Below are 72,089 nucleotides of genomic sequence, written 5' to 3'. Positions count from 1 at the left end.
TATTAAAGGCCTTGGCCAGATCGAGGTAGGCTGTATGAACTGCCTTACCTTCATCCACCTCTCTGGTGACTGACTCAAAGAAGTCAATCAGGTTGAGCAAGCATGATCTACCTTTCACAAAACCAAATTGCATGGGATCTAGAGTTTGGAAATTCCCTATATCCTTGTTAATTAGGTCTATGATAACGCACTCCACAGCCTGATATATCAGACTAATCAGGCTAATAGGGCGATAATTTCTAGGGTCTGTAGTCGCTCCTCCTTTATGGAGAGGGATGACTGTAGCAGTGTGCCGTTCAGTAGGGACAAAGCCAGAGGTGATGCTGTGAGTGAACAGAGCACACAGATGTGGTGCCAGTTCACTTTGTAATTCATGTAGAACACAGCCAGGGATATTGTCGGGTCCCATGGAAGCTGTTTTCTTGACCTTAGACAATGCAGCTTTAACCTGTGCTGCAGTAATGCAGGGTGCCTGGCATTCTTCTGGTATTTAGATTGGTCCTTTAGTGGGAGAGATAGGAGTAAAGTTGGTTGAAGGGGAGTTAACAAACATGTGCTTCATTCTTTGCAAAGGGATTAACTATAACTAAATTGTGGGAGGACATGAGAAGCAGCATTTTTATTTAAGGTACATAGAACAGGACAAGGTTTAATCTATGAAAGCTACCAAGTAAAGTTGCCTAGTCAGTAGTTTGGATTATTTTCCTACACTGCCCACACCCTCCTTTTTGTACTTTCAAACTCAGTGGCTCTTGAATTTATAGGAACATAGAAAATGCAAGGCAATAAATTTACCCCTATTCTCAAGAAAGGCAAAGTAAAGTTATGGGTACCCATCATATCATCGAGGTTCACTTTGAAGGGTGCTATGTGTAATTTTAACTTGTAGGGGAAGTCTGTTCCAGAGGTGGGGTACGCATCAAGTAATAACATTGTTTCTCCAGCACATTTTAGGTTCCTAGTTCTGGTATTAGTAGAGTTATCCTGACTTATGAAGATATCAAGGAGGTTGGGATCCCTAATGATGTGGAATGTAAGGCATGCATCACCGTACAAGAGCCTCTAAGAAAGCAACTAAAGCTATAGTGCTCCATGCCTTTCTTGGCAGATCAAAGACTTTAGGCCAACAATCTATCTAGTTAGGAAACTCTGGGGCATTTTCAGTTGCTTAATATGTCTACAAAGTAACATTCTGAAGGGAGCATTATACCTAATAATTGTTCCATTTAGGGCTACATACAGAAGGATCACAACTTCTTTTGATGTTGATAATATGCCTTTATATATTAGTTTTGTAAATAGAAACTGTTGTTGATACATGCTCATTAAATGAGAAGGAATTGTCAAACTTGATTCCAAGATCCCTGACTAACTTATAATTCTGAAGTGTGATATTCGCAATACTGTACATTGAGGGAGAGAACTGTTTACCAAATGTGACAAAAGTACACTTTTTTGTGTTTAATTTCAGCTTTCTCTGTACACCATTTTTGTGTGGGTTAGTTCCTGCTATAATGAAAGGTTATAAGGGGAAAAACTGACGATAGTGCCCAGTTTGGAATCACCTGAAAACTGGTTAACCAAAGGTTACTCAAAGGTCTGAAAACTAGAGACTGAAAATGAGAAATCCCAGTCTTGAGCCCTGGGGCACATCACTAGTTACCATCAAATTTTCTGAGGAGGTGCCTGCCACCTTAACTTTCTTTCAGCCAGTTGGATGGCTACTTCACTATGTACAGCTCCAATTTTAGAGCACTTAACTTATTAATGAAGCTGACATGGGATTTGTATTGAATGCTTTGACCAGTTCCAAGCATGTTATGTGAACAGAATGACCACGATCTACACCATGCGTGACATTCTCAAAGAAGTTAATTAAACTGCATATAGAGGATTTTCCTCTGACAAAACCAAACTTATGTGAGCTTGGCCTGATAATGTTTTTGATCTCATAGTTTAGGAGATCAAATATGACTTTGCAATTCAGACTACTCAGGCTAATAATGGGGTTATACTTTCCTAGGTCCATCGAGGACCATCCTTGTAAATAGGCAGCAATACAGCAGTTTAGAATACTTCAGGGACAGATTCCTGTATCGAAGCTCAGGTTAAACCATTTAAGGGCTATTTCCACAATGGCATCTTCTTATTCTTCTTTCGGCTGCTCCCGTCAGGGGTCTCCACAGCAGATCAACTGTTTCCATTTCTTCCTGTCCTCTGCATCTTGCTCTGTCACACCAACCACCTGCATGTCCTCTCTCACCACATCCATAAACCTTATCTTAGGCCTTCCTCTTTTCCTGTTACCTGGCATCTTCATCCTTAGCATTTTTTTCCAAATATACTCTGCATCCCTCCTCAGCACATGTCCAAACCAGTGTAATCCTGCCTCTCTGGCTTTGTCTCCAAACCTTCCAACCTGGGCTGACCCTCTAATATACTTATTCCTAATCCTGTCCATCCTCGTCACACCCAGTGCAAATCTTAACATCTTCAACTCTTCCATGTCAAGCTCTGACTCCTGCCTTTTTGTCAGTGCCACTGTCTCCAACCCATATAACATATCTGGTCTCACTACCCACTTGTAGACCTTCCCTTTCACTCTTACTGGTACTCGTCTGTCACAAATCACTCCTGACACTCTTCTCCACCCACTCCATCCTGCCTGTACTCTCTTCTTCACCTCTCTTCCACACTCACAATTACTCTGAACTGTTGATCCCAAGTATTTAAACTCATCCACCTTCGCCACCTCTATTCCCTGCATCTTCACCATTCCTCAGTCCTCCCTCCCATTCACACACATATATTCTGTTTTAGTCCTGCTGACCTTCATTCCTCTTCTCTCTAGAGCATATCTCCACCTCTCCGGGTCTCCTTCACCTGTTCCCTACTCTCACTACAGATCACAATATCATCTGCAAACATCATAGTCCATGGGGACTCCTGTCTGATCTCGTCTGTCAACCTGTCCATCACCATTACAAATAAGAAAGGGCTCAGGGCTGATCCGTGATGTAATCTCACCTCCAACTTAAACGCATCGTCACTCCCACCGCAGACCTCATCGCTGTCACACTACCCTCGTACATATCCTGTACCACTCTTACATACTTCTCTGACACTCCTGACTTCCTCATACAATACCACAACTCCTCTCTAGGCACCCTGTCATATGCTTTCTCTAAATCCACAAAGACACAATGCAACTCCTTCTGACCTTCTCTGTACTTCTCCATCAACACTCTTGTTTGGTAATATTTATTAGGCATCTGAGAAAATTATCAAGTCCCATGGAAGTAATAATTTTGGTTTTAAAGAGTACCTTCAGTACATGTTCTTTTGTGATATTAGGACATGTAAGGGATTCAGGAAGTTGTGGATTAAAGACATTTGATTCAAGCATAAAGTTTGTATTAAATGTGTCTGCTATCATGTTTGCTATGTCTGCTGAATACGTTTACAACACTGTCGAGTATTATTTCTTAGTTTCCTAATGTAATTAAAGAAGGCGTTATAATTATCCTTGGTTACAGAAGCTAATTTAACTTCATGATTTGCCTTATTACCCTGATAGTAGCTTTTAGCTCCTTACTGATATTTATGCAGTCTTTAACATGAAAACATTTAGATCTGTTGTATGACTTAGATGCTTTCTCTCTTATTTTGGAATTTATTTAAGCTGGTGGACAGCCAGGGTTGTTTGTTCTTAAACTTCCCACTATATTTGGCCTTAGTAGGAATAGCCCAGTCTAGGCACTTACTTATATGGAAATAGAACTCCCTAAACAGCAGCTGTGTCAGAGTCAGGTCAGGTGATGATGCAAGTAAATTTGAATTGTGGATCATAGAGTTCGAGGTTTCTTCATCCAAAATCCTTGAATTCAGAGGCTTTGCAAGAGAAGGTTACAAGTTTATATTTAGCTTTAACCAGGGATGGGGAAACTAGAAGGGTGGTAAATGGTGTTGGCAGTATTAATTAAGACCAGGTAAAGAACATTGTCCTAAACCCAGTCACACGGTGCAGAGGGATAAAGCCCAGGCTGTAACCCAAACAATTCATGTTTGCCTAGTAGAACAGGTGCTGGAAGGAGTGAGTGGTGAGGATGGCAATGAGCAGTCAACACCAGCTTGCCCAACCTGGGAAGGCAGAATGCAGCCCAGGCTCACTGCAATAGCAGCATAAACAGCCTTGAGATCTCCATGCTGCAAGAGGTGTCCCTCCTGGTTGAGAGATTGTGCATGCATGGAAACAATATTGCACCACTCCAAGGCAGCCATAGTGGAGCTCACAAGGCTGCCATGAGGTGAGGATGCAAGGGAATACTGCCTGGCAGCAGTATGATATATATCCACAATCTCCTCACCAGCCATGGACATGGATCAGGTAGAGCATGAGGAAAGCTAAAGTTGGTGCAATAGAACTGATGAACAAGGGCAGTAGCTGGGGCAGCTGATAATCAGCTGCTAGTAGCAAAAACTAGCAAAAAGAATATTACATAGCCTAGGTGGTTAGTTCCAGAGAAACTTTATGTGCAATAATCTGTGGACATATCAGACTTTGGGGTACAGGTGCTCCAGTTTATTGTGGATCAACTGAAATCATCATCAACCAATGCAGTTGGGATCCGTGTGTCGCATCAACTGTCACCATTTCTCACGATTCAATGTCATTCTCCTACCTTTTTCTGGCTGAATGTTGCAGGTCTTCTCTCACACAATCCACCCATCTCTTTGCTGAACACTGCTCTTCGTGTCTGTTCCAGATCTCCTTCACTAGATTGTTTCTACTTTTCTGCAAATATGCTTGATCCACTGTAATCTGTTCTCTTTAACCTTCTCTGCAAGTGGAGCTACCAGGGCTTCAGCTCTGATGTTCTTATTTCTTCCTTTGTCCCCAAGCTCCAGCTTCTTCAACTGCTCTGCCTTCACTGCCCAAGTTTATCTACCATAAAGTAGCACTGGTGCGACCAGTACTACCATATAGTAATATTGTTCTCACAACTGTTTTGTACACCTTACTTTTCAGCTTCTTTTGCATTCTTCCATCATTTGCTACTCCTGACACTCTGTGCCATTTGGCTGCAGCATCTCTAATTTTAGCTTAGGCATTGTTATTCAGATTTCAATTCTACTCACCACCCCTCCCAGGTACTTGAAGCTGTTACCTTGTTCCTCTATTTTCCTTTCTGTCTCAATTCTCAGCTTCTTCTGATTTCTTGATTTGCTACCATAATAAGTATCTTATCAGTATTCAGTTTCATACCATGTGTCTTTAGCTTGGCATCCCATTTCCCTGTCATCTGCTGAAGTTCTTGTTCAGAATCTGCTTGTGACATCTGCATCTGTCCCCTCCTATCTGTTTGCTAATGTAGTCCATCATCAGAATGAACAGCAGTGGCTTCAGATCTGAATCCTGATGCATTCCTTCTCCCTTTTCCCATTTTCTACATGTTCTTGTACACTAGCACTAGTATGCTTATTCTCCAGATAAACTGCAGCACACTGGGAAACCATCTGTGAGTCCAAAAACTGCTCCTGCTTATATCACTGGATCCTTGTACATAGCCTGCACTAATACTACCAATGTTTCTGGGACTTTGAACCATAACAGGACTGCCCAAATCAACTTTCTTGGAACCTTGTCAAATACTTTCTCCAAATGTAGGAATGCCCAGTTGGACTCTTCCTCATATCTAGCTTCTTCCAGACTATGTGTATCACTGCAAACATCAGGCCAGCAATGCTACATCCTGATCTGAATCCAAACTGCTCATCTCCCATCTTATCTGAATTTGAACCACTCATCTCCCACCTTATTTTCTACTACTCTGAATATTCATTTATCAGTCACCCTCTCCAGAACTTTCATCAATGTGACAGGTGTTTGATACCCCTCTAACTACCCAGGACTGTGAATGTCCCATTTGCTCTTGTACAATGACACTAGAATGCTTACTCTTCAGTCACTTGGGATACATATTTCTCTCCATAAAGCTATAAGTACCTTCAGGTGCCATTTATCCCCTAACTCACCCAACATCTTGATCGTATCTGCTATGACCTCATCTGAATCTACTGCTTTTCCTGACTTTAGTCTCCTTAATGCTATTCTTATGTCTTGTAGGGTGGGATCCCACTCTTCTTTTATTATGGGCTGTGTCTGGGGTAGTATACCTTCTTTGTGGTTTTATTCATTCAAAAGCTTCAGGAAGTATTCCTTTCCATCTTCCTTTGATGTCTTTTGGGCTGGTGAGCAGGTTGTTGCTGGCATCCCCCTATGAATGGTATCTGATAACTATTATCTTTTATCTTTCTGTCTTTGCCTCTGATCTTTCTGTCTTTGCCTTGCAATCTGGCAAAGTTTTTGTGCTATCTACTGAGTCACTTTCCAGAAGCTGCTAGAGTGCCTCTGATGTCTTGTTCTTTGCTATTGCAACTACTCTCCTAGCCTCTTTGTTAGCCAAGTATCCCTACTTCTCGTCCATATTTTCTATCTCTCACTTTTTCCTGCACTCCTTCTTTCTTAGGATGACTTCCTGGACTACTGTATTCCACCACCATCTTTCCTTATGTACTTTATTTCCATACCTGGCTTGGTTACATACCTGTTCTATAGTCCTCATGCATGCTGTTTTAAGATGCTACCATTCTCCTTCATCTCCACCTATTTCCCCTTCTTCCTGAGGTGCTAGAGTCCTGTGTACATCCTTGAACTCTTGACCTTTCTCACTAATCATTATCCAGGTCTTCACCTAGCCTATGTTGACTTTAGAGCCTTCTCTGATCACTACAGCTTATTATGGCCACCAGTAATTTTTGCTGTAGGATGACTGTTTCACTGCGGATGACTTTTCTCTTGAGAATAATACATTACTGATTCTACCCTAATTCCTTTTCCTCACTGAAGCAGGAACTCAATCTTGTAACTGTTTCTCTTGCTGAGCCATGTGTTAGCCACCATCAAGCCATTTGGCAGAAATAAGTCTAGAATGGCCTCTTGTTGAACCACAGAGGACAGACATCCAGCCCTTCAAGCTCACAGCCCATCAGTGTTGCCTCCACAACCCCTGCTTTACCGGCTCTAAGTACATCAGGTATCACTCCCCTGTCTGCTGGTGCAGTGGTGGAGACCAGTATTAGTAGAGATGGTGATTTAGTCACCCAGCAAAAGCTGACAGGGCTGATGGAGGATATTATGGAGAGGAGCCTCAGTGCATGTATCTGCATGGTTGAAAGGGTCCTGTGTCACATGGCAAACAAGATGCCACATCTGGCACTGACCCACTGAGATGCTCCAGAAGACAGTGATGACAGTTCTGAGCATGAGAATTAGATTCTCACTGTTCTCATGCTGGATGTAGGTACACCTCCAATGTCTCCTACCTATACTCAGTCATGGTGTACCCCAACCTTTTGTCTCTATTACCATTCCTGTTTGTCTATGAACCTATGAACCTAATCTTGTATGTCCTATATGTCTGTAGATGTCACCATTCCTGTTTGTCTTGTATGTCCTATATGTCTGTGGATGCTCTTTTTTTCTTCTCTCTCTCTATTTTATATATATATATATATATATATATATATATATATATATATATATATATATATATATATGGGCACCTGTTCCACAAAAAAAAAAAATTCCACCCCATACTTAGCTTATGTGTCAGCCTAACAACTGATTCAGTTCAGTGAGCCATACAACATTATTCCATTGTTGACACCCATCACTGGTATGTTGACTCTGCAAAGTCATGAAATTGAGTGTAGAATTGTAAACTGATGTTGTGAAGAAGTGGATAGCTGTTGTGCTCTCCCATAATCCTCCTGCAAATGCCTGTATTCTTTTCCCTGTATGCTACCCTCTTCTTGCCAACCCCATTTTCACCACTTCCCTAGCCATCCCTTTATCACACATTTAATCTAATCAAAAAGTAGATTCACCACAACACATAAACAGCCAGAAATGAAAAAGTCTTCACTTTATGTCCTCAGCATCTGTGAGGAGTTTGGCATAGCGCAGCAATGCTGAGTGACAGTGAGTGCTGTTTAACTTCTTATTGCAAAAGCTGATGATTTTAATTTAATCCACAGTGGTCTGGTTACTTCCAAGCAGATGTGCTTAAATCCACCGCACTATGGGAATATGTGGTAAAGGTAGTACTGTGGAGTTCCTATGTGGCATGTTCTGATAGTTACCCTGTTTGTAGCCTGCTTTTTTGCCATAGTGTCACAGTCTCTAGTAAATCAGTATGTGTGTACATTACAAGTCAGTTAATTTTTCTATCCTATATTTAATTGCAAATGTCTGTATTTCTCTACATATAACACATTCCCTTAACATAACATTGGAATAGTTCAGTAAGGCATCATTCTCAAAAACCCTGCAGCCCCAACAGGGAGACTTAGTAAGCCAAATTTATTCTGGTTAGGTATCCCATGGTTATTGTACTCTCCCATCCCTTATTTTTACCTATAGAATCAGTTTATTGTACAGAGCAGGACTGATTACTGGTGATTTCATAAGTAAGACTAACACATTTTACAGACTGTTCCCACATGTCTTACAAAACATACTTGTGCCATTTCTCTCTGCATCTGTTTGTAATGTTTTGTTTTTGATCCTCCATATTCCATACATTTTCAGTGTAATTTAATAGTGTTATTTTAATGCTGGGAAGTAGTAATTCGTTTGTGGTTTGTTGAACTAATGTCCACATGTTGTAAATATTTTTTAAATATGTCATGGGTTCTGTTCCAACCATCTTCTAATAACTGTTTTTGGTTTGGTAATGTAGTTGTACCTGCTGGCTACAAATTGTTGTGAGGCATCATTATCCTTTTTCATTGATAAATAATTTTGTCCCTGCCTCAATATCACACTGACCATGTATCATCCTCCTTCTGTATCATTATGCTTCCACCTCTGCATTTGCCCAATGAATGGTGCCAGGCAGCAAATGCAACTAATACTAAATAGGAGTAAAATGCTTATAATAATACGTTTGAAATTGATTGCCTTTGTCTGCATTACTCTGTCTCAGTTTGCACCATTGTGCTAAGATATGTTTATTCAGTTTACTGTAAATTAAACAAGATAAATAGCTGGATGTACAGATTACAATGTTCAATAGGGTAGTCGTAATTATTATTAAACATGTTTGCTGAAATCTGCTGTCAACTATTAACATATTGCACTAAGATAAGACTCAGGTTTGAATTACTTAATGAAATGATGAAAATGTTTGGATGCATGTGGATAATAACATGTATCATTATGTTTTGTCTGACTACTGTTTAACTGATAAGCCACTGGTGTATAACAATCAATGTGTATGTTTACACAGATCCTTAAAACAACTTTTACAGTAATATCCTCTCTGATACACAATGATGAAGAAATCCTAACGAAAGGGCTAGCTCTTACATGAGGGTAAGACTTCTCCTGTGGCACTTGCGAGTATTACATTGCTCTCTAGATTGTGTAAACTAGATAGGTAGAAGGGTTGATACTTGTCATGGAAAACTTGGATGCTTGTTGTTGTCTCCATTTCCCCTGCAGAGGTTGTATTTAAATATGTATACAGCTCCCTTATGACTTTTACAGTAACATACCCTGTGATACACAATGATGAGATCATCCTGACAAAAGTACTATCTCTTCCACAAGAGTTAGATGTCTTCTGTGGTGCTTGTGAGTATTACATTGCTCTCTAGACTGAGCAACCTAGATAGTTAGGAAGTTCACTATCCAATATGACAGAATTGCCTGTATGATTGTTTAGAGTTGAGTGGGCATGCACACAATCAATCTATACTCTGAATATATTTTCAGAGCCAAAGATGACTACACTATCCCCAAGACCACCCTTCACATTCAAAACATCACTGCTACATAATGTAGCTATGTATACTTTTTGTAATGTAACGAGTACTATTTCTATGCATTATGAAAAGGAAATTCTACTTATTTAGGCAGTACCATGTCCATACATTTTTACTTAATGCTTAAAGGAACAGCGTCATGGGTTGAAAGATAGCAATTTAATATTTTTATAGGGGATGTAACTCAAACATTTGTTAAGGGGGGTTGGGGGGCTGAATGTTTCCATCCTTCACATGTCAGATTTTTTGTGTAGCATAGGTGAGCGTACACAATTGCACAATTATATTGTCTGCCTATACCACTGGTTCAACACACTGATGAGGTCATTGTTTTGCATGTGAACTGAAGCTATTTTAATGTCATACTTCTACTGTGGTGCCTGCATGTGTGACTGTATTCTCAATAATGTATAAATAGCTAGGTAGGATGTTTGACTACAGCAGTGCTTAACTTCTGCAAATGTGACTGTCAATGCAGTTATTATTTTATTTTTTATACACATATGTGGTATCAATGTTTATAGACCCCGATTGGCTATAAAAAATAATTTTACCAGATAAATCTCCTTGGCAATATACTGCTGATGTCAGCCCTTCATAGGTGCTACCCATCACAATTGTATTCAGTATTTTTCTTTGGCGCTGGTTGCTGATAATGTACATTATAGAGGTTGTGATTGGATAGGTAGGTGGTTCAATTCCATCACTGCTTCAATAGTGTGACAGTTATTACTGCCATATAACATTTGCCAAATCACCCCCACCTTTATGTACATCTAATTATGGGTTAGAATTACAGTGGCACTCTGTGACACTAGCAATTCATAGTAGTTATTTTATTTTTATTTTACATTTGTTAACCGGGGGTGTCTGACTGAGATGAAAAGGCCCTTTTTCAGCAGAAGCCCAGGGAGAAAAGCTCCACAAAGAAAAATTACAGATACATTTAGTTATTTAGACATGATCAGTATACACACAAATTACAAAAGACACGTTTTTACAGTGGTATGTGGCACATCAATTACAGTGGAGAGAACAAACAAAATATATTAATTTAAAAATAAAGGTAATTAATAGATTTGTGGTGTACAACCTGAAATTTAGAACATAGGTAGAATACATACATAGTACACAGGTACAGTACATACATTATAGATTAGCCAGTTTTTGTGAGTAAGATTGAAAACTATTATCAAGTACTCTAGTATGTATACCTTATCTGCTTTCACTAGCCTGGGGAGCAATCATGGCACTGCCAACTTTGCTTGAGATGTTGCCTGATGAGGTCTTTAAAGGAGGCTCTGGATGATGTGTTTTGAATGCTAGTGGGGACAGAGTTCCATTTTTAGCCACGGAACTACTATATAGTGCATCTCCAAAGCTATTGTAGCTGTTGGTGAATTCTAGTAGTAGTTTGCTTGATGATCTAAGAGGTCTTTTGGCTGAGTGATGTTGTACTAGGTTTTTGAGGGCAGGACACTTATTGGGGAGGTAATAGATAGAATGACAGAGGCAAAGCTGATTGTAGGTTAGGAGGTTGGGCATTTCAAGCCAGTGGAGCTATCTCAAAGCAGTACAGTGATGGGTTCTATATGAGCAATTTGCAGCAAAGCGGGCAATTCTGTTATAACAGGCTTCCATTTTTCTTAGTTCAGTTTTGTTGTGATTAGTCAGAATGGGAGATGCATAGAGTAGGGTGGATAGAAGTTGGAAGCGAGCAATGGCTGATCTTGTGTTGTTGGTAAGAAATGGTTTGATACGGTAGAGTATCACCAGAGAGAATACATTTTTTCCACACACTGGTTACATGTTGCTAACTTAGCTGCAGCATGTTATATTTGGAGTATGCATTCTCCTGAGTTGCATGTTGTTGATAGTGTGCCTTGTACATGGTGTAACTACATATGTAGGATGATTGAGTCCAGCTATGGGTGTGTCATACCTTGTATATTTTCCTACAAGACCATATATGATGTGTAGCAGTACAGTGTTGTTGTGCACTTCTGACACGTTATCATAAACATCCAGCATATAAAGCAGTGATCTTATCCATTTAACTGCACATTTCTTCAGTCATATCTCAACATGGATGTGTGGCACTTGCATTTCAGACACAGAAGTTTAGTTTGTGATTTTTGTTAGTTACTTGAAATCCATCCATCTGTTCATGCTCAGAGTAAGTTATGTTAGTGTTGCTAGGACTGCACATGTCACCAACAGTGCTGTCATTCAAATTATCTTTGTATACATATAGATGTTGGTTCCTCTTACAAAAAGTGGTGATGCTTTGTCACATAAAGATGTTTATATTCAGAGAAATGATGACATTAGCTTTCAGGTTCCTTACATTACATATGCAGGAAGTATTATCCCCTAGCATAGGGAAAAGTGATAACATGCTAACTATTGATGACATACTACACCAAACACAGGCACACATTTCCCTTGCAGGAAATATATGATGTCCTGTCTTCATATAACCACATATGTCATACTTGTAGTGACAGTTCAGCTTTGGTGCAGTCATCCTGGGAAATATCCATGTATTTTCTGTTGTTAAATACTTGTGTGTTCAACATCCACATTCAGTGCCTGTTAGCATTGTTAGACCTTATACTGTAATGCATGACTGACATGTACCACTGTGATAATGTGTCCATTGACATTGTGACGAACCTTCACAACCCATTACATCCCAGAGACTGTTTAACCACACATACAGATGATATAATAAGGTAACTTAGGTGGTTTGTCATACTAGTTGTACAACCTTCAATGTGGCACTTGTGGCTCATCCAGATGTCATTAGTCAGTAAAGTCTCATTGTTTGCTGTTCAATTCCTGACAGAGGCAACATTATATGAATGTAATACTGTCACAAAAAAGCATTTGTATTTACCTGTTGTTATCCACGTTTTATATTCAATAATGATGTAACATCACAGGTTGTGAATGCTTGACACTGACATGTTTATTCAGGACATCTTTTCCTGTGAGTCCTCACATGGCACATGCATTGAGTATTGGCATTTATAGCATACCTACACAGATATAGTGGTCTTTCAGTTCTGGGACAGTGTGTATCCTACATGATGGAGACAGCTTCCTTGTCAAAGGCAATCAGTAGTATTGTAATGCTCAGTGTTATGCAGACAATAACATGTGTAGCTCCTGGCTGGCATTATGACTAACTTGCCTCTTAACCCTAGTTGATTTCTTTGAAACAGTTACCAAAGCCATAGATGAGGGCAAGGTAGTCGACACAGCCTACCTGGACCTCGCAAAAGCCTTCGACACAATACCCCACTCGGGCATCATAAATAAGCTTACCAGCTTAAATATCAACCCCTATATCACAAGATGGGTTGCAAACTGGCTCAGAGATAGAACCCACATGGTCAGAATCGCACATGCCATGTCCGAATCCAAACCAGTTACAAGTGGCGTCCCACAGGGCACAGTTCTCGGACCTCTCTTGTTCGGTATATACTTCTCTGAGGTTCAGGCTAACACGGAGGGATTATGGCTAACAAAGTTCGCAGATGACTGCAAACTGGGGGCCATAATCGAATCTCCAGCTGACACAAGCATCCTCCAAAAGGGTCTCACAGAGACGGATGCTTGGTGCCAGAGCCACGGCCTCAAGCTAAATGCTAAAAAGTGCATAGTCATCCACTTTGGGAAAAACAAGGTGCCCACAAATTACCACATAGGTGGTAATCCATTAAGTATGGAAGAAGTAATTAGAGATTTGGGGACCAACGTAGATAGTAATCTCTCCTTTGATAATCACGTTGCCAAAGTGGTTAGAAAGACCTTCTATATAGCCCACCTTATCACGAAAGGGTTCGCATCTAGATCAAGAGAGGTCATTGTGCCCCTCTACTCATCACTCATCAGGCCCTTAATTGAATACAATGCCCTTTTTGGGATGTACCTTACCCGACACCTGCAGCAACTGGAGAGACCCCAAAAGTACCTCACCAAGAGGATCATGGGCTACAAACAGATGTCCTATGCAGCTCGACTAAAGAAACTCCAGCTCTACTCAGTTGCTTACCGCCTACTCAGAGACGATCTATGCCTGACGCACAAAGCCATGTCAAACCCAGAATTAATGGACATGCTCCACCTCAAAAAATCCAAGTCCCTTAGAGCTACACGTTCCAGGGACCTAAACCTCAGCACAAAAATAAATAGGACATGCTGGAGGGACAGATTCATTTCCCAGAGGCTCCCCTCACTCTGGAATAGAATCCCAATTCATGTTAGACATAGCCCCTCGCTGACCCTCTTCAAGCGAAATCTGGACGCGTGGATGGGAAATCGCAAATTCACCCCTGGGATCTCTTCTGTGTCCCTGCTAGACAGAGGCGCAGTAAACTAATCTTAAAAGGGTACCTTCTGTGACCTACTTTACAGAGGCACAGTAGGCTAATCTAATAGGGAGGCAGAAGTCAAATACACTCTGGCTAGGCTTATAAATGCCCTAGGGCAGATAGCATAGTATCTACCTATGAACCTATGAACTCTGGTTGTTCATATGATATCCATGCTTCCTGTGTTGACAGACACATTAAATTCAGTTATCTGTGACAGCTTCCGATACTATATGATGTGGCACAGGTAGTCAATACAGGGGTATGAAGAGCACCTTGTATAATACGTAGGCAGGGGTTTGAATCTGCCAATATCTGTCTGTCAAAGTACAGTGGCTTATGCATTCACTGACCAGCCTTTTGATGCATTGTCATACTATGTACATCATCAGTACACCTTATATGGTAAAAATGTGCTGTCCAACTTTCAGCTCTATTCTTCCTTATATGACCAATATGAGTATGTCTGTGGTGCCCCTGATCATTATGCATATCTCTAATATCTTTTTGGACATGGTTTCTAACATGACATGCTGCAAATGTTTCTTAGCTCATTTCTTACTCTTATGCATTACCTATTCACAAGATAATTATGCCCTGTATTGCATGTCATCCTGTAGACATGTTTAATACTGCCACTGTTTCCATCACAGTATATTGTCTAATGGCAGATGTGTGATTCCAAAAACATGTCTATCTGTATTATGCAGGGTGATATCAGGAGATGTGACTGGTCCTCTGTTACAACATTTCAACATTTTCTCTTGTATTGCCAGTGTTGGTTACTGTTCCCTGTAATTCTATGTCAGGATGCCCAGTATTAGTATGTCAAACATGTTTGCAAGTCAGAAACACCAGACTACTGCTATGTAATCTACTCATTCTTAACACTGGTCACTTATGTAATGTTGTTTATTATTAGACTGCTATCTATCATTTACATAAACATACACTTGCCTATCTCTTACATTCTCAAAATGTGATGAACACCTTTCCTGTTGGCGCCACAGTCATTTCTTTGTTAAGACATGTTCATTTCTGAGTTACCTGGCATTATAGCTATGATGTCCTTTTGTTCTTCATCGGTGCTGTCAGACCATAGATCAATTCCCTGTATAAACAGCCTTATAAAAAAGGAAGAAAAGCTTAAACTAAGACCAGTGTTGGATCCTTTAAGGGCATTAGAACACCCTCTTCTGTGCTTCGCTGCATGTGTCGATGCATGCACGCAGCTGTTGCATGCTCCTTTTCCTCATTCCTTGCAAAATTTAAATTTAAATACAAGACTTGTCTGTGCTCTGCATTCTGCATGGAATAAATTTAAATGGAAGATATTCATTGGGGGGTTAGCGTACATCTCATATCTGGACAAACTCTAAAATAACGTGGAGACAAAAGCCCATAAATAGGGACAGATTTTAAATATTGCTCTTATAACTTAGACAGTTGCTGAATATCAGGATTTGTGTTAGCATGCATTTTCTGAACAATATGAAGTCAGAAACTCAAATGTATGCCATTATTTAGAAAGTTCAATCGTCACTGATTTAAAACCACAATTTTTTTATGGGGAACAGATTAAAACTGTGAGGCAGGAATGTGGACATTCTGCAAAAATCTGGACAGTTGAATGCTATGCAGGTTAGTACATTTCCTCAGGCTCAAACCCTGTACCTTGGTTACAAGAAACAAGAGCCTGAATTCTCTATATCAGCTACTAAACTGATTAAAAATGAGTTTTGGTCTATTTTTAAAGGAACTGAGTTTCGGTGCATTTGCAAGGAGTTGCAAACTTCAGTGCATTTTCAATGAATTGTGAACTTCAAAGGAATAAAGAGTTACTGCTGGTCATGCTAAGTCTGTTTTCAATGTACATCTGTTTTGTTTAGCCAATGGTCATAGAATAACAGGTTCCATACTTGCTTTTGATGCAAAAGGATGTGGGTTCTACTCCCTCAGCATGTAAATGGATTGCTGATACTGTGTTATACTTTAAAGGGGGGGTGCAGTCTTGAGTGTGTCCTCCTTTAGATGAGATGCCTAGTAACTATGAATCTGTTGTCAGTTTGCCATCCATTGCAATATTACCAGCTTACCAATTTTTTTTGTAACATATCAAATTTATTCTTCAAATGCACCCAGCACTGCATTTGTAGATGAAACACTGAAATATAAAGTTTGCTAGCAGCAACCTCTTCGTTAGTTACAGATCTCTTAAATGTAGAATTATTCAGATGACTTTTATTTCTGCAGAGATTGTGTACATTGACCGGTACTGGTGGATTATAATGACATACGTTTGAATGGCCTTTTGTTGATGAAATGTTCTGAAATGGGCAGTTTTGTCATTATTGGGTCGTAAGTTCTACTTCATTGCTTACTGGACTGTGGTTAAAGTAACTTGTCCTTTCATTTGCTCAGCTTAAATTCTGCCATTAAGGCTGGCAAGTGAATATTTGTGTTAATAAACTGGAATATTTTTATTATTTTTGGAGCGAGGGTGACCATCTGTGTGCGGATGAATGCAACTTGTCCTTTTCACTTGGTCAGTTTAAATTCCACCCTTAAGGTGCATTTGTGTGAATAAATCTGAATATTTATGCTTTTTTGGAGGGGGGCTTGGCAGTAACTTTGTCCTTTTCATATTATTTTAAAGGCTGGCTAGTATGCATTTGTGTGAAATAAATTGAATTTTTTTGGGTGGGGGTGGCTAGCTGTGCTATGGGAACTTATCCTCTTCATTTGCTCAGCTTAAAGTCTGGTGTTAAGGACTGGCTAGTGCCCATTTGTGCAAAATAAACTAGAATATTTATGTTTTTTTTTGCCTAGGGAGGGGATGGCTAGCTGTGTTGTTGATGAAATACCCAGTGCTCATTTTAAAGTCTGGTATTAACAGTTAGTGTGCATTTGTATGAAATAAACTGGAATATTGTATGAAACACATTTGAAACTGTCCCCAATTTTACAGAATGCTCTTGTATTTGCTTAATATGTTTGGTTTGCAAGTTACTCTCATATTTTCTGCTTAGCTTATAGTATGCCTTTGCAGTGCATTGTATGATATATGCTACAATCTTTACTTTCTCTCTCTCTGGGTGTTGTATTTGTAAAACCAAATTGAAACTGTTCCTGATTTTGCAGAATGTCTTTAAGTTTGCTTCATCTTGATCTGTTTCTAATAAAATCTGGGGTCAACTGTCCACAAACGTTACCAAATCCTGAACTACTGAGTCAGCTCCTAGGGGGGTGTTGTCAATGTCATACTCAACTTCCCAAAGGAGATTATAATGTATTTTTGACATTTAGCTCTAGTTCATGATTCTGACACTAGTTATTTGTTTGGGACAAGCCTTCCTCTAGGATGGCTGAGCCTTTTGGGGATTTGATCACTGCTCCTATTTTGTTTCTTGCTGGCCACTATTTTGATTTATTATTATTAAAAACAAGTGTCATAGACAGACAGTATTAGAAAAAACCTCCAGGGGAGTGTTAAAAAATTTCTGCTCCTGGTATCAAATATGCTAGGTACGCTGCTGCTTAAAACTATATAGTTAATCAGATAAGGAGTTGAAAGCACAATAGTGTAGTGGGCAGAGCATTTGCCTTACAAGCAGTCATTCCCGGTTTGAGTCTCACTCCAGTACATCCCATTATCTTACTCACAAACACTGGCTAATCTACAATGTATGTACTGTACCTGTGTACTATATATGTATTCTACCTATGTTCCAAATTTCAGCTGTACAACACAAATCTACTAATTACCTTTATTTTTAAAATTAATATTTTTTTGTTTGTTCCCTCCACTGTAACTGTTTATGTGCCACATACCACTGTAAAAACATGTCTCTTGTAATTTGTGTGTATACTGATCATGTCTAAATAACTAAATGTGTCTGTAATTTTTCTTTGTGGAGCTTTTCTCCCCAGGCCTCTGCTGAAAAAGGGCCTTTTCGGCTCAGTCAGACACCCCAGTTAACAAATGTAAAATAAAATAAAATAACAGAAATGGTTAAATCTTTATCAGGTGACATAAGTATCACATTTTATCTTGATTAATTTGTGAAAGCAACATTTAAAACAGGAAACCTGTAGCAGCACCAAGAAAACCTGGGACAAGAATGTGATATAAAACAACTTGAGGAGGAGAAAGTGTACATATTTGGGAATAGATGAAGGACTGACAATAAAACATGTACAAATGTGAATGAAGCTACTTCAGAAGACTAAAACTGATATTGAAAACTGAAAACTGCCTTTACATCTATGAATAAAGTCTAAGCTATAAATCAATTTGCTCTTCATGTTCTAACTTGCAGTTTTGGAGTCATCGGCAGTCCCCAAAAAATATTGGATAGATTGGACAAGAAAATTAGGAAAAATGCTTCATGCTTATCAAATGATAGATAAAAATCAGTCTATTTATATACTCTTCACTGTGAAGGAGGTATGGACCTCAACGAAACTGATTACATGTATAGACCTGCAACTGTGGGACTGCATAATATGTGCAGATCTCATTATATCGAAACATAGTGAAAGTTTTAAAACATGAGGAGAAGAAGCCTAAGATGACATCCTTGCTTACTTTAGCAGAAGCATTTTGGTGTCAAGCAGGAATGCAAATCAAACCAGAAATGGACAAAATCAAACAGCAACAAAACGTACCAAAATTAAAAGAAAGAATATAAGGAGAAGGATTAGATGAGAAGTAAAGAAACGTAGGAAATCCATAACTATACTGACATGTACAAAGATCTTCTAGAGCAACATTGCGTTGATCAAAAGTTGATGCAGGAATGGTTAAGGAGAGATGAATTAAAACCAAAAGATGAAATGTTATGGTTTACAAAATGCATTGAAAAGGTACAAATGCAGGTTGTATAAAAAAAAAAAAAGAGCTGGAAATAGTTGCACATTTTGTCATTGGGTGTGATGCGCTCTTGGCAGAGGATCTATATACTGAAACGCACAATAAAGTGACAAGACTTCTGCACTGGGGAGTGTGCAAACACTACAATGTAGCTGAGAAACATTGGAAACATAACATAAATCACAAAGCATTACAGAGAATATTAAAGTGCATATCACATGGGATCAGCCATTACGAACAGTTCAAAAAACAGATGGGAGAAAACCAGATATAGTCGTCCATGAAAAAAGACAAAAAGTACACTGATCACTGAAATTGCTACACCTAGTGATTACAGTGTCTTATATTCAGAGACACACAAAGTCATTAAATATCAAGATTTTCAAACAAAAATAAAAGTAATGTGGAAAAAATACCCCGACAGTTCCAACAGTAGTGGAAGCAATGGATCTATTAAAAAGAATTTACAGTCTTACTTACCAATACACTCAACCCCATATGAATTACAAAAAGAGGTAATTCTGGACACATTGTGAGTGCTGAAAATAGCACTCCTGGCTAATATAAAAGACTAAAACAATACTAATTTTATGAACTCTAATCATACTCTGACTTAGGAATGGGGTCCATTCCCATCATGATTTTAGAAAACAAAAGACTTGCAGAAATTAAACAGGCTATAAGCTTATAGTTTGTCTTGTTCAGGATAGGTTAGGAGTATTAGTTCAGTTTGGGGGTTAGTCTCATAACAAATTTTGCCAACCATTTAGGCTAATTTGACTTTAGAAGCACCCCCCAATCTTATCTCATCTGCTCATACTAGTTAGCATAACACGATTGCAGTCAGTCCTCTTCTTAGAGGTGATTAAATTTCAGTTGCCCTCCTTTTCATATTTCCCAAAACATTAGGTGCACATTGCAATACCTACAGCATTAACTCCCTTTCTCAGCCTGCATTTAAAATCTGCAACATCTGTGATAAGACCAATGACCACTGGTCAGTCTGTAAACCCCTTCCCAGGAGTCAGTTGGGGATTTTTTTTTATCTTGGTAAAAGAAGGAGCAGAGTGACATTGATTTATAGCTGCCTCTGACTAGGCAGTGTGTATATGGTGGGGGGACTTTTCTGATTAGTCTAGTTGATGTTTTAGCAGGAACCACTTCAGCTTAAGTTATGAACCATTTGGCAGCTTGATGCCGAGTTACATTGGGCAGCTCATTCCGTAGCTCAGCATATCTACCAAACGAAGAGCACAACAAGCTTATGAACATGTTTAACATATTGGGTGAAACTAGTGATTACCAAACAGCCTACAATATGTTTATCAAACATCAGCTTGGGATTGGTTTTGCATGAGAGTAGCAGCGCAGGGACACTGATTCCTAACTGCAGTGAGACCAACACTAGTAGTAACCAACAGCAGAATCATTGAGGTTCCTCATCCTTGGCAACTGTTGCTTAATTCCTCAAATAAAATATCCAGTAAAACCAGTACTGCTCCTATCATCATAAACTCATGAGCTGTTCATACCTCTTTCCCTTGCAAGGAAGATCACAGAGTAAAACTGGAATAAATTTGTTAAATCTGTTTCATTTTCTGTATATATAGGGGTTGTGGATGAATGGATGGATATATATGTATGTATATATATATATATATATATATATATATATATATATATATATATATATATAAGATATATGATGATATTTAAAGTTTCCTGAGAAGATAAAGTTGACAGATAATATGAAGAGATGTTTTAGAATTGTGCTGTCTGTGACTAACTTTGTATGTAGACAAACTAAATATATAATGTAAACTATACACTTTATCCTATCACTCATATATTTATACTACTTACTAAATACTACTATCTACATTATTCTTTGTTTATAGCAATAGTAATGCCCTGGGCTACTGCTGAAATGGGTAATTTGTGATCAGCATTAACTTCTCTCCCAGAATGCCTCATTAACATATAGCATGAACATGGAAATGGCCACCACAGTGATTCTACCAACTGTGTAAAATCACTGCAGTAAGCTTGTCTCTGAATCATAAAGGACATCTATGAATGGTTGACTGCTCATGTTAAGGCTTACTACTTGCAGTAGCCCTTTCTAAACCCAGCCATTATTAGTACTATACAAATATCCTCAAATCTCTCATGAAATAAAATTACCATATTAATAATTACTGCCCAAAGGTATATGAAGCAAGTACTCATGACTAGTATGGTTTACCTACGGTGAAGACTTAGTGGTAAATTGCTATCACTGGTTGGATCCTGCTTCACCAATAGCTGAGCAATGATTATTACTTATATTTAATATGGTTATTTAAAAATGATACTTTTTTATCTTTATTAAATAAAGGTCCTCTTTTCAGTTGATAGATACCCTCCATACATACCAGGAAGTGAAGACATTCTCCACACATATTGAGCACGTGCAGATTTTTCTACAACTTCACTTGGAGTGGAGGTATATGCCAGCTGTTCATGCATCTTATGTTATTTTATTAAATGATCATAGCTGCATTTCTTAAATAAAGAGTAGCAGCTCTCCATTTGCTATGGACATGGCCTAGAAAGTAGCACTATCAGCATGCAGCAAGAAGTTCTCCAGTTGAGTTCTTGGATGGGGTGCCATATGTGCATGGCTACATATCCTCAAAGTGTCTGTGTGTGTTTCTCTAGGTGCTGCTGTTTCCTAATACCAGAGCTGTAGCTTGCTCAACCATTGCCCAGTGCTGGCCTCATGATCTAGTCCCCCTGAACTCCTTTCCATTCACCAACACCATTCTCTAATCAAGTGCTTCTAGTATGTCTCCTGATTAAAAATGTCTGATTTGGCTTTCTGCTTTAAAATGTAGAAAACTACTTGCTACAAATAATATAAGTGGTATACATTGCAGCAAGTGGCTTGCTACATTTCTACAGACCATGGAATGGACCTTTTTTTTGTAACACTTACCATACACCCAACAAAGCTTTGGCCCTGATACCAGTTGCAGTACCAGCATTCAATTCTGAATACCAGTACTGTAATAAACCCCATTAGCAAATGCTGATTGTGCCCCCTAACACCTTGCTTCCAGGGCTGCTTCCCCATTTGCACCACACCAGCTGTGCTGCTTCCTCCCACATCCCAAAGATGTGTGGTAGGTGGCTTGGTTACTTTAAACTGTCCATAAATGTGGGCTGATATGGAATAAAGGCTGGCAATCTCCCTTTATTTCCTACTTGTTAAGTAAACTGTAAAAGGAGGTAGCTGTTTGTGGGGGGTCATTACAGGAGCAATATATATATATATATATATATATATATATATATATATATATATATATATATATATATATATATATCTGTATGTATATACATATCAGGGATCTGTACAGATCTCCAACGGCACTTTCTGCCGAAGCAGAAATCACCGAACATACGTAACCGAAAGTGCTGTTCACCGAAGCAGCACTTTCGGTTATGTATGCTGGTTGTGCCAGTCGCACTACAGTGCGGTTAAGGGAGAATTCCCTTCCCCACTGTAGTGCGACCTTGGAGTGAGAGGGGCTTGCCCCCCTGCATAAAAGAAGATTTATTTATTTTTTTGTTTTTTTGTTTTTTGAATGGACTTTAACGAAAGCGCTTTTTTGGTGAAAGTGCTTTCGTTAAACTGCGTTCGGGTATTGTGGATTTGGACTATTGAACTTGCGTTCAATAGTCCTAGATCCATACACACACACACACACATATATATATATATATATATATATATATATTATGAACATTTCAATGACATTTCATATGCAACAAGATAGCAGTTTAAGATGACTGTTGAAATTATCTTTTTTTTTTTTTTTTTTTGTAGTAGCAATTGTAATATCAGAGCTTAAATAATCCATTTATCCAATCATGTACTTCCATTTCAGGGCTACTTTTAGAAATTCATGTATAATGGCAAATTAACATGGCATACCACTAGGCTGTATATTATCTCTGTGCATCTTTTATGGAATTTCTCAACCTCACAAAAAAATTTAACACTATAATTATGGTTTTGGTTATTGCTAAAATGACAGCACAGGAGCCAATATCACATGCAGTAGTACCTCTAACTGCACATATCAGTTTTGCTTAAAACAGCTTTAATGAACTAAATGGCTGTCTTTCGACTTTTTCTCAGTTAGGGGTCACCACAGCAGAACTCCAGACCGCTAATGATTGGTAGTGAATGTTTATGGTGTCGAGTTGCCAGCCCAGTGCCCAACCTTCAAAGAAGGCACACACACGCTCACACCTACCTGCATGTCTTTAAATTTATTGAACCACAGGGAGAACATGCAGACTGCACACAGAAGGTGCTCCAGCCAAGAACTGAACCGGTGAACCTCTTGCTGTGAGGTGACAATGCTAACCACTGCACCACCACGGCCTACTAGCTTTAATTAACTAAATGCTATTCCAAAACATAAAAATGCCAGATTTTATCACCTTTATCTTAAAGCGAGCACTTGAAAAACTCTAAATACTGGAACTTTAAATAATAAATGGGACCTAGTGAAGACTTGGCTCCAACAAAAAAACAGAAAAAGAAAAGAAAAACACGTGTATCATGACTAACAGAAACATGGCTGAAAGTTGAGGAATTACTACCACCTTATATTTCTCAACATTGCAATGCATATTATATTAACTGATGTAACCCAACAAGAGGAAAATCAGTGCTCTCCAAAAACAGGAAAAATGAATGCTCTTCATGGTCAAGAAAACAATACATCGTGACTGAATAACACAAGAGCATAACACAACACACTAAAATATCTTATGGTTAATATTACAGCTCAAGATAGCTAAAAGTTCATTATTTTAGTGACTTACACAGCACCATCTTCTATCCAACTCAATGTAGAGCTGCTTAATGCAAACCACACTAAAGTCCCAAGAAACAAAAATCTTACTCTGAGGGAACACAGACGCCAACTATATTGATCACAGTACATAAACCCTCCAAAGAAGAGTGGCATTTCACTGCTTAACTCAAGATATTAATTATCCCACTAGACCTAATATAAAAATAAGGAACCATGGATCTACGTCACATGACTGACTTATTAGAATGTCTACTGTGACAAGCTTGAGACTAGATGATTGGAAATCCACAAAAATTAATAGACTAGAACCTTAAAAGTCCAGAATATTGAAAACAAAGTGTTTTGATGGGGGGGGGGGGGTGTCAAGCACCTTGCTATGTAAATATACCAACTCCGAGATCGCAGTATAGTGGAGAAATGGCAAAACATGAATCCCCACTCAAGTGTGATCACCCAAAACCTCCTACTATCACCGTTCATTCTTCTGTTATACCGATGTTTCAACCCATCAAGATTTTCAGACTTTGATCATCCAGTCTTGATCTTATGAAGGTCAATGTTCTGCTAACTCAACCTTCTCAATTAGACCTAGAACTACATACTTCAAGATTTGATCATCACTTATATTTCACACAGAAATTTACAAAAAGAGTACATACAAATGTATGTTAATGTTTCGAAGATAATGGCTGATAGACAGTTCTTACCTCTATCTTCCAACACCCATTCATTGAAGCAATTTATCTGTATGTACTCTGAACCTTATATTAAATGTTACCTATCTTACTTAGCTAATCAACCTTTGTGATAAGTGTACATGGATTACTTTTATGCATGCCTTGCTGCTTACAAACATCTCTGTAACTCTGTACTGCTCTGCTGTATTGAATATGTTTCTGCTTTCTAGGCCTTGGTAATTGCTGAAAGTCTTGAATATAGTGCTCCATTTTGTGTCCAAAACAACTCTTACAAGTAGAAGGACCCCACCATTTTACAACCAAAAGAATCTGAATTTTTAAGAATTGCTCTTATTCAAATAGATTTTCTGTGGCCTACGCACTCCTGTAAGGTGATATGTATCATGCCCTCTAACAGGGGTCAGGCACTGTTCTCTTTGAACTCATTTTTCTCAAAAAGAAAAACTCTTCAGTTAATGCCCACTCCAATGACCTGGTCCTGCGCAAAATTATCAACAAGTAGTAATTCAGAGATAAATTAATTGCCCAGCACTTCTCTTTCCTGCAGAACAAGCTTCCCCTGCATATCTGTGTAAAGCCATAACAATATTCAAAATTAATGAACATGACTGAACGGAATCACATAAATTCATCCCAGCAGTCAATGGCTACAAACATATGTGCCAATCCTCCTCATTTCTCGTCTGCTACTCCTTTTCCACCTCTTCTCTAACTTCTATTTATTCCTTTCCCAATAGCATAATCTAAGATGAAAATATTAACTCTGTATTATTCAGATTAACTGTACCTCCTACCATCTGTTGAACTATTAGCTCACCTTCAAGGTTTTTCCTTCTTAGGCACTGATGGCTAATTTTACGTTGGTTGACAAAGATGGCTTAGTATAAACCTATGGACTTATAGAATCAGTTAATTTACGTGGCATTCAAATACAGGTATATATATATATATATATATATATATATATATATATAAACTAATACTAATATTCTTGTTTCTCTGACAAATATGAATGCCTCAGCATGTGTAGTAGATATATATCTTTTCCTAAGTTCTGTTTCAGCATTAAGTCATACTTCTGTAATCACAACAACAATCTTTACAGTCTCACTACAAATGTTCCACTAACATTTTTTTTTAGACATACACATGTATATTATACACACACACACACACACACACACACATATATATATATATATATATATAATATATATATATATATATATATATATATATATATATATATATATATATATATATATATATATATATATATATATATATAGTGGCATAGTGTGTCATAAAAAAGTCAAAATATAGTGTTTTTTCTTTTAAAAGCATTATTTTGGTGTAAACATACTGTTTTTGGCATGTAATGCACTATGTGAATGTGTATTTAAACACACTGAAATGTGGCTTAAGGACAACAATACTATTTGAGCTGGGAAGTATATATCAGACATTAAGGCAGAGCAGAGAATGAAACAGCAGAAACTGTGGAAACACCTGCTGTAAGAATATTAAAAGGCAGGCTGTAGTCCAGCAAGATATTTGCAGTTGCCTCTCACTGGCGAACTACAGTATACCAAGAGTCAGAACTCTTGGTAGTTGTCAGCTGCAGGATTTACTGAGTGAAGTGAGGTCAATAAGCCACAGACAGGATACCTGAAGGTCCAAGTGAAGAAATAGTTGGACTTTACCAAAAACTGTCTGAACCATTTTTGCTGGAAGTTCAAAGTTAACTGACATGTAAGGGTTTACATTTTCTTGCAAGTAATGTAAATTTGTTTGCTTATTTAGCATTGTAAATAAATTGCACTGAACTTAAGAACTCTGCCTCCAGAGTATTTTACCCACTACACTAGTGTTTTTCAGTAACCATCTGAAATGTCAGGACACGCTAAAGTGAGCCCTGAAACAAGGAGACTGAATGGCTGAAAAAATAGACTTATACATACTAAGTCTGAGATGCCATTTCTCACAATATTCCGTTTTCTCCAAGGTATGGTGATCTTAGAGTTGGTATATATAAGTTTGGATAGCTTGCCTCCCTGTAAAAAGAAGGAGAAAAGCAATTTTCAAGAATCGCTCTAATCTGGGGTTTTTTTTGGCTTGTCATCAATTTGCATTTCAAGTGCTGAAATTTCGATACTGAGACATTTTTTCAGGTAGACAAAATATAACTTCACCAAACTGCAATATGTTAATCTTATTTTGCAGTCTGCAAGTGCACTTACATTTTACATTTGTATTACCAACTGAGAGGGGAAAGAGAGAGAAACATTTTGAACCATCACCATATTGGTTTGCCCAAAATGAAAAAGTCTGTGGCAAATAATATGAACAAAGTAACCCTAATGCAGTCCACGATGACCTTTCAGGACAGGAGTAAGATTATAGGCAGACAATAGGTTAGCCTTCCAAGAACAGACAGAAACATATATTAGCATCTTTACTAGCCACTCCAATACCCTAGCATTGTAAAAAAAAAAAAAAAAAAAAAAAAAAAAAAAAAACTCAGCAAGGGTGAAAACATCAAAGCATATACTGCATTACTTTCAAGAGGTATGCAACTCACAAGTAGACTCAGGCCAAGAGTATGTCTTCCCAGTAAGAAGGGAAAGTCTTAAAACTTACATGGACATAGTTAGTAAATACTTTTTGGACATTAAAAAACTGAAAACAGAGCTGTTTGCTAGGGCTGGTGTGTCTCTTGACATATGAGTGGTAAAATTTAATAACTTGATCTTTAACATTAACAAAATTGTAAGTGTTCAAATGTCTAATTTAAAAACATATTTTTGAAACTATGGCTAGAACCTAAAGTATATAGCACAGGCAAAATGATGGATATATTTGCTATTGGCAAATTCAATAAGACACTCCCAAGTAATTTATGTATGCTCTTCAGAGTGACCTTAAGAGTTCAGACAAGTTGGATGTAGTTCTGACAAGCTGGCTGTGCTAATTTTAGCTAAAGAAGCCTTTTTTAGAACTAAAACCAATCATGTAAATGTGCAGTTGCATATAATCACCCAGAAAAATACCAACAAAAGAAACAGAATATTTCAAGTAAGAGAAAAAATTATCAATTTCAACAATTGGCTAAGCTTCTGGTGTCATTCAAAAGGGATCCAGTGTCTGTCAGCCTGGGATGACATGCTCAACAAGCCACGCTGCTTCACTAGAGATGGCTTGCACCTGTCACCCTTAGGCTTTCTAATACTGGCCAAGGCTCTTGCCACCCCCATAGTGCCTTTTTTAGGCAAGGCTCAAAAGACAAACCCACCGCCGTAAATAGCACTAGTAACAAAAAACTGAAGGTAATGCTATTCAATGCCAGAAGTCTAAACCTCAAAATGCACGCACTTGAGGCACTCCTCAGTATGGAGAAAATCGATATGTGTGCAGTAACAGAAACCTGGTTTAAGGCTCCAGAGACCACCCCAGCACTACCAGGATACAACTCATACCATACATTTCAGCTACAAAACCTGGACCAAAATACAAAAGGCGGGGGAGTATCCATATTCATCAAGGATACCCACACATCCAGGTTAGTGGCACAGCATGATGCTTCAGAGATCATCCACGTGCAACTAGCAACGGGCAAAACTGCTATTCAAATTATAGCTTGCTACAGATCACCCACCATGTCCCAGGAGCCCCACTCCGCATTCCTGGAAATACTGGGAAACATAAAGGTCCTACCAAACACCCTGATATTGGGTGATTTTAATTACCCAAACATTAACTGGGAGAACTACTCAAGTACAAACTCCCTTGCCCAACATTTCCTAGAATTTATAAACTCAAATGCCCTGGATCAACTTGTCAACACCCCCACCAGAGGTGACAACATATTGGACCTGGTCATTACCAACATGGGTGACCGGTGTTCCACACTGGAGGTCAACCCCTTGCTGGTTAGATCTGACCATAAACTAATCACTCTGGATATCCACATTCCGCCACCACCCCTGGTCAAAGAAACCACCGTGAAAAACTTTTCAAAAGCAAACTTTACGTTACTTAAGACTGAGGTGGGAAGATTCAAAGCCCTCATGCTAAAGGATAATGCTGTCCAAGCTGCAAAATCCTTTATTAATGCACTCTATGGGCACCTACAAGAATTCATGGATCATGCTATCCCAAACAAAACCAGGACTCACTCCTCCAAGGAAAGGAAACCAGTCTAGTGGACCCCTGCCATAATCAAGCTATACAATAGAAGGAGGAAACTACTACAGAAAAGAGTAAAATCTCTAGAAGGGAAGACATCCCTGATAAGTATCAGCAAGAAACTATGTTCTCTCATAAAATCATCCAAGGCTAGCTTCAAAAGAATAATTGCCATGGACTCTAAAGATAACCACAAGGCATTCTTTAGCTATGTCAAGAATCTAAGTGGCAATTCTCAGATCTGCTCGGAGTTTGTGCAGAATTGCGCAAAATACACTGAACCGACTGATATAGCCAACATACTGGCAGACAGATTCAGTGCAAACTTCACCCCCCTCTCACCCCCAAAAGGGCCCATAAGTATACCAGAAGAATGTAGTGCCCCTGAAATCACAGACACTCAGGTTAAAACAGCCCTTTCCAAAGCCAAAAACACAGCATCAATGGGACCAGACAGTGTCCCAGGCTGCGTCCTACACAAGCTTAAAGATGAACTAACCCCTCACCTAAACACAGTGTTTAAACTCAGCCTCTCCACAGGCTACGTGCCCATAGAGTGGCACACAGCAACAGTTATTCTGCTCCACAAAGGTGGAGCCACAACGGACCCCGGGAACTATCACCCTATAAGCCTGACTAGCTTGGTCTGCAAAGCTATGGAGCGCATCATCATGGATCTCATTAACAGAGACAGTGGGAACCACCAAACAATGGACCCTACCCAATTCGGCTTTGTTAAGGGCAGATCATGCCTCCTAAACCTGGTGGACTTTTTTGAGGCAGTTACCAAGGCTATAGACAAGGGAAAGGTGGTCCACACAGCCTACCTAGACTGCGCAAAGGCCTTTGACACCATTCCCCACTCAGGTGTTATAGACAAGCTCACCAGCCTTAACATAAACCCCTATGTCACGAGATGGGTTGCCAACTGGCTCACGGACAGAACCCACATGGTAAGAGTTGCGAGAGCTAGGTCTGACTCTAAACCGGTTACAAGTGGCATTCCCCAGGGCTCAGTGCTAGGACCCCTCCTGTTCGGCATATACTTCTCAGAGGTACAGGCAAGCACAGGAGGACTGTGGCAGACCAAGTTTGCAGACAACTGCAAACTAGGGGCTATAATTGACTCTCCAGCCAACACAAACAGCCTCCAATAGGGTCTCACTGAGACAGATACCTGGTGTCAAAAGCATGGCCTCAGGCTAAATGCCAAAAAGTCATCCCCTTTGGAAAAAACAAAGTACCCACAAACTACCACATAGGTGGTAGCCCCCATTTTACCATAATAGTAGACATATCTCTTAACCGTACCAAATTCCTTGGTAAATACCAGTTTTGAGGGCAAAATATTGGGGTGCCAAGAATTCCCGTGTGACCCCTTTAATTTCAAAACTTCCTTTTTTTTTCTCCTGACATCATCAGATGCAGGACGTGCGTGATGACATCACAGGTTTCTTGACCTACTCGGCTTGATCAGGTAAAAAAAACTGTGTGTTATGGCGACAGGTTTTAATGGCAGGACAAAGCTACATTTGAAACTGTGCTGAATGGCAGTGTGCTACTACATTTGTAGTTTACTGGCTGCAGGTTTGTACTATGCATGCTTCATTTACTTAATGGCTGGGTGCAGGAACTGTGCTTGCTTTACTTTTTAATGGCATGGCAGTGTGTTACTTCCAGGCAAGAGAAAGTATGTGTGCTTCATTTACTTATTGGCTGCAGGCAGGAGAAAGTGTATATGCTTCATTTACTTATCAGCTGGCTACAGGAACTGAGCTTGCTTTACTTTTTAACAGCAGTGTGCTAGTTGCAGGCAGGAGAAAGTGTGTGTGCTTCATTTACTTAACGGCCAGCTGCAGGAACTGTGCTTGCTTGCTTTACTAAACTGTGTACTTTTTAACAGCTACATCTGTACTGTGGTTTCAGAAACTGTGCTTTCATTCGTTTACTGTACTTTTTAACGGCTACTACATTTGTATTCAGAAACTTGTTCTTTCATTTATTTACTGTACTTTTTAACAGCTACTACATTGGTACTGCAGTTTCAGAAACTGTGCTTTCATTCATTTACTTAATGGCTGGTTTCAGTGTTTTCATTTATACTGTGTAGAGGGAAACTGTTAACAGCCAGTTTCAGTGCTTTCATTTGTACTTTGCAGAGGGAAACTGTTAACAGACAGTTTCAGTGCTTTCATTTGTACTGTTGTCCAGGGAAACTGTTAATGGCTGGTTTCAATGCTTTCATGTGTATTATGTGCAGGGAAACTGTGCTTTCATTCATACTGTGTGCAAGGAAACTGTGCTTTCATTCATTCATTTGCTTAATGGCAGGGCCCAGTTTCAGTACAGTGCTTTCATGTGTACTGTGTGCAGACAGGAGAAAAACTGTGCTATCATTCATTTACTTATTAATGGCTGCAGAAAGTGTGTGTGTGCTTCATTTACTTAACAGCCGGCTGCAGGAACTGTGCTTGCTTGCTTTACTAAATTGTGTTTTTTTTAACAGCTACTACTTTTGTACAGCAGTTCCAGAAACTGCATTTTCATTAATTTACTTAACTGCTGGTTTCAGTGCTTTCATTCATACTGTGTGCAGAGAAACTAACAACACGAACAGATTTGGCATAAAACAGCACTGCTTATGCCAAATCTGTTTGTGTTAGTAGTACAAGTAGAGTACTTGCTTTTGATGCAGAAGGCTGTGAGTTCTACTCCCACCACATTATGTATATGGATTGCTAATACTGTACTGTTATACTTTTAAAGGGAGTGGATGCTGCAGTCCTGAGAATGTCCTCTTTGGCAGAGATACCTAGTACCTATGAACCTGTTATAAATTTGCCATCCATTCCCTATTGCAATATTACCACCTTATTGTTTTTTAAATGTAACAAAGGCAATTTATTCCTCAAGGGCAACGGGCACTTATTTGTAGATGAAACAATGAAATATTAAGTTGCTTGCTAGCAGCAACCTCTTCATTAGTTACAGATCTTACAGATCTCTTTAATGTGGAATTATTTAGATGACTTTTACATCTGCAGAGATTGTGCATATTTACTGATACTGGTGGACTTTAGAAGTTTGAGTAGACTTTTATGATGGAAATGGTCTGAATTGGGCAGTTTTGTCATTGTTCATTCATTTTTCATTCATTCATTTAATTCATTTCATTCATTGTTCATGCATTTTGTTTCATTGCTTACTAGAAAAATGTTCAAAACAAATTTAAAACATGTTCTAACGAGTGTGCTGTATTATGCAAGGAATGTAATTTAATACAATCAAGAAGGTGTATCAAAGAACACAAGTATGTTTCATGTGCAAGGGGCCTATGATTTGAATTTGAAAACAGCCCTAAGGTAATCTTTATCTGCCACTGGCCAGATGCATTTTCTTTGAATGTGGGTTTCAATGCTGTTTTAATGAATGTGAGTTTCAAGGGCAGAGAAGTTTTAATGCTAAGTCTATTTTCATTGTGAGACTGTGTGGCTTTGTTTAGCAGATATCTATTAGTGTTTGTGCTACAAAATGTAAAATAAAAGTTTTAAATGAAATCCAAATAATAATCGTAGAAGTAAAGCAGTACGCACATTACAGTGTTTATGGTAAATGGGGTGAAATAGCCAAGTAATGGGACACTGGAATGGCTGCAGGGGGGGGGCTGTGTATGGGGCGGGGCCCATTTGACCATGATTTTGTGAGGGGGAAGGGCAGCAAACTCAAAGACATCCCCAGGTGGCACAAACCCAAGCTACGGCTATGCCACGGATCAGTAGACCATGGAGAATGACTTTTGGAGGTCCTAGCAAACTGTAATATTCTTTTGATAAGATTAGAATATTGTCTGTCTTTAAATGCCCTACTTTTACCACAAAACCCACATATTGCAAGTCACCAAAAACAAAATCCTAAGGTTCTCCATCTTCTCCCTTCCCAGTGAACATCACTGGTACACATTTCAATAAATAAATAAATAAATAATTTACTACAGGGTCTGGGCTAGGGCCATATTTTGATTGTCTATTCTTCAGTTTGCGTTTTGAAAGTTGGTATCCCACAATCCCGTAGAAGTGGATGGGGTTAAATAATTATGTATACAAAGTTTATGTTAATGAGCGTACAGATTTGTACTTATTTTTCATGTGATTTTGTCCACATTTTTGATGTTTCCAGGTTGAGAGGTATGCTAGGCAATGCTTTTTTAGACCTATCTACTGCTAGAATTTTTAGCATCCTCTCTTTACTGTTTGTAACAGATTCTAAACAAAGCTTTGAAATATGACTGAAGTTATTCATCTGAGTCCTTACCAGATTACTGGCATTAAAAGTCCAGCTGCAAAATTTACTTTGAAATAGACATTTTAACCAAGGCCTTATTTGCTGCAGTTCATGGCAGATCAGATGAATGCAAACTATCTCAACACTTAGCAAAAATCACAGGAGTTGTTCTATATATGACTCTAGTTGACTATATTACCGACACACTATACTGACAGTTATTAAACTGACTACAAATGGTCAAAATTCATAAAATTTAAAAAAATACTTTTATGCAGAGGGGATCCCCCCCCCCCCCACACACACACACACACACACACACACACACACACACACACACACACACTTCCTGATACTTATATATTACCAGCTATGAGATCACACAACAATGGGGAAAGGCCAGAACCCTAACTCCTACTATCATCTGACTTTGGTTCCATTTTGCCAACAAATATACATTAAGATGGAGAAATGCACCTAACAAAACTGTTAACAAAAAGAATGCATGAGCAAATCAAAGGAACTCAATTATATGGATCTATTTACATTTCTTGAATGACCCAAATGCCGTTGTGCACAAAGTTGACACAAAACCACTGAAAGTGCAAACATCAACATGCTACTATGCAAGCAATGAACTGCAACAATGACACATGCAAAAATAAATTAAAAAAAACATAGCTTTTTGCAGGAATCAATCCCTCCCTGCACCCCAACACCACCTGCTGATTATATATGCCAACTCCAAGATCATCTATGTCTTGGAGAAAGGGCATATTCAACAACCCTGAGATTTGTCACATCTTATATACCTGCCAACAGCTGTAGCTCATCTATTTAGCAGACCAAATTCTGTCTGTCTCCATTCTTTTACAGACCAACGTTTTCTATCCTCTGCTTTTTTATATTTCATATCTCTTTTTACAAGTAACATAACCAGTAATAATCTCCACAAAAAATCTCCAGTATCATAAAAATATTTAAAAGTTTTCCTTCTAAATTGTATTGTTTTGTTAATTTCATTCTTAAATATGCATCCATTATCCAGATGTACAGGACTTGTGTTCTAAACTTGAAAGATTGATTTTTAAAGAAACATCTACTTTCTATAATATTGGCAGTCTTGAAAGATATATTGAACTGGATATAACACCTAGAGGGTTAAGGTCTATTAAGAATCCATCAACACCATTTGACCTTACTAATGAAGTAGAAGTTAAATTTCATGAACGATGGATAGCAGCTGCACATCGGTGCAGTTTAGAATGGGTGTCAATTTTAATTGAAAGAGACAATATAAAAAAAGACAAACTTGTAGTTGAAACTAAACAAGTTTGTGAACAACTGGTAAATATTACATCAAATTCTACATTAGAGAATTTCCTCTCAGGCATTAACACCAAATTAAATAGTTATGAAAAGATCTGGTAGAAAGAAAAAATCTAAATTAACTAGAGACATTAGAGACTATGACCACAAGAGGGCGTTTGTATTTCCTAGCTTTCAAAGAAACAGGAGAAAGAGTGTCTCTTTTCAAAAGGAAATCCTGCTTCAGAAAAATATGCCAGTAAGAACTTCCTGTCTGGTGAAAGTGGAGGGTCTTCATGGGAAGAAGATGACAGAGAAACTTTTCCTAGACTGCCAGTTGCAGCAAACCCAGAAGCATTTCATAAAACCTACTCAGAATCGAATGGACATTATACCAATACCAGGAAAAGGGGCTGGAACAATCCAGAACGCCAGAGAGACTCGGCGATGGACAACATAAGAAAGGTAGATGGACATAACTTACATAGTAATTATGTTGTTAACTTGTCCAGTTATAAACTAGACAAGATAGAAATGTCTGTTTTAGAGAAGGGTTTAAAATTTGTACCCACATGCTTACCTAAAAGTATGAGGTTAAAACTGAATTGTTCCAACTATGCCGAAAAATGCATTTAAAGGAACACTTCTTTAGATTAAATAAAGCAACTGAGTTAGATACTAACTGTGATGTTTTACTTTCATTAGATAGTGAAACAGAAAGTGAAGAAAGTTTTTATTCATGTGCATCGGGTAGTGAAGATGAAAACAATGCTTATGACTTATTAAATACACATATGCTTAAAGATAATAATTATTTTTTACCTCCATGTAAAAATTCTAATATAGTACGTTTTGAATCTCTACTGAATACAATGTTAGAAAAGGAAATAGAGGGCTTTATGAATAAAAAGCATACTTATAATCTAACAAAATTGGAATGGGAAAAGTTGCAACAACTGAGTAAAACTGTAATATAGTCTTTAAACAAGCAGACAAAGGGGGAAAATTAGTTATATTAAATTCTCATGATTATTATAGTATGTGTATGCAACATCTAGATAACAACAATGTATATTGTAAAACTAACATTAATCAGCTATGTCAAGCAGAAAAGGATTTTGAAAAATTATTACAGAAAGGTGTGAGATTACACTATCTAAGTCAAATGGATATAAATAGAAAAATAAATGTAAAGAACAGAAAAATTGCAAAATTCTTTTGCTTACCTAAAATTCATAAAGATCTGAACCGACCACCTGGTCGGCCTATTGTGTCAGCTTTTGGATATTTTACTTATAATCTTTGCATCATGTTACATGAAATATTGATAAAGAAAGTTTTGTTGTTACCTTCTTATATACAAGATTCATATGATTTTCTAAGGAAAATAAAAGATATATATTGGGGTGAAAATATGTATTTTATTACGGTGGATGTAGAGAGTCTCTACACTAATATTTCCCATATTTTGGGCTTGGAAGCTATAAAATTCTTTTTGAATGATAGTCCTAAAACATATTATGTCCTGGAACTGGTGGAATTCTGCTTGAAAAATAATTTTTTGAATTTAATGGCACTGTTTATAGACAAGTTACAGGTACTGCTATGGGGGCAGCGTTTGCACCAGCCTATGCTAACCTGTTTATGGGGCTATTTGAAAATGAACATCTTTATAGGTTGCCTTTCTTTCAAAATAATGTTCTAAGGTATTTTAGATTTATTGATGACCTAATTTTCATTTGTCATGGGGATTGGGAGACATCAGATAATTTCATTGATGAATTAAATAATAACAGATTTGGTATAAAATTTAGTGACATACAAAAGGGAAATCAGGTTAATTTCTTGGATATTTCGCTTAGGGGCAATAATGGCTTTCCCATATATACTAGTATTCATAGAAAATTTGATGAAATAAGCTGGAAAATGTGGGAGATAGTTGCCATCCCCCCCATACGTTGTCAGCCATCCCCTATGGGGAATTTTTGAGAATAAAAAGACTCAATTCTGATATTAATATGGCTTTTAGGGAGGCCTATAAAGTGGCTGAGATATTTAAAAATAGAGGGTATAACCCAGATGATGTAGAAAATAGCTTGCATAGAGCCTTTAAACAGAGTAAGGGCACTACTAGACAAAATAACTATCAAAGGAGCAATAAATATGGGACTGAACAGGAGAGAATGTTTTTTGTTACAAAGTACACTAACTTCTCTATGATTGGTAATAAAATCATTATGGAATATTGGAATTTTATTAAAAAGATATAACATCACTGAAAAATATAAAATTAATGACATCATATAGAAAGGGGAAAAATATACAGGACTTTCTGATACACAGCATTTATAAAAAGCCTTGTACTAATGAATTAAATGTTGTGAAGAATTTGGGAACATTCCCTTGTGGAAAATGTGCTATATGTAAACATGTTGTAAATGAAGTGAATAAAATAAATGGCAAAATTTTTGTTACAAAAGGCAAATATACATGTATGAGCAAAGGTGTTGTGTATGTCATATTCTGTGATTGCAACAAATATTATATTGGAGAAACAAAAAGAATGCTAGCAGATAGGATAAAAGAACATATTAGAGATGTTAAAAATAATAAAATTACTAGTCCTATTGCTGAACATTTTAACTCAGTGCACCATGGAAATATTGAGAATATAAAAGTGTCTGTTCTGGAACATGTTCCATTATATTATAATGATGTTGATAGGCAAAAAAATATGTTAAGACAAAAGGAATGCATTTTGATTATGAAATTTGGGACTTTGCATCCACATGGAATGAACAGAGAATGTAACTGGCAATGTCTTGTTTAAGACTATGACTTTAAATATATATTTAAGCTATGTGATTTGATAGTTTAATTATGTAATTGATTGATTACTTGGTTTTTTGTATATATTGCAAGTGTTTTATGAGTTTTACTGTTTTACTCTGTAAAGGCTGTTGGCCGAGGCGCTAGAGAAGGAACTGTTCGACGAAATAAATTTTATTGGAAGGTAGAGCTGGGACTCACTGATAGTCTTTGTTGTTTATATATATACATCTTGTTTGCTGTTGTTTGAATATGACAAGTGAGTCCATGTGCTCCTTTCCTAGAATATTTAGAGAGACTGGTATGGAGATGTTTAATCGGAATGGAGAAAATAGCAACCGTTCCAGTAATTTGCCTAATGACACTGGTACATCAATGATAAAGAATGCAGTACCAGAAGCTACAGGAGACTCAGGCTTTGGTATTATAAAGAAATGGGAAAATTCCAGGAAGAGAACTACTACCAATCCTTTTGCTATGGTAGGCAAAAAGAACATTATTTCAGATAATCCAGATGTACAGGACTTGTGTTCTAAACTTGAAAGATTGATTTTAAAGAAACATCTACTTTCTATAATATTGGCAGTCTTGAAAGATATATTGAACTGGATATAACACCTAGAGGGTTAAGGTCTATTAAGAATCCATCAACACCATTTGACCTTACTAATGAAGTAGAAGTTAAATTTCATGAACGATGGATAGCAGCTGCACATCGGTGCAGTTTAGAATGGGTGTCAATTTTAATTGAAAGAGACAATATGAAAAGACAAACTTGTAGTTGAAACTAAACAAGTTTGTCAACAACTGGTAAATATTACATCAAATTCTACATTAGAGAATTTCCTCTCAGGCATTAACACCAAATTAAATAGTTATGAAAAGATCTGGTAGAAAGAAAAAAATCTAAATTAACTAGAGACATTAGAGACTATGACCACAAGAGGGCGTTTGTATTTCCTAGCTTTCAAAGAAACAGGAGAAAGAGGGTCTCTTTTCAAAAAGGAAATCCTGCTTCAGAAAAATATGCCAGTAAGAACTTCCTGTCTGGTGAAAGTGGAGGGTCTTCATGGGAAGAAGATGACAGAGAAACTTTTCCTAGACTGCCAGTTGCAGCAAACCCAGAAGCATTTCATAAAACCTACTCAGAATCGAATGGACATTATACCAATACCAGGAAAAGGGGCTGGAACAATCCAGAACACCAGAGAGACTCGGGCGATGGACAACATAAGAAAGGTAGATGGACATAACTTACATAGTAATTATGTTGTTAACTTGTCCAGTTATAAACTAGACAAGATAGAAATGTCTGTTTTAGAGAAGGGTTTAAAATTTGTACCCACATGCTTACCTAAAAGTATGAGGTTAAAACTGAATTGTTCCAACTATGCCGAAAAATGCATTTAAAGGAACACTTCTTTAGATTAAATAAAGCAACTGAGTTAGATACTAACTGTGATGTTTTACTTTCATTAGATAGTGAAACAGAAAGTGAAGAAAGTTTTATTCATGTGCATCGGGTAGTGAAGATGAAAACAATGCTTATGACTTATTAAATACACATATGCTTAAAGATAATAATTATTTTTACCTCCATGTAAAAATTCTAATATAGTACGTTTGAATCTCTACTGAATACAATGTTAGAAAAGGAAATAGAGGGCTTTATGAATAAAAAGCATACTTATAATCTAACAAAATTGGAATGGGAAAAGTTGCAACAACTGAGTAAAACTGTAATATAGTCTTTAAACAAGCAGACAAAGGGGGAAAATTAGTTATATTAAATTCTCATGATTATTATAGTATGTGTATGCAACATCTAGATAACAACAATGTATATTGTAAAACTAACATTAATCAGCTATGTCAAGCAGAAAAGGATTTTGAAAAATTATTACAGAAAGGTGTGAGATTACACTATCTAAGTCAAATGGATATAAATAGAAAAATAAATGTAAAGAACAGAAAAATTGCAAAATTCTTTTGCTTACCTAAAATTCATAAAGATCTGAACCGACCACCTGGTCGGCCTATTGTGTCAGCTTTTGGATATTTTACTTATAATCTTTGCATCATGTTACATGAAATATTGATAAAGAAAGTTTTGTTGTTACCTTCTTATATACAAGATTCATATGATTTTCTAAGGAAAATAAAAGATATATATTGGGGTGAAAATATGTATTTTATTACGGTGGATGTAGAGAGTCTCTACACTAATATTTCCCATATTTTGGGCTTGGAAGCTATAAAATTCTTTTTGAATGATAGTCCTAAAACATATTATGTCCTGGAACTGGTGGAATTCTGCTTGAAAAATAATTTTTTGAATTTAATGGCACTGTTTATAGACAAGTTACAGGTACTGCTATGGGGGCAGCGTTTGCACCAGCCTATGCTAACCTGTTTATGGGGCTATTTGAAAATGAACATCTTTATAGGTTGCCTTTCTTTCAAAATAATGTTCTAAGGTATTTTAGATTTATTGATGACCTAATTTTCATTTGTCATGGGGATTGGGAGACATCAGATAATTTCATTGATGAATTAAATAATAACAGATTTGGTATAAAATTTAGTGACATACAAAAGGGAAATCAGGTTAATTTCTTGGATATTTCGCTTAGGGGCAATAATGGCTTTCCCATATATACTAGTATTCATAGAAAATTTGATGAAATAAGCTGGAAAATGTGGGAGATAGTTGCCATCCCCCATACGTTGTCAGCCATCCCTATGGGGAATTTTTGAGAATAAAAAGACTCAATTCTGATATTAATATGGCTTTTAGGGAGGCCTATAAAGTGGCTGAGATATTTAAAAATAGAGGGTATAACCCAGATGATGTAGAAAATAGCTTGCATAGAGCCTTTAAACAGAGTAAGGGCACTACTAGACAAAATAACTATCAAAGGAGCAATAAATATGGGACTGAACAGGAGAGAATGTTTTTTGTTACAAAGTACACTAACTTCTCTATGATTGGTAATAAAATCATTATGGAATATTGGAATTTTATTAAAAAGATATAACATCACTGAAAAATATAAAATTAATGACATCATATAGAAAGGGGAAAAATATACAGGACTTTCTGATACACAGCATTTATAAAAAGCCTTGTACTAATGAATTAAATGTTGTGAAGAATTTGGGAACATTCCCTTGTGGAAAATGTGCTATATGTAAACATGTTGTAAATGAAGTGAATAAAATAAATGGCAAAATTTTTGTTACAAAAGGCAAATATACATGTATGAGCAAAGGTGTTGTGTATGTCATATTCTGTGATTGTAACAAATATTATATTGGAGAAACAAAAGAATGCTAGCAGATAGGATAAAAGAACATATTAGAGATGTTAAAAATAATAAAATTACTAGTCCTATTGCTGAACATTTTAACTCAGTGCACCATGGAAATATTGAGAATATAAAAGTGTCTGTTCTGGAACATGTTCCATTATATTATAATGATGTTGATAGGCAAAAAATATGTTAAGACAAAAGGAATGCATTTTGATTATGAAATTTGGGACTTTGCATCCACATGGAATGAACAGAGAATGTAACTGGCAATGTCTTGTTTAAGACTATGACTTTAAATATATTTAAGCTATGTGATTTGATAGTTTAATTATGTAATTGATTGATTACTTGGTTTTTTGTATATATTGCAAGTGTTTTATGAGTTTTACTGTTTTACTCTGTAAAGGCTGTTGGCCGAGGCGCTAGAGAAGGAACTGTTCAACGAAATAAATTTTATTGGAAGGTAGAGCTGGGACTCACTGATAGTCTTTGTTGTTTATATATAGCTTTTTGCAGGAATCAATCCCTCCCTGCACCCCAACACCACCTGCTGATTATATATGCCAACTCCAAGATCATCTATGTCTTGGAGAAAGGGCATATTCAACAACCCTGAGATTTGTCACATCTTATATACCTGCCAACAGCTGTAGCTCATCTATTTAGCAGACCAAATTCTGTCTGTCTCCATTCTTTTACAGACCAACGTTTTCTATCCTCTGCTTTTTTATATTTCATATCTCTTTTTACAAGTAACATAACCAGTAATAATCTCCACAAAAAATCTCCAGTATCATAAAAATATTTAAAAGTTTTCCTTCTAAATTGTATTGTTTTGTTAATTTCATTCTTAAATATGCATCCATTATCATGTGATACCGTTTCTTTCTTTTTAATTTCAGCCTTAATTTTCTATATCTTCATCTAATTGTCATTACCTTTTTTCCATTATCTATACCTTTTATGTTTCTTTTTTTCATTTGTTCCATCTTTCCGTATTTCACATACAGAATTTTCCCCATCAAGCTACTTTCCTTCTCCTTTATATTTGTTAATACACAGAAAGTGTGTGTGTGTGTGTGTGTGTGTGTGTGTGTGTGTGTGTGTGTGTGTGTGTGTGTGTGTGTGTGTGTGTGTGTGTGTGTGTGCATGTGTATGTGTACATTTATATATATTTATGTAGTGCATACGCAAATTGATTTTTAAAAATTAAGCATTCTTTTTATTATATACAATACCCCAAATAACTACACTGAATATTGATCTAAAAAAAAAAAACACCTGAAAAAAGATGTCTAGCAATTCTTTTTCCAGAGAACATATAAACACTCCCTAAATATCACAATATCTTAAGTATTTACAACATATATTTTTTTTTTGTGTGTGTGTGTGTGTGTGTGTGTGTGTGTGTGTGTGTGTGTGTGTGTATATGGGTCTAGGACTATTCACTGAAAGCACATTTCACTGAAACACATTTGACTGTGCACAATTCACCAAAAGCCCAATCACTGAAAACACAATTCACTGAAAGTTATATATGGCCTTTTCCCCACTATAGTGAGATCCTGGAGTTACAATATATAGTGAGGGGTGTGTGGGGGGCACCACCCCCCACATTGGTGGTGTGGGGGGGCATAGCTCTTCACCTATTTTAAATATTTTGAACTATATACATAGATACTTGCGATTTCAATAAATTACTCTTTTCTAAACTTAATATATATCCAAACTATGTGGGGGGACTATGCACCCACACCACCAAATGTGGGGGGTGACCCCCACACCACCCCTCACTATATATACTAACTCCAGGGTCGCACTACAGTGGGGAAAAGGCCATATATAACTTTCAGTGAAATGTGCTTTCAGTGACTAGTCCTAGACCCATATATATATATATATATATATATATATATATATATATATATGTATATATACATATATATATGCGCATGCATGGGTTTACATTCATTTTGCAGAATTACAGTACATCGGATTTTATTTGACTGAATGCTGTGTATTACTGAATTAATGTGAATGAACGGATCCTGCCATTTCTGCATTCCTGCTGCTGAAGCTTTTAAATGGAGATCACGGTACTGTGAGGATTAGGAAATTTACCCTTTTTCTCACTGTAGTGCAATCTCAGAATAAGTATATATAATTTGCAGGGGGTGTGGGGGGAGCAGGGTGCATGTTTGTGTTTTAGACCCTTTTTGAGCTGTGTGCAAATGTTACAATAAAAAAAAAATGAAAAAATGTGAATGTCGACTCAGTTCTTTTAATTTTACATGTCTGCCACTTGGCTGTCTGTAATTCAATTATTAGTGCCAATGTTTTTCTACAAAACTGTTTTGTGATTCAAGTAAATGAATGTAAACAGTGTGCGTGTATCTTTTTAAAATATAAATTGAAAGTTTTCCACCAACTAGCTTCTTTATTTCACCCAGAATTTCTCTCCATTGTTCTATTATGTTTTTATTTCCACCAAAACTGATTCCTAGTATGATTATCTAATTTCAGATAAAATACATTTCATTTAACGTCTTTATTTCACCAAACCCTTTACTTTTGGTCTATTTAACTTTAATCCAGCTTTACTTAAGCCCCATCTATTCTTGTCAAAATTTCCTTCATATATACTATATTTTATGTTACAATATCAACTGCATTTGAAAAACACAAAGGCATTAATATACTTTTTTTTCTATTTCCCATCCTGCTTCTCTCATTTCACCACTAAATATTTGCATTATTGCATTCATCACCAAAACAAATAAATATGTACCCAATGGACACCTTCATTTCACATATTTTTCTATTTTTATTTTATTTTCTAACCAATCATTTACTATAACCTTCACTAAGACATCTCATAACACTTTTAATACCTTTTCAACCCCATAATTCCCTAAAATATCTTAGTTCTTCATGATTTACTGAATTAAATGCTTTTGGTACACAGTACAAGCAACCATCCTTTATTCTTGCTTAAAATAGCACTGATACTTCTTTTATTACTAACAGTTCCTTCACTTATTTCCCTTTACTACATATGTAGTTTCCCTATTACTTCTTCAAAAATAATGCCATTCTTTTTCACACTATCTACCTAAAGAAACCATAATCAATATTCCTCAGCATTATTGGCCTCCAGTTCCTAATATTTTAATCACCTTTCTTCCATATACATTTGATCATCCCAATACATAAATTTTAAATTTTCTGTCCCTTCTACTAACCAGCCATTCAATGCTTCAACAAAAACATATTTTTCCTTATAATCATTCCCTTATAATATAAATCAATTAACCTATCCAAGCCTGGTTCTGATTCCGCCACCCCTTCTTTTACAGTCACTTCCAATTCTTTAAATTCAATTCTTTCTATCTTACATTTTAGTTATATCCAAAATTTTCTATACTTACCACCTTCATATTTCAACTTCTTCCTTCGTATACATTGTTTTTTTTACAAATTTTCTAGTACACCTGTAATTTCTTCTTGATTATATTTTACTACATCATTCTTAGCTACCATTCCATCCATCTTACCTTCTCTTTTTACTTCCTTTCCTAAAAAGAATGAACAGTCTTCCTTCTTCCTGCTTTAAAATGTTATGTGCATACACATTTGTCATCGTTTTCTTTATTTTTCTTATACAAATTCTGTTCTATTTCGCTTACTGTAGCACTTCCTTCTCCCATTCCTTTTACAAAATCTTTCACTATGTTTTCATATTCAACTCCTCTTTATATCTTGAGTTATTTTCCCTTTTATTTTCTTACCTTACAATTAAAATCCCCAATCATTACTACTGTCATGTTTAAGGTCACATTTTTTCATTATTCAAACATTGTTTCTTTCCAATGTGATTGTGTAAGTATATACTACTATTAACATCACACAATTTCCATTCTTTCTCAAGCCATATATAAATATTATCACCCTTCCTTGTATCACAATTGCTACAAACAATATTTTAATGTCTTCTTTTATAAAACATCCTTAACCCAGAAGATGTTTCATATCCTACTGACCATACACTCTTTTCCCCCAGACAGTTCCAATGTTTTCTTGTTTAATACATTTTGTATCCACCAAACATAATGTATTCTTTTTTTCTTCTTACATCATTCAATAACCTTTAAATCCTTCATTTCCTTGTTTATACTGTTCATATTTAGCCCCCAAATAGCTAAATCACCCATTTCCCTTTTTTGTATAATTTTCCTCCTATTCTTATTTTTCTATGTCAGTTTCACCCTCCATCCAATATATTTTACTTCTTTCTGCTCACATTCTTCCCCTTTCTGAGTTATCATATTCCTCTACTTCACTTACCAGCCCATCACACTTCTGCTTGCATCCAAATCTCTTCTACCATTAGTCCTTTTTTGTGCTTTTACTTCACCTTAACTCATTCCTTTCATTTAATTCCTCACTTACATCTGCCATTTATTTATTTAAATTTGTTTACCAGGGTAGAAGACTCATCAAACAATGACCAATTACAAGGCTCAGCCCAGGCTTTATTTCCAGAATATTGTTTTCTACATGTTGCATTTCCACCCTCTCATTTTTTTTTCATGTAACCTTTTTTTCTAGCAGCAGATATTTAAAAATATCCTGACATATTGCATTTCCTACAAAACGTTTACAGATTCAAGCAGTATGGCTTCGCTCTCCACATCATCTGCATCTAGTTTCTGTGTATTCCTAAACTAATTGTTTTATATCCCCACAATAAAAGCAAGTTTTTGTTTTACTCCAATACCTACCTACTCTTTTCCTATTCACTGTCGTATTATTTGAAATACACTGTTAATTCTCCACTGTGCATATCCTGTGTAACCCAAACTTCTCGTCCTGTCCATATATTTCTGTCATCATACATTTTCTGTAAGTCATGCACTATATCACATTGTCAAAAAAAGTTTCAAGCTCAAATTCCTCCATTTCTGAAGTTCTGAATTGCAGTCATCTTTCTTTTTAACTACAAGCGTACATTCTAAAAAATAAGTCTTTCCAGAGATTATTTCTTTTTTTCCCCCTCAAACTTTTATGCACCTAAAAATATCTTAGAACTTACTTCACAAAAGACTTCAAACCCCAAATATATCAATGTTCTTATGCCTTTTACAATACATTTTAATGGCAGTATAAAACATCTCAGCACTCCAATTAACCTTTTCTCATTTATTTGCTTCTCCTTCCTTTATTAAATTCTCAATTATCTCTGTATCCAGACCTCCACTCTCCAACTCTGTAACTAGGATTTCATCTTGCTCTAGTCTGATTCACTCTCCAAAATTACTCCAGCAACAATGTTTAGTCCTTTGTCCATCTTGGAATTCTCCAAGCAATAGTGACAGCCCTCTGGCACCACCTATTGCTCAAAAGAGAAGAGGAATTTCCCTAGTGACCTAGCCAAATTTTCCCTAGTCAATATAAATACCACCTTGAGTCTCCTCCTCCTTGAAAAGAGAATATTGACCTATTGGGACTAACCTGGTCAACAATAGATAGGGGGGAGAGATACACCACCTGAGCACTACAGAGAATCTGTACCTAATTTTGCAACTCTTTCCTGCCCTTTGACCAGTCTCATAAAAGGGAAAATTCCCTATGAAGGTGCAATGGTCCCTCAAGACAGGCACAACAATTACAGAGCTAAAATGAATATTAAGTTCTGAACCAGTATTACTGACGCCTGATTTTACTAAGAAATTTTCGCTCTGTACAGATGCATCAGAGTTAGCTTTGCGAGAAGTGCTATCCTAAGACATTCAAGATTAGGAGCATCCTGTGTCTACAACAGCTGAAACTTAAGCAATGCTGATAACAGTTATTTAGCAATAGAGAGAGAGAGAGAGACTGAGAGAAAGATTGGCAGTGAAAGGGACATCCTGTTCCTTAAAATACTGTTAGGTAGCCAATTAATCCTGGTAATTTACTATGCCCAATTGCAATGGTTTAGCAAACAGAGACAGATGGTAATACAATGTTTTTTTTCAGACACCTTTATTGAGTTATCACTTGTGACATAGGCACATTTACATTCAAGTAATCAAACTGTATTAACATAAACATTATGCTTCACATATATTGCTATAGATCATATAACCTAAGCAATATTACATTAATTATTCAATTCCTGCTTTTTTTTAAACAAGAAACATCTTCATTAAACCATCACTTACTACATAGGCAGTCATACGTTTATATAAATGAAAACAAACCATACCGACACAATCCTAGTCACAAGCATTTTACATCACAAACCATACTGACATACTCCCAGTTGCAAACATTATACATCCCTTATAATCCACCCAATCTTTCACACTCAAACACTGCATAGCTCATTTAAATCCTGCTGCCTTTTAGGCCTCATTCCTCCCTTGTATGTATTGTTACCACAACTCCTATTTTTTCCTATGTAGTTTGCTTCTCCCCTTTTCTAACAATGTCAATTCCAATTGTTTTCTCTCTGTTACTATATTCGCTACTTCCAGTATATTTGGTTTAGATTTTGATTTCCATTTTCTAATAATTGCTTTTTTGGCAGCCACCATTATTAGACACAGCAAGGCCTTACCATGTCAAGGCAACTCCGATTCTCTATCACAGCACAGAAAAATCATCTCCCTCATCAGACTAATATGACCACCCAGCATTTGACAGTGCATCCTGCAGGGAATCCTTAAAGTCCGCCAACTCACCACATTCCCAGAAAATATGTTCCCAGTTACCTCTTTCTTCCCCTTCACAACTCCAACATTTACTATCTACCTGGGGAAACATTCTCTGGAGTCTACTTGGGGTTTACAAATATCTATGTAAACATTTCCAGGCAAAAATCCTAAATCTTCTAGATTTTGTTACATATTTAGGATACATACATATATCCTCCCATTGTTTCATTGTGAATTGCTTATCCAGTCTCTTTTCTCAATCCTTTCTAACCTCATCTGATTGATTTTTATAGTTATTATGAAATATTTTATTTGCTCTACTAATTATTCCTTTTTTAATGGCAGCTTCTGTTCCAGATTATATTAAAAACTCTACCAGTGATGGTCCTTCATTTAGGACCCCCCTATTTCTTTCTCTTTAGTTGGCAATACAAAGTTGTGCTAAAGGGAATTATCCCCTCATCTCTTCCAATACACAGTACCTGATAGGTAGGGCATGACGAATAGAAAAGCCAGTTGGTCCTACAACCTGTCAAACTAAGTTCAAAACTGGTGTTTTTGTGCTGGGGTTATTTGCAACACCTTGTGCATGAAAAAAAGTGGAATGTGCCTTTAAAAGTGTGGAATATGCATTTTAAGACTCCGCAATTCGAGCTGTATTAGTTAATAGCTGTCAGAAGACAACTGCCTACTTTGTACTACATAAAAAGAGATTGCCTACAAGAGGCAAAACAGGAAGTTCCTCAGTCAGAGGTACGCTGCAGGGCATAACAGAAATTGCTGAAAGTTGTGGATATAACCTGAGGGGAACTCAAGTGTGGGCTGTTTGTGAAATTGAAGGGCAGGTCTGGTAGGGCCTGCAGATGTGACTTGTTCAAACTCTTTGCTGGAAGGGCTGCAACAGACTGAGCTTAAATGGTGGAAATAACCTGAAGGAATGTTTATTTGCTGAAAAGCCAAGTGAGATGAATTTTTGTTTTCTGTTTGAATATACAGAATGCACCAGTGATTTTATATAAAATCTGCAGTGTCTTTCAGACTTCAGACTTTATATATGGGTTTATGTCATATAATCAATATTTTAGAGTATCAAACTCCTGAAGATCAAGATGAAATGGTCAATGTTTCATAATGTCGACTGTAGAATATTGCAATAAGAATGTTTTTAATTAGAGCCAGGTATAATGGGCATTAGGGAATTTGCACTTTTCCCCACTGTAGTGTGATTTCAGATTTGGTATATCTAATTAGCAGGGGGTGTGGGGTGCATGGAGGTTTGTCCCCCTGCAAAAATAAACCGTTTGGTTTATTGTCATTTTCAACATTTCAAAATTCCGCACATTTCATCATGTGTGGTTTGACATTCTGAAATGTCAATAATATAATATAAACCCACATATATTACATGATGCAGTCCAAAAGAACACAGCCTTTAACAGTCCTTCAAGAGTAGTTTTGGTCAGCTTTTTGTCAAAATATGGAGGATTAAAATTCAGGAAAGAAATTCCACATTTCAATTCAGTCTTTTCATAGTTTTCATTGAGCATGTGGTGCTCTACTACTCAATCATCATCAGCCCCTTTTTCCCATTTTTGACATGGAGTCAGGATGTCATGTCAGTTGTCACCATCTCTCGTGATTCAGTGTCACTCTCCTTTTTACGACAGTCATGTTTTATTGTCACAGGACTTCTTTTACACAATCCACCCATCTTTTTGCTCGGTGTTCTCATTTCCTCTTGCCTTCTTTCGGTCTGTCCCAAATCTTCTTTACCAGATTGTCTTCTGCTTTCCTGCACATGTACCCATACCACTGTAATTTGTTGTATTTGACATTCTCTGCGATTGAAGCTACTTGGGCTTCTGCTCTGGTGCCCTCATTTCTTTGCCTGTCCTACAGTGTGCATCCTACTGCCCATCTCAGACACTTCATCTTGACAACTCTAGCATCCTCAAATGCTCTGCCTTCATGACTCAGATTTCTGTACCAAACAGTAGTATGCTGTGTTGCATCCTGATCTCAATCCGATCTTCTCATCACCTTCTTTACAACTTTCATATAGTACAACAGGAATTTGATACCTCTATACTGCCCACAGTTGTGAATGCCCCCTTTTTCCTGTACACTGGAACTAGAATGCTTATTCTTTAGTCATTTGGAATATACCTTTCTCTTTACACAACTATGAGTGCTCTCAGGAGCAATTTCCCCTTATTAACCCAACATCTTTATCATATCTGCAGTGACCTCATCTGAGCCTGCCGCTTTCCAGGACTTCATTTTCCTTAGTGCTATTCTTACTTCTTCTAGGGTGGGCTTCTGTTCTTCTTTCATTGTAGGCTGTGTCTGGGATAGTACAGCTTCTGTGGGTTTTTCTCCATTTAGAAGATGCTGGAAGGGCTCCTTCCATCTGCCTTTGATGTTCAGTGGGCAAGTGATAAGGTTGTTCACATTCATCAGACGTCATTCATAAGGGATGCTTTCTTCTTTATCATTCTGATTTTTCCTTGCAACCTGATAAGAGTTTATTTGTGTAATCTGTTGAGTCACTTTCCAGGAGCTGATAGAGTGCCTCTGATACCCTGTTGTTTGCTATTGAAACTGCTCTCTTAGCCTCTTTGTTAGCCACACAGTAGTCCTCCTTAGCCTGGTTTGTCTTTTATGTCTCACACTTTTTTCTGTACACCTTCCTTTTGATGACTTCCAGGACTTTTGCATTCCACCACCAGCTTTCCTAATGTACCCAAGTTTCACACCTGGCTCATCCACATATCTGTTCCATTGTCCTTACATCTGCCGTTTTGAGGCACTGCCATTTTTCTTCAGCTCCACCTATTTCCTCTTCTTCCTTAAGTGTTAGAGCCCTAGAGCCATAAGTATTTCCTTGCACACTTGTGCTTTCACTCTAGTCAACTTCCAGGCTTCCGGACTAGTCTATGTTGACAGTAGAGTCTTATTTTATCACTGCTTGCAGTGGCTGGGGATGACTTTGCAATCTCTGATTCTACCCCAGTGCTCTTTCCTCACTAGGAAGAAGTGAGCTGCATGTTGGCCACTCTTATAGGTGATTTGTGTCTCTCTTGTTGAGCCATATGTTGGCCACCATCAAGCCACTTGACAAACATAAGTCTAGAATGGCCTCTTCTACTTTATTCCTGTTGTCTCACCCATGTGGACACCCAGGCAGTCCTCATATCCTTTTGTGTCTGTCACTATATGTGCATTCAAATCCTCCAATATCAACATCGCCTCATGGTGCCCTGCGTTATGTATTAGGTCTTCCAGCTGCTGCCTGAATGCATTTATTTCCTATCACAACCCTGCTGTAGGGCATAAGCTGAGATTATGAATGCTGCCCTATCCTTACACCGGAGTCTGTTTGCCATGAGCCTGTCAGTAATTCTGATGATATCCCTCACTGTCATCTGAAGCTGCTCCTTCCCCACAATTTCCATACCATTTCTAGTCTGTCCTCTCAGTGATTAGTAGTAGACTCTGGACCCCAAGCCAAGTGGCTTTGCTGCACTATCCTTCCATCTTGTTTTTCTGATACATGCCAAGCTGCATCACATCAGTGAACTTATATTATTTATGCTTGGCAGGTTACATACAGCTTTTGCTCAATAAAGCTATTCCAGGTAATCCAAGCTGGGCAACTGGACATCAATCCACCACGTAGCCTATTCAAGCAGGGCTGATGGACTTTATGGTGGACAAACACTGGCCAATAGGGGCACAAAGACCCCTCCCACCAGTAGCATGGGTTCCTGGCTTAGGTCAGAGTAGGCTGGATCCTCAGCCTTCTTATCACTGGCAAACATCCATAACACTTTTTTTGACACTGAAGGGGTTGTGGATGGATGAATGGATGGATGGGGTCAACATGGCCCATCACCTACAGCCTATTATTTACACCACTGAGTGGCTAGCCTTTATATGGTGCACAGTCTGTGATCAATGCCCTGTTACCTAGAGGACACTGTTCACCACAGATGATGCCCAACTCTATGCAACTCTTTTACTGATCTGTCCCATCTGGAGTCTGTGCTGCTGTCCACAACTCCATTCCTGGGTAAATTTAAGGTGGAAAAACCCAGCATGTGGAAGGTGATCCACAGAGACACCAGAGATAATATGCAGACTCAACACAGGCACTGGCCGGAGTTCAGTCTTGAACCTTGTACTATTCTGCATGGAAGCAAAGACCTTGACCATAATGCCAACTGTTTCTCTAAATTTCAATGACCCTCAATGGCCCAAAGCAAAAGGATACTTACTGAACTTCTCTCTCTTTACTGAACCACGTAGATATTTCCAGAAACTCCATAAGAACTTCATCAAAAAACAGGATAGTACATTTTATCTCTTCAATGCTTCAGGAATATCCTCCAACCTTCTCCATTCCGGAAGGTCTTCTGATTACGCTAATCACTTACAAGGACTCCTTCTGACTTCCTCTCTCAGCTCAAGAAAACAGAAATCTTAAATCTTATCAGGGTAAGCAGCTAGAAATAACTCTTCCTGCAGCTGATTCCCATTTATTTCCTACCTGACTCAAGAGTTAACAGAGTTAAAAGCACGGTATTTCTTAAGTTCAGCAACTACTACTATAACACATGAACCCAGTAGAACCACTAATATGAGCCCCAGGAGATCAACTCTACACCCAAGACAGCTCATCCACATTTAAATGGTTGTGGGCTTGATGATGCTTCGGGGTTAGAATCCATTGAAATAGCAAAGCTACTATAATGAAGCACAGATCCATAATAAGCATAAACTCCCTTCTTAATAGGTAATACTTAAGGGTCATGAGGGCTGACTTGATAGCTAAACTCTTGCTTTCGACAGTCAAGCCTTCTAATAATATAACTCATGAGAGATGTTCCTCCCCAACAACATTGTTCCTATATCTACCTTAGAAACAAGTGTGTGTGTGTGTGTGTGTGTGTGTGTGTGTGTGTGTGTGTGTGTGTGTGTGTGTGTGTGTGTGTGTGTGTGTGTGCGTGCCAAGAATTTGTTAGTAAAGTCTGGAGCAATTAATATGGGTCATAAACACAGAGATTTCTTAGACGCTTAAAGGTATAATCTGCTTAAACTGTCCGATTAAGCATCAAGGAAGTTTTGCTCTTTTTGTGGTCTCCTCACAGCTGACCATTAGCTGACTTGCCTCCACTGAGCATTCTCTGACCCATGTCTGGGGTCAGTGAGGAGACTGTGGCACCCTGAGACACTGTCAGACTACTGTTGTAACTGTAGTTATTTATATACCTATGTTCCCACCCCCTTCGTGCACCTGTCGCATCCTAGGGAACATCTTGCAATGTGCATTACTCACATATTATCCCACCTTTACAGTGATTCAGCCACAGCACCACCCCCCTGAGGGCATCACCCCCCATGTCCCAATTCTCCATCAGGAATCAACTAAGAGGTGCATCCAAGTACATCCACCTCCAGGATGACTATGTCTGTTCTTCCCACTAGTATTGTCAAGTGTCTGAGCAACTAATTGAACTCAAGTCATCTAGGCTATGACCATTTCTCTATCTCTTCACACCACCACTGCAATCAAGGCAGTCTTATTCTTAGTTGGGTCAGTCAGTGAAAAACATAATGATAATGGCTAGATAACAGTCAATCCAGCTTGATGCATGGAATTTTAAATAGATGGATTTCCCAAACTACAGAGAATATTACTATGTCACCCAGGTAGGCTGTAGAATATGCGTTGGGGGGTGGAGGTTGCTTGTGTTTCTGCTTTGGAGGTCCCTGTTGCTTGGGCAGGTTTTTACTGAGAGCTTCCACAAATGTAGGTTTGTGTTTTTTGTTTCTATGTGTGTGTTTTGGTGGTGTAGGTTTTGAGGGACTATGTGCTGAGTGTGGTGTGGTGCAAGTGTTTACCTTCTCCTCTTGACTGTCTAGTCCAGTCTTGGGTGAAGAGAACTTTGCTTCCAGTTTGGCTTTATAAGTGCATCTCTCACAGGTTGTAGTGTTGGGTGGTAGGAGGAGAGGGTTGTCTGTGTACATGAGGCAATTACTGCATTGCCACAAGATGCCCAGATTCATCAGGTAGACAGGAGAAAACACCGGGGGCTGACCCTTAGGCATGCCTGGATAGGTGCTTATTTGTTAAGTACTAGAAACTGTTTTCCTCTAGACAGTGAGGAAAGTTGAGTGCTGTAGTAATTTGTAGCTTATTTAGTGCTTACAATAAGTTCTGAACAAGTGCTGAAACAAAAAACTGGCTAGTTCTAAGAAACAAAATTAAGCTAGAAGGCTTCCCTCCAACACAGAAAGGCTTGGGGGCCTAGAAGCCTACAAATAGTCCTGGACACAGCAAATCTATATTAGCTATACTTAGCCCTGCTGCACATGTTTTAGCAAGTTAAAGAAAAGGTAAGCATGCCCATGTACAGGGGAGGAGCTAAACTGCTGAGCAATGTTTACACTAGCTCTGCGGGGTTGCACTGAGTGCAGCAGGGCTTAGCTGTGGAAGAAATTGACTTTGCCAGGCTATTTCCTTTTATTTCTGTTTTTTGCCAATCAAGTATAAATGGCTGGTAAGCCCTGTTCCACTGACACTGGCCCATTCAAATCCATCAATAATATAGCTGGCAGGTGGAATGTATCATAGTCAGCCAATCACACAGGCTACATCAGCAGCACACCAGTATAAAGTATATATACACCCATCAGTCTGATTTTTCCCACATACTCTGCACCATTGAAGTGTACACTTGGGAATTTTAACAGACACAATGATAGGGGCTGCTGCTGCTTTGCTACATCTGTATGCACTACAGGCTAGATCAGTGATGTGGACAGGGACATACTACAGAAACTCACCAAGCTCTGCTGCCCTCACCTCAGACCCAGAGCCAACAGAGGGGAACCCATCCCAGTGGAAACAAAGGTATGTGTAGCCTTAAAAATACTAGCTACAGGTACTTTCCAAAGACCTACTGGGGGCATCATGGGGATCTCACAGGCATCAGCATCCAGGGTACTCTACCATTTCCTGGATGTCATGCTAACACATACCAGTGAGCATATTTATTTAGCCAGCACCCCTGAGGAGAGGACCAGCAATATGCATCTCTTCCACTGTGAAGCACACTACCCAGAGGTACTGGGTGCCATACTGCACATCAAAGCACCACCCAGTGAGGAGGGTAGAGTCTACATCAACTGCAAGAGGCATCATTCCATCAACTGCCAGGTCTTGTACAATGCCCAGGGCATTATCATCAATGTGTGGGCCGGCAGTTGTCACAACTCCCACATCTGGCATGCATCACAGCTGTACCAGGCATTTGCCAGGGGGGACATCCTGTATGGCCATCTAATGGGGGATGCTGGCTACACACTGGAACCATGGATGATGACACCCATCACAAATGCACACACACCAACTGAAGAACTCACTAATGAGGCACACGCACAAACTAGGAACATCGTAGAACATGTGTTTGGGCTGCTCTCCAGCCACATGTGCACACATGTTCATAGTATCTGCCATGCTACACAATATGATCCTGTGGAAACAACTGCAGCAGGAACACCACAGGGAAGGGAGACACAGCCCCCCACCATTGCCAAGGTCCCCACAGGCACAGGGGGACTCAGATGAGGAACCCCTTGAGCCTGTCCCTGCAGGCATACCCAGTACGCCCTGGCCTTGGCAAAGAGGCAATGCATAGCACATACACTGACAACCTAGGGACCCAGGGACTGACATCTCACTCCGACTCACATACACACAGCAAAAATGATGCCAGCCACATCATACTACCTATACCTTACCATGTATAGGCTGTGTACTGCTTGCATCCAACAGAATCAACCCTGAAGCACTGTCCTCTCAACTGCTGCAGGCACATGGTAAGTCGCTCTTCTTAACAACAAATTAATGTTGTAGTAGACTGTGGTAGCATATGTATGGTATTGCTGCATGTATGCAAGGGAATGGAGTGGGCTACCAGGATAGCAGCAGTCACTGGATAGCTATGTGGGACAACAGGAATTCACTGCCAAATACTGGATGCCTCAGAAGATGCAGTAGGCCCCAATCCACCAAAACGCACTGCACTATGTGACGGGCTTACAAACAGCGGGGTCCTAGGACAGATGCATGGATGTCAATGTTGGAGTCCCATACATACCTCTCAACCTTTTACAGCAAGAAATCAGTACAAAGCCATGAAGAAATGTGGGCAAAAGCCCCCAAAACAGGGAGAATCATTAAATATTGCTCTTACAAATGTAAAAAGTTGATAGATTAACAGGTTTTGCAGTATCATGAATTCTCTGAATGGTAAGAAGTCTGAAACTCAAATGTCTGTCATTACTTTCTAACTTCAGTCTTTAATGATTTGCCAGTAATTTCCCCAGACAACCACAATGTTATGAGAAATAGACCCAAAATGTGAGACAAACATCTGGACATTCTGCGAAAATCTGTACAGTTGAGAAGTATGGCTACCCCCAACACACCCGTGTTCCCATAGAACTGCAGTAAAAGTTATGTTTGTAAGGTAACAGCAGCAGACCACACATTCCCTGGACTGTTCCAATCAACTTGCTAGCATGTTACATTTCCACAATATGCAGGGGTCAGTGTGCTATGCATTTGTGTGGTTAATAGTGTCAGGAAGTAGACAGCAATGACAGGTGGCTGTTGTGGCTCACTGGGCTAAGTACATCACTGTGGGTGACAGGGTCCATGGTTTGAGACTGGCTGTGCCAACTATTTTGCATGTCAGCCACACCTATGGTAGGAATTCTACAGGCTATCCAGAGGTCAATATTTGTTACTGCAGGAACACTGGACAATGGAGGGTCAGGGGGCCACAGATATGGACAGTACACAGCTCTGAGTAACCTAGATGGTGCTTACTAGAACAGCAGGTTGTGACAACTCAGTCTAGTGTCAGGATACAAAGGCTGCCACATAATTGTGTCAGTACTCACAACAAGTCATTGGGCAGCATCCATACCCCATGAATGTCAGGGTTTCTCAAAATGTCCACATGTATGCCTCATATATCTGTTCCATTTGTCATAACATTGCATTTGTCTGGTAAACTATTGGCAAAACAATACAGGTTGATGTGAAAACATTAATAACAGACAGTTGAGATGCAAACTTCATACCCATAAGAAAATGCAAGCTAATACAAAACCGGTCTACCAACTGTCTATTTTTGGAAGAGCAATATTAAGATGTTGTCCCTATACCTGGGCCTGTGTCCGACTGTGATATATGACCCTGTCAAGATGTCTGGCTGCAAGAGTTTGAGAGGTATGGCCAACATGTAGCCTTAAAAGAACAGTGCAACACAAACTGTCTGAGGACCACAGCAGATGTATGGGGCACAATGCTGACCAACCTGCTAAACAGGTTCAGTCAGAGGTATGCAGTCTGTAACCCTGTGTGTGGTGTTACGACTTGTACCCCAGTCACACCATAACTACAACTACATAAGAGCAGCAACTGTGGACAAAGCCTGTGACTGGAGCAGAGCAGGACAAAGGGCCACATATAAGAGGAAGGAGAAACCACTGGCCAGACAAACACAGAATGTACAGACTAGAACACTTTGTGCAGTAGCATGGGTTCCCTGCAGTGTATGCAGTCAGTAGACAAATGTCTGTCAGTGGTTCCTCACACTAATCTATACTGATCTGCTATTGACATACTAGGACATCACAGTGCTGTGCAAAATGTAACTCACATATTATGCAAAACTCTGCACAGTCCAATACAGTCTGTACCCACCCTAGATATGACTCAGTTAATAAGGATAGCACACAGCCAGGAGGTCCCTAAGACACTATATCAGTGAGGTGCTGGACTGTTTACAGAGATTTATCAGCTGATTGGCTGTAGCACACAGAATCCTGGACTGGAGTACAGGTAGGTCTGGCCTGGAGTCCCACTCTTACTATTGATGGTCATACTGTGTATGCTCCTACACTAAGATACTTTCAGTCCATGTCTGACCCACATCTGACTATACAACTGGGATGTACATATATCCCTTCTGCATACAGACATCTATTTACACGTTAACTGTCTATCCCCCCATCAGACATGTTTACCCCATCTATCCGTATGTGGGACATATAAGATTTATCTGCATCTGTTGAGTATGATATACATACAAATATATAGGTAACATATACAAATATATCATTTATAGAGAGGCAGAGACAGTGGAGAAAAAAGAGAGAGGTGATGTACTGCAGCAGCCACATGTACACCAGTGGCATGTGCAAATGCTATGGTGAGGCCCATTGTGTAATAGTAGGTAGGGAGGGGCTGTAATCTCACATCAGTCACCATGTGCGTGTGTGTCTGTATGTATTACACGTACCGCAGAATACACACACCCAACAAGCCTATGTCTGTGTAACGGCAACCCATATTTTTGCCCTGTGACTACTGTCCTCGACAACAGTGGTCTCCCTGTCAGCAGCTACTGATCTCATTCACCCCAACAGCACTGGCAGACACTCTCTATATGTGTAAGTCCCATGGCACATGTGATAAGTACATAGTGCTATAGTGTAGACAGCTAGGTATTGGTTCAATTCCCACCAATGGCAACTGAGCATGTGTGTGTGTGTGTGTGTGTGTGTGTGTGTGTGTGTGTGTGTGTGAAGCATATCTGCTGTGGCTATCCTGTGTGTGTGTGTGTGTGTGTGTGTGTGTGTGTGTGTGTGTGTGTGTGTGTGTGTGTGTGTGTGTATGTATGTGCTGGTTATACCATTTTGAGACCTGTTCCACCCTGCTGACTCCCCCCATTCCATTATATTACAGGGCCTATTGATATCATCTACCTTAGGTGCACTGTTTGACACTCTGCAGGCCATACCCCTCCAGTGTATCAAGATTTGCAGAATGTCCAGATGTTTGCCTTATATATTTGGTCTGTGTCTCATAAAAGTGAGGTTTCCTGGCAAATCACTGGTAAATCATGGATAGTTGAAGTCAGAAAATAATGACAGACATTTGAGTTTCAGACTTCATACACTCCACAAAAGTAATGCTAATGCAAAACCTGTCACTGTATCAGTTATCTACGTTTGTAAGAGCAATATGTTAAGTGTCCCTATGTTTGGGGCAGTATCCCCCCCAGTACTGAAGACTTTGTCCACATTTATTGTTCTAAGAGGATGACAGGTATACCCCAGGTATATATGCTCTGTGGCACACTCAGTAAGGACATAGCACTACAGTATATGCAACTAGATAGGGAGGGGTTCTAATCTCAATAGTGGCAACTGTGTGAGTGTATGTGTCTGTGTATGCATATCCTCTGTAGCAGTGAGGCTATCTTGCGTGTGTGTGTGTGTGTGTGTGTGTGTGTGTGTGTGTGTGTGTGTGTGTATGTGTGCACGCGCAATGGTTATACCATTTTGTTTGCTTGTGCCACCTTATTAACTCCACCATCACCAACCTAATCAGGGTCTACAGATGTCATCCACCTTAGATGCAGAGTTACACATTTTCAAACACAATAGCACTGGTGTATGCAACATATATGGAGGACTATAGTGTACATAACTAGATAGATAGGTGCTCTAATTCCAGAACTGGAAATTGTCTGTGCATGTTTGTTGGAAAGCATTCCCCCTGCAGCAGTGTGTGTGTGACACAGTTATACCATTTTAAGGGGGCCTGTTTACCCCCCCTCCCCAGTGGCAATCCTTACAGCACCTGCAGATGTCATCCACCTGAATAGTAGCGGCAGACACTGCAAAAATGTACAAGTTCTGTGGTTCATGCACTATGTATATAGTAGAATTGTATGTAAAACTAGGCAGGTAGGGGTTCTACTGTCAACAAGAGCAGTTCATGAGTGTGTGTGTGTGTGTGTGTGTATGTATATCCCAGTGCAGCAGTGTGACTGTGTTAAGGCCACAAACATACCTCTCATCCCCTTAGAGAAAGACATCTGGATAAAACCATACAGAAAAGTGGGACAAAGGCCAAATATTAATGGTCAGTCTTGACATATTGCTCTGACAAACATGTAAAGTAGACAGCATAACAGGTTGAGCATTTGCATGTATTTTCTGAAGCATATGAAGCCTGACAGGAAAATATCTGTCATTATTGTGTAACTTCACTCTTTAATGATTCACACTACTTTGCCAGAAAACTACAACATTATGACAAACAGAAAACATATGTGGCAAACATCAGGACATTTTGCAGAAATCTGTACAGGTGAGAGGTATGGACACCACCTGTCCCACCCTGCAGGTTGCAGTCCATGTTTAGCCAGGTGTGACCTCTGACAATGACACAAACAATACAGAGATCTCCAGAGTGTAGGACAACAAACATTACTTGCATAAAGCAGTTATTTTACATCAGAAGCACCTTAATGTTATGAGAAATAGCATAACCTATGGTAATGCGACAGAAAGAAGAGGTCATATTGCCAAAACAAGAGAAGTCCTGTCTGTTAAACTTGATGTGGGTATGGTATGTCCTGCCAACTCTCACAGTACTACAATACATGTCCCACATTCCACATTTGATAAGGTGGAAACTCTATTTGGTGTTGCCTATGTGTGTGCAATATGTAGACATGTGTAGGCCCTGTGAGTACCTGCTGCCCCCAATGACCCACATGTATCTAGACATGAATGCTAACTGCCAGTACCCACATATGTAGGTATTGCCTAAGGTGGCAACTGTAAGTAGTGTACTTTCTGTTACTGACCCACACACTGATGTTAACACACTGTGATAGTGTCATACAGTGGGTATGAAATGGTGCCAATGTCATAGCCTCAAGCTGAATGCAGAAAACAGTACCATCATACCATATGGCATGGACATGGACCCACTCTTTCCCACAGCAATGGCAACCCCATAAACACACAAACTGTGTTGCGACCTGGCTACTCAGGTTGATAACACTGTTGCATTCAGCCATCAACTAGTGGCAGTGGTCAGAAAAGGCTTGGACATGGTACAACAGATAGGTAAAGGGACTGAATCCAGACAAAAGGTGGAAATTACATCTGTATAGTCCTCAGTCAGTACAACAACACATTTTCATCACTGACAGTCTAGTATGTACCTATGCAGACATCTGCACCAACTGGAAAGGCTAGGTTAACATCCACAAAGGTTATCCATGGCCTTCAACACCTGTTCCATGCAGACAGCCTTGAATCAGTAGTGGCCCACTTGGTATTGGACATGTTATGCACAGGTGGGCTGTGGCATGCCTAGATGGCACTGTTGTGCTGAGCCCTTCAACACCTGCCCCATATATGTGAATCCAACTCAGTGCACATTACCAGCACGACAGGCCTGAATCACATATGTGACAGCAAATAAACCTGCTGGAGAGAGAGGTTTGTCTCCCAGAGGCTGCCCTGTCTCAGGAATGCACTTCCCATACATGTCAAACAGAGTATGATGCAGACTCTCATGCAGTACATTTGTGATGAGTGGATGGGAAAACAAAACTCTGTCCAAGGGGTCCAACATGTGTCCAGCAACAGCAGGGGCAACAGGTGCTGATAAATGATTCTGCTGGCAATAAAGTAATGGCTAGGCTTGTAAGGGACCCAGGGCCAGTAGTTTATTAACCCTCTATGAAACTATGAACTTGCAATCCTACAGAACTCCCAGGTGACATTTATCAAGAGTAGCATGCTGTGTCAAGAGGTATGCATGCAAGAGTATGCTGTCTGCCTCCATAGTCCCTCACACACTGTTCCACGCATACACACCTAGGTAAACATGCACATATACAGTCATAGCTTGGCAAGGAAAGGGTCTCTATGTTGCCACTACACCATCATGAGCTTCTGTAACAGCAGCAGATTCCCATGACTTTGATACACAGACACTTAGAACAGAAAGAGAATAAGGTCTGTCAGACAACAGTCAGTCAGCAATACTAACAGCAATAAAGCATCATGGCAGAAAGGTACATACACTTTGATGTGTACACATGACAACTGCCAGCAGACAGTACCTTAAAGGACATAAATGTACTGCACTACAAGCTGCCATTAACTGCACTACATTCACCCTGTGCATCAGACATATATTAGCATGTCCCTGCAATGATGGTATAGATAACAGGGATGTGGTACAGGTGTCATCACCACCACAGGGTGTGGTGTTGGTTGACAAAGGCCTAGGCTGTGCCATACAGTTGACATTTTGTGTGTGTGTGTGTGTGTGTGTGTGTGTGTGTGTGTGTGTGTGTGTGTGTGTGTGTGGAGGGGTGGAGATCAGCTGGGCCATGGGGAGGAGGTGTGTGCGTCTACTGAGGACTTGCATGTGACAGTGATGTGTGAGTGTATGCATGCACGCAATCACGCTATATGCTAGCCCTACAGAAGGGTATGTTGGACAGCCATGGACCATAAATGGCACAATGTACAGTTCACCGTCTTTGGTCACAAACATGGGAACTGGTTCTGCCAGGAGTGGCACTGGCACAACCATACCCAGTGGCAGATGCAGTACTACATACTGATGGTGACTGGTATCTGCTGGGTCTGTGTCCCTCATGGGACTGCCCAGGACCACGTGCCCATGGCCTACCACATTGCGGTGTGGACAGCCCCCTCCCTTCAGTAGTGCTGGTGGTACTGCCACTAGAAGAAAGTGACTGTGCACAGCCACATGGACCCTCAGCTGTTATTGCTGACCTACATCCATGTGTCTAGTGCCCTACTCCCGCCATATGTTCCAGCGCAGACACTGCATGATTAAGGACTGACAATGTCTTACCCCACCATCTATCCACTACATCAGCAAATTACGTAAGGCATCACCAATGCCATGGAGGGATTCATGCATGCCAGGCAGTGTGGCATCCATGACCCTGAGCATCCGTCTGGTGTACCATTCATAACATGCCTGGGTCTCCACAATGAACCGAAACGTGTCGGGGTGACACATGCTGTGACACCTCTGACAGGTGCTGGATGGGCAGCAGTCCTCCTTTGAGCAACCCTGTCAATCTGCATGCATGGGACCTCACCAGCTCTGTGGCTATGGTTAGCATCCTTAGTCACAAATGCCATAGTCACTACACTCCCCTGTTCAATGCCACCACCCTCTGACTACCCAGTATCTGTGGCTGCTGGGGACTGGGTATGTGTGGGCATACAGACTATGTGCGGGGACCTTGGGGGTAAAAGTGGGATGTCAACCAATGGGATAGAGTCAGCACCTAACAACCTCGCCTGTGCCTCACTATGGCCACCATCATCAGAGGCCAATGAGACACTGACATAAGGTTCTGAGGGGGACACACTCTGACCCCCATGGTCACCTGTGAAAGGAAGACAACATGACTACATTAATTCCTGCACTATAATGTCTGCTGATCCCCACATATACACACACACACACACACACACACACACACACACACACACATATAGGTGAGGTGCCACAAAGGCATGATACAGACCACACCTTCTGACTGATGCCATGCACAACACACAATTAGACCAGAACAGACACACTCCAGACAGGCCCTTGACAACATGCAGTGCAGCCACATCCATTAAATGTTGATAGTACTATACACCTGTGAGATATATGACAACTCAGAGTATGTGATGGACCTTCACCTAAAACACAGTGCACCCATTTACACAATAGTAATGCACCCCTGTATAGCAGACTGGCTACACCTTTACAAAAAATATGTTCTAATATGTTACAGCTCCTGCAAATATGCTACTATGATTACTGAAATGATGCAGTGCAGTGAACACCACCACTCTATAGTCCAGCACACTGATGTCCCGCTCACCAGGTTGAACAAGGAGGAAATTACAGTCAGCTGCCTGTCGGGTGCCAGGATCTGCCACATAACGCATGCACTCAAGTCACTCCACAACAAGTATAAATATGACTCTGTCATTGTCCATGTTGGAGTGAATGACTTGAGACGTACCTCCCTGGACTACATGAAAAGAGACATGGAAGAGCTCTCGGATCATGTGGCCCAGGCAGGTATGACCCTAGCCCTGAGTAGCATCCTGCCTTCACCCAGAATGATACCACAATATAAGGACAAAATGATTGACTTCAACAACTGTATATAACTCTTACTATTCTGTTTTGAGCTGTCTTAAGCTATATTCTGCTCACTGTACTGTTTCACAAGTGTTTCTATCTATGGTACATAACTCTTACTGTATTATATTCTGATATAGCTCTCTTAACCTTTACTCTATTTATTGGAACTTTTCTCAAGTGTTTTTATCTCAAGAATGTAAATCTACCTGTTTTTATTTTTATTTTGTTTTGTATTCCTTTTTTACCATGTAACAATATTTTATACTTTGTATATCTGTGTGGAGCTTTTCTCCCCGGGCCTTTACTGAAAATGGAAATATATCCAGCTAGACTAGCCCGGTCAACACATGTAAAATAAAATAAAATAAATAAACTGGCTAAGCTTCTGGTGTCATTCAAAGGGGATCCAATATCTGTCTGCCTGGGACGACATGACTGACAGACCACGATGCTTTGCCAGAGATGGTCTGCACCTGTCGCCCCTGGGATTCAGGTTACTGGCTAAGGCTCTTGCCACCCCTATAGTGCCTTTTTAGGCAAAGTTCAAAGGACAAAACCACCACCATAACAGGTATAAACATGCAAAATCTGAAGGTAATGCTACTCAATGCTAAAAGTCTAAACCTCAAAATGCACTCTCTCGAGGCACTCCTAAAAATGGAGAACATCGATATCTGTGCAGTAACTGAGACCTGGTTTCAAGGCTCCAGAGAGCACCCCTGCAATACCAGGCTACAACTCTTACCACACTTTTCGGCCACCAAACTAGGACCGAAACACTAAAGGTGGAGGAGTGTCAATATTCACCAAGGATATTCACACCACCAGGCTAGTTGCCCAACACAATGCGTCTGACATTCTCCTGGTGCAACTAACACTAGGTAAGACTGAAATCCAAATTGTAGCTTGCTACAGATTCCCCCACCATACCAAGATTCTCACTAAACCTTTCTAAACATACTGGAAAATATTAAGATAGAACCAAACACCCTAATACTGGGTGATTTTAACTACCCTGCCATTAACTGGGAAAACTACTCATGTACCAACACCTTTGCCCAACGGTTCTTGGAATTCATAAATTCCAACGCCCTGGATCAACTAATCCATAGTCCCACCGGGGGCTCCAATATCCTAGACCTGGTCATTACCAACATGGGAAATCGATGCTCCACACCTATGGTCACCCCATCGTTAGTCAGGTCTGACCATAAGCTAATCATTCTTAACATCCACATCCCACCCCCACTCCCCCAGTAAGGAAACCTCCATAAAAAACTTCTCCAAAGCTAACTTCATGCTACTCAAGTCAGAAGTGACAAACTTCATGACACCCATGCAGACGGGAACTGAAAGTTCAACTGCTGAATCCTACACTAAGGCACTGTACGAGCACATCCACTCATGCATGAATCGTGCCATCCCAAATAGAACCAAGATGCTCTCATCCAAAAAAGGAAGCCAATCTGGTGGTCCCCTGCCATAAACAAACTTTACAACAAAAGGAAGAACCTGTTGCAGAAAAGAGGAAAATCCCATGATGCAAAAAACTCCCTTACCAGCCTCAGTAAGAAACTGAGATCCCTCATAAAATCCTCCAAAGCTAGTTACGAAAATAAAATTGCCAAAGATTCCAAAGACAACCACAAGGCATTCTATAACTATGTCAAGAATCTAAATGGCAATGTTCAGATCTGCTCTGAGCTAAAACAGAATGGCATTAAATATACTGATCCCAAGGATATTGCCAATATGCTGGCAGATCGATTCAGTGCCAACTTCACCCCCCTCTCACCCCCTAAATGGCCCATCTCAATGCCGGAAGATTGCCAAATTCCGGTAATAACGGCCACACGGGTAAAAAACGCACTCTCCAAAGCTAAGAATACAGCATCCATGGGACCAGATGACATCTTGGGCTGTGTACTACATGAACTACAGTATGAACTGGCACCTCACCTAAGTGTCATGTTTAATCATAGCCTCACCTCAAGTTTCGTGCCCACTGAGTGGCGCAGAGCTACAGTTATCCCACTCCACAAGGGGGGATCCACCTTGGATCCCGGAAACTACCGTCCCATCAGTCTGACAAGCCTTATCTGCAAGGCCATGGAGCATATTATCATGGAACTTATAAACAAAGACATTGGCAACCTTCAAACACTGGACCCCACCCAGTTTGGGTTAGTGAAGGGCCGATCTTGTCTCCTGAACCTAATTGAGTTCTTCGAATCAGTCTCCAGAGCCATAGACAAGGGTAAGGTGGTCCACACAGCCTATCTAGACCATGCCAAGGCCTTTGACACCATCCCCCACTCTGGAATCATAGATAAACTTACTAAGCTGGGCATTAATCCCTACGTCACCCAATGGGTTGCTAACTGGCTTACTGATAGAACCCACACTGTAAAAGTAGCCAACTCCAAATCCAGCTCCAGACAAGTGACAAGTGGAGTACCTCAGGGTGACTGCTCTTGTTTGGCATCTACTTCTCTAAAGTACAGGCCAACACTAAGGGACTCTGGCTAACAAAGTTCACAGATGACTGCAAACTGGGAGCCATTATTGAATCCCCAAATGATGTGGATACTCTACAAAAGGGCCTTACAGAAACAGATGCTTGGTGCCAGAGCCATGGGCTCAAGCTCAATGCCAAGAAATGTATTGTTATCCCCTTTGGGAAAAAACATGTATCCGTGAAGTACCATATAGGTGGCAATGCACTAAACACCGAAAGTGTGATAAGAGACTTAGGGACACAGGTGGACAGTGGTCTCAGCTTCGATAACCACATCACCACAACAGTCAGGAAATCCTTCTATGTGGCACACCTCATCACTAAGGGCTTTTCATCCAGAAAAAAGGAGGTCATTATCCCACTGTACTCATCCCTCATTAGACCCATTATAAAATACAACGCCCCATTTGGTATGTACCTCTCAAGACAACTGCAACAACTAGAAAGGCCGCAGAAATACCTCACTAAAAGAATCACAGGCCTAAAGCAGATGCCCTACACTGACCACCTTAAAAAGCTCCAGCTATACTATGTCGCATATCGTCTACTCAGAGGTGATCTCTGCTTAACATACAAGGCCATGTCAACCCCAGAGCTGTTGGACATGCTACACTTAAAGAAATCCCAATCCCTCAGAGCCACATGCTCCAGGGATCTAAACCTTGTCATCACAATAAACAAAACATGTTGGAGGGATAGGTTCCTGACCCAGAGACTCCCCAGACTCTGGACTAGATTGCCCATACATGTCAAGCAGAGTGCCTCTTTGGCCCTCTTCAAAAAGAACCTTGATGATTGGATGGGAGAAAGGAAATTCACCCCAGGGATCACATTAGTCGCCCTGCTAGACAGGGGTCCAGGGAAGTAAATAGTGTGGGAAGAAATAGCCAGGGAATTGTTATGGCTAGGCTTGTATAGGCCCTAGGGCTGATAGCCTAGTACCAACCTATGAACCTATGAACAACTGAACATGCACATACTGCAATATGGCTAAGCTTAACAGTAGTGTCCATGGTAAAATGACAGCCCTTAACATGCCTAGGGTATAGATGAGCCATAAAAAGACAGTTCCACACTCACTGGCTACAGGATGATGGTCCCCAGCCACACCAGAGGTACCTATGGATTTGTGTGTGTGTGTGTGGGGGGGTATTTTCAGCAGACATACATGTGGCATTGGTACAGGATAATATGTGCAGTTATCAACATGTACAGTACAACCTGTGATACTACCCAAATTGCTGACATTCACAATATGTGTGCACACATGTGCATTACAAAAACCCACCCATAAATGCAGACTGACCTGACATATGTGTACAGGTATGCTGAGGCTGCCACTATGAATGCTACATTATTAACATGATGACCACTGGAGGCTTACCTGGAAACTCCTCAGCTGTGCCACCCACCTCCACGATGTATGTTGTGATAGTTTCTTGTGAGCTGGTGGCCACACCCAGGTTTTCCAGGAACTCCTCCGTGGCTCTTCCCCAGTCACAGTACAGTCCCTGGCCGCAGGTGCACCCCTTTGCCTTGCATGATGCATTATATCTGTAGCAAGGTTTCAGGCCTGTTCATACCTCCCGTCCTGGTGGCCCACATCATTCACTGTTGCTACGAGGTGTGCCAGAGTGCAGCGTGGTGTTGCTAGTTATAACACCTGGTGATAGAGTCTCAGGCCATCAATAATGGCAGCAGTCTCAGCTTCTGAGAAAGGTGGATTGCAACGTTTATACATCCCACCTGAAAGACATGAAGAAAGGAACACATCACAGGACCACATACAGTGCTCATCATTATGTACACACCCTGCACATCCACATTTGCCACCACTATCCATCAATAATTCCCACATCATACACCGCCCTCTATCACTGTGTATGTGGCTATCTGCAACATAGTGGCAATACATCATGCATTGCCCTCCTGAGCCTGATGTTTCATGCTACTTGCTGCATGTGCTATGAGATGTTCAAATGCATTTACCTGTTACACCTCTTACTGCTTATTCATAGCCTGTCTACATGGTATGCTGTGGTGTCAGCCTCCTACTGTTGTAGTACACACCTGGGCTGTAGGCCCACCCCTCAGTTCTCCCTGGCTTTCCTCCATCACATTTTGGACTATATGGCTCAACAATGTCCTACAGTTCCCCTTGCCAGTGTGGTTAATATTGGTGTCCTTGCACAGTGTCGCACCTGCCTCATGTACACAGATGGACAACCATCTACAAACACCACCAAGGAGTGCACTGTGTGAGAGATGCAATATCAGTAGTAACCTGCAGGCCATGCTCTCACCCTGCCAAGGCCACATATATATTCTCAAGCAGGTTGTCAACACAATCAGTACACCTCACACACCACACACACCTACACACACACACACACACACACACACACACACACACACACACACACACACACACACACATATGCAGTGGACCTCAACATACACATCCACATACAAAGTAGACCTCTGAGGCAAAGCCACATGTGAATGCCACAGCTGTACACAGCACATACCACACATGGTCACACACCTGTGTCCCATAGTCACAGAAGCATCACCGCATGTCAAAGATGTTACACATAGGAGACTCCATTGTGAGATACACTGATTGCCTCACCTGGCTGTATATGTGGATAGTCACAGTTACTTGTGTGTCAGGTGACAGACTCTGCCATATCGCACATGCACTGCTGTATCTCACCAACAGGTACTGTCAGGGGTTTGTCACAGTCCATGTTGCCGTGCCTGACCTGAGATGGACATCCCTGGAATATGTGCAGTGAGACATGAGTGAGCACACTGATTTTGTGTTCCACACAGGTATGTCCCCAGCCTTATGCAGCATTTCGCTATCACCCAGAATGATGCTGCAAGACATTCAGGAACTGATTGCCCATAACATGTGGCCTTTTATCCTCTAATATTGCAGGGGGTTCCACTATCTGTGAGCCAGGGGGATATGGTTAATAGACCATGATGCTGTGCAACAGATGGCCTCCATCTGTCTAAACTGGCCTTAAGGTGTCTGGCAATGGTTCTCGCCACCTCTATAGTGCCTTCATTAGGGAAAGTGGTGAGGTTATGAGTACAAACATACAACTGTCAGCGCAGCACACACTGAAGGTCATGCTGCTACACCCTAGGTGTCTACACACGACTCTGCCCTCACTGCAAGCATTCTTAACCCTGGGAAATACTGATATCTGTGCAGTCTCACACACACATGTTTCTTAGGTGCAGAGAGCACCCCAGCCTTACCTGGTCAACTATCCTATCATACTGTCATATCCCAAAGTGTGGGTAGAAATGGCATGGGACATGTGATTTCAGTATATTTGAGATGCATACACACCTCCACACTGTACAGGCAGTGGGATTCACAGGGGACACCACAGGGGCAGTTCACCATTGGCAACACTCCTATTCACATATCTAGCTACTGGCCACCACATGTGACCAAGAAGCCCATTCTGCCTGTATGGACCATCCACAACTGCATTATGATGTGGGTCTGTACCCTGATCCTGGATCACTTGAATAACCCAAACATACATTGGACGATGTACCTATGCAAACACACAAATGGCCAGACAGCCATCAACAGTGGCATTAGAAACACCTCTGTGCAGCTATGGGCTACCCCCACAAGGTGAAGGTGTGTTGCAGTGGATATTACACAACACATGTTACCCTTGCAGCATCCCTACAGTCTTATCCTCTATGGCAAAACAACCATCATGTGGTCACATTTGTAATCATCATCTCCCACAATACCCATCTAGCTAGGGTCACACATGCATGCACCTCCAGCATCTCCAGCATAGAATACAGCCTCCTGGGGGGTGATATATACAGCTTCACAGCGCCAAACCCCTCTGTAGGGACTGGCACTGATATCCAGACATATACACCTGTACCAGATGTGCATTTGTATAGATGCATGGAGTTAGGTATACCTGACAGGATTACATCATCCTCTGCAAGGATTTATTCACCTGTCTGGTGGACATCTGCAATACATAAGTGTCAATAACAGGGATGACATACCTCTGTCCAGGACAAACTCGCACCAGTTGGCCATTTACAAGCAATGTGTCATTACTGTGAACAAGCGAATGGGATCACGCCTGCAGACCTGCACAGCAAACCCAGAGCCAACATTGTTGACATCCACTACAGACAATCATCTTTCATTCTGCATGCATGTCTGCAAAATCACAGGTAGCACCTACATCTGCTTGCTTTTAGTGGTCAATAACACCAGCTATAACAGTGCTGTAGGTATAGCATACTTGATGCCTGACTGAGTCAGTATAGGCTTCACCCCCTGTCCCCCCATCAGTACATCAGGATGTCCACAATACCTGACCCCTTATCCTATATGTAGGGAACAGGTCACCACTGCCATGTGACAGTCATAGTATACATCCACCATGGGAGCCTATCACAAGACGGGGTGCATCCTACATGATTTCAAGCATTACCTTGCAACAACACAAGCCACTGTATTCAAATGAGGCATGACTAATGCCTTTGTCTCAGCTGTGTGAAGGACAACCACTGTCACCCCTTTACACTAAGGTGGTGCATCCACCAATCTGTCACATTATACACCCATCAGCCTAACTTGGCTGTTCTGCAAGGCCATAGCACAGTCTATACGAAACCTCAGGCAAAAATGAGAGCAATGTGGAAAAAAGATACCCATACAGTTCCAATAGTAGTAGGAGCAACGGGTGTTATAAAAAAGAATCTACAATTGTATTTAGATATGTTACCAGTCCATGTAACCCCCGTATGAATTACAGAAGGAGTCATTACTGGACACATTGCAGGTGGTGCGAAGAGCACTTTTGGCGGACATCAAAGATTGAAACAATACTAATTTCATGAACTTTAATTGTATTTTGACTTAGGAATGGGGTCCATTCCCATCATGGTATTAGAAACCCAAAAGATTGGAGAAATTAGAAAAAAACTCATTAACAAAGATATGGGCGACCTCCACACACTCCATCATGCACAGTTAGGCTTTGTCAAGGTAGGGAACATGACTAACATGCTGACATGACCCACCTACTTCACATAAGAGACTCCACCCCAAGCAGTTGACCCATAACTAATGGCATAACCTGTTGTTCTGTGTTTGGGCCTCTGTTATGTGTGATGCACGTCTGTGGTGCAGGGCACAGCCATTGGCCTATGGCCAACCATGTCTGCATGTGACTGCATGCTGTGTGCTGTCACCAGATTCCCTACTGATGTGGACATCTGCCTAGCAGGGTCTCATGCAGATACATGACTGGTGCCAGAAACATGGCCTCAGGCTGTATACCATGACATGCAGTGGCAAACCCTTTGTGGAGAGTGATGTCCCCACCTATTATCACAGTACTAACAACATCCTAGGCAAGCAATCAGTCATGTGGGATCTGTGCATATAAGTCAATAGCAACATGACATTTTACCACCATCTTGCTTCTGTTGTTTGGTAAACCTTCTACATAGGCCACCTCACAGGTATGTCATCCAGGGACATGGGGTCTTAACATCCCTGCATTCCCCACAATAAGGCCCATTATTGTGTAAAATGCTCTGTTTATCATTCACCTCACACAGCACATGCAGGAGCAGCTGGTGACATCACAGAGGTTCCCCACCAGGGAGTACCAGGATCATTTTTAAAAATGCTTTGCTGTGCTTAATTCTGCACAAACCTGCTGAGGACTGCTTAAAGTGGACTGCTTATCAATTCTCAAACCAGCTATGCAGAGCTGAGCATTGCTAAGTATTGCTAAAACAGGTCCTGTTTAAGCATTGCTTAGCTTGGCTTAGTAGTGCTTAGCAAAACGTAGCTAAGAGCAAACAAGATTTTTAATTAATAAAAAAAAAATATTGAAATTAATTACTCATTATTGATACTTTATTATTATATTATGTGCACATATTTTACTTTACATGACCTAACCCTATGCATTTTAATTACGATACCTTGGGGTGTGACTGTACTGTACTGGACACTTGTGTTTAACTGGGGGTTTTCACCTCATATCCCCACTGACAATGGGATTCTGGACCAGCTGCACTAACCCAGTTAACATATATCAATAACTACATCAATAAATAAATAAAAATGTATATA

This window comes from Protopterus annectens, chromosome 12.part0 (genome assembly GCF_019279795.1).
Source record: "Protopterus annectens isolate FY-2018-M chromosome 12.part0, PAN1.0, whole genome shotgun sequence".
In the NCBI taxonomy this organism is placed as follows: Eukaryota; Metazoa; Chordata; order Ceratodontiformes; family Protopteridae; genus Protopterus; species Protopterus annectens.
This window is presented reverse-complemented; position numbering follows the sequence as displayed.